Source organism: Nelusetta ayraudi, unplaced genomic scaffold (genome assembly GCF_046127955.1).
Source record: "Nelusetta ayraudi isolate G7.1 ecotype Tasmania unplaced genomic scaffold, CSIRO-AGI_Nayr_v1 ptg000016l, whole genome shotgun sequence".
NCBI classification, from domain to species: Eukaryota; Metazoa; Chordata; class Actinopteri; order Tetraodontiformes; family Monacanthidae; genus Nelusetta; species Nelusetta ayraudi.
Window position 1 is genome coordinate 2184687 of NW_027466066.1, and position 60948 is coordinate 2245634.

The 60948-nt window shown below is 44.8% G+C and overlaps 7 protein-coding genes across 9 annotated transcripts in view; 5 read left to right on the forward strand and 2 right to left on the reverse strand.

Moving 5' to 3' along the window:
• The window catches only part of LOC142886709 (rho GDP-dissociation inhibitor 1-like), an 18448-nt gene extending 4314 nt beyond the window's left edge, over positions 1-14134 (forward strand). The window contains exons 2-7 of the mRNA XM_076023816.1: positions 4023-4196; positions 4940-5023; positions 10912-10988; positions 12120-12183; positions 12410-12619; positions 13122-14134. Coding sequence (XP_075879931.1) covers positions 4023-4196; positions 4940-5023; positions 10912-10988; positions 12120-12183; positions 12410-12606 — 596 coding nt within the window. The 3' untranslated portion in view covers positions 12607-12619; positions 13122-14134. The remainder of the gene's footprint in view (positions 1-4022; positions 4197-4939; positions 5024-10911; positions 10989-12119; positions 12184-12409; positions 12620-13121) is intronic.
• A 3601-nt stretch (positions 14135-17735) lies between these two features.
• On the forward strand, positions 17736-20518 carry rpusd1 (RNA pseudouridine synthase domain containing 1). The gene is made up of 6 exons (XM_076023817.1): positions 17736-17847; positions 18392-18612; positions 18694-18817; positions 19213-19315; positions 19554-19655; positions 19836-20518. The coding sequence occupies exons 2-6, from the start codon at positions 18425-18427 to the stop codon at positions 20246-20248; spliced, it is 930 nt and encodes a 309-aa protein (XP_075879932.1). The 5' UTR covers positions 17736-17847; positions 18392-18424; the 3' UTR covers positions 20249-20518.
• Positions 20519-21621: 1103 nt separating this feature from the next.
• slc25a17 (solute carrier family 25 member 17) lies at positions 21622-25145 on the forward strand. The gene is made up of 9 exons (XM_076023821.1): positions 21622-21847; positions 22236-22296; positions 22390-22456; positions 22618-22769; positions 22860-22976; positions 23059-23207; positions 24226-24321; positions 24430-24515; positions 24801-25145. Exons 1-9 carry the CDS (start codon positions 21791-21793, stop codon positions 24952-24954), a joined length of 939 nt encoding a protein of 312 aa, XP_075879936.1. The 5' UTR covers positions 21622-21790; the 3' UTR covers positions 24955-25145.
• Positions 25146-25941: 796 nt separating this feature from the next.
• On the forward strand, positions 25942-34281 carry znf598 (zinc finger protein 598). 2 transcript variants are annotated; one of them, XM_076023820.1, is made up of 13 exons: positions 25943-26310; positions 27191-27303; positions 27506-27635; positions 28027-28238; positions 28341-28558; positions 28781-28853; positions 29067-29160; positions 29221-29320; positions 29909-30044; positions 30140-31044; positions 31990-32143; positions 32234-32381; positions 33321-34281. In XM_076023820.1, the coding sequence occupies exons 1-13, from the start codon at positions 26137-26139 to the stop codon at positions 33696-33698; spliced, it is 2835 nt and encodes a 944-aa protein (XP_075879935.1). In that variant the 5' UTR covers positions 25943-26136; the 3' UTR covers positions 33699-34281. The 2 variants fall into 2 exon arrangements, with proteins under 2 accessions (XP_075879933.1, XP_075879935.1); XM_076023818.1 differs by having other exon boundaries at positions 25942-26310; positions 29067-29320.
• A 5242-nt stretch (positions 34282-39523) lies between these two features.
• On the reverse strand, positions 39524-45378 carry syngr3a (synaptogyrin 3a). The gene is made up of 4 exons (XM_076023825.1): positions 45160-45378; positions 41956-42190; positions 40299-40444; positions 39524-39752 (listed from the first exon to the last, which is right to left on the reverse strand). The coding sequence occupies exons 1-4, from the start codon at positions 45259-45261 to the stop codon at positions 39540-39542; spliced, it is 696 nt and encodes a 231-aa protein (XP_075879940.1). The 5' UTR covers positions 45262-45378; the 3' UTR covers positions 39524-39539.
• Positions 45379-46622: 1244 nt separating this feature from the next.
• gfer (growth factor, augmenter of liver regeneration (ERV1 homolog, S. cerevisiae)) lies at positions 46623-48403 on the reverse strand. The gene is made up of 3 exons (XM_076023826.1): positions 48010-48403; positions 47458-47672; positions 46623-47305 (listed from the first exon to the last, which is right to left on the reverse strand). The coding sequence occupies exons 1-3, from the start codon at positions 48220-48222 to the stop codon at positions 47143-47145; spliced, it is 591 nt and encodes a 196-aa protein (XP_075879941.1). The 5' UTR covers positions 48223-48403; the 3' UTR covers positions 46623-47142.
• A 13-nt stretch (positions 48404-48416) lies between these two features.
• On the forward strand, positions 48417-52431 carry drg2 (developmentally regulated GTP binding protein 2). Of its 2 annotated transcripts, none has more exons than XM_076023822.1 (14): positions 48417-48540; positions 48725-48812; positions 49069-49229; positions 49355-49444; positions 49527-49587; positions 49682-49772; positions 49867-49939; positions 50159-50249; positions 50381-50478; positions 50618-50694; positions 50800-50888; positions 51505-51563; positions 51655-51708; positions 52063-52431. In XM_076023822.1, the coding sequence occupies exons 2-14, from the start codon at positions 48749-48751 to the stop codon at positions 52147-52149; spliced, it is 1095 nt and encodes a 364-aa protein (XP_075879937.1). In that variant the 5' UTR covers positions 48417-48540; positions 48725-48748; the 3' UTR covers positions 52150-52431. The 2 variants fall into 2 exon arrangements, with proteins under 2 accessions (XP_075879937.1, XP_075879938.1); XM_076023823.1 differs by having other exon boundaries at positions 48475-48514.
• The last annotated feature ends 8517 nt before the right edge of the window (positions 52432-60948 follow it).

A 60948-nucleotide genomic window follows, 5' to 3' on the forward strand; every position in this document is an offset into this window, starting at 1 on the left:
ATGAATGGGCCGCCATCTTGGACTCTTGTGGGGGGGGGGGGGAGCTGGTTTCAACGTGGCGGCATGCACGTGTCACTCCCTGCCTTGGTCACAACTGAATGGAAGTCGATTGGTTGGGGTATCTGAAGGACTGAAAACACTCCAGTCTGGAGTTTGATTCCTATTCATCATTTCCTTGTTATTTATTTGCTCGCAACATCATCATCAAACGCATTGTATCAGCAGGCAAGGATACAACACTGCCTCCGCCAGCGGAACGTTGACGCACCGGGGCCGTTGGGGAATGTCTACGCCGTTGACGGGGTGCGTGCAGCCACACGTTGAACCTTCCTGACACATTTCGCTGGTGTTTTGCGGCGAAGGAAGTCGTGCACTGACAGAAGCGGAAGCGCACGCAGCCGACGCTTGTAACACTGTAACGCCGGTCATTATTCCCTCACTGCTTCCCCCTGCATTGTGAAAGCTATTACCCGATTTGCAGAGACCCCAAAGATACCTTTTAATCTTCTGTCGGGCGCCTTCGTCCTCGCGTCCTCGCGTGTGTGTGTGTGTGTGTGTGTGTGTGTGTGTGTGTGTGTGTGTGTGTGTGTGGGTTATGTGGTCCCAGAGGACTCGTTATAGTATTAGAACAGAGCGGTGTCAGCGCGTCTCGGAGGACCATAAAAAACAGACATAAACAGGAGGCGCAGGGCGAGATAGAAGTGGTTTCCTGACACAGTGAACAGTTATCTGGGTTAAAGGAAGAGCAGGCCGACAGAAAGCAATTATTAAAACGAAGCCGGGCCGCCGGGGCCCGAGAGAGAGAGAGAGAGAGAGGGGAAGAGAGAGAGAGACAGAGAGAGAGCAGATTGGCTCTGTTTGTTTGTGTTGCATGTCGCGATGCAGCGTCTCCTTTCCGTTTACCATCCTACATCCTCCATCTTGTACAGGAGGGCATCTTCTAAAATTGCCTACATTCAACCAGAGGTGGGAAGTATTGAAGGACAAACACTCCGTTAATGTACTTGAGTAGATTTTTCAGGGGTCTCTACTTTACGAGAGTGTTTTCTTTTCCTGAAGACTTTTTACGGTCACTCCGGACATTTTACAGATAGAAAACTCTGCTTTGCCGTTTTCAGGGGGTCTCATGACCCCCGTGGACCCCCTTGTATTTCGCACACTGGTCTTTGGCCACATTCACCAAAACAATAACAAAAGACATTTCCGCAAGCATAAGTCTTGACATTGATTCCCCAAATCCTCTCTCAACCTCTCTGCCTTTCCCTTCTTCAGGTAGCCTCGTAGCGCTGCCGCTACACTTTTCGTAGCCTCGTTTAATTTGCGTCAAATCACGTTTGCCGTCGCTTTGCCTTATATCAGCGACATCATCCAACGGTGGCGACAATCAAACAGACAAACAACATGTTTGCCATTTGTGTGCGTTTCCTTTGAATCCGTCTGCACCCCCGCTTCCATACACCCCGCCCACCCCCACCCGAGGGCGCTCGGCTCTCCTGCCGCCAAAACAGATTGCTGTGTTGGTTTTAACAAAGCGTGGCGGCTGAGCTGTTTCACTCGGCGTTTACACGCACCAGAGGAGGCGTCGCAATGTGGGATGGATGACGGAGGGAGGTAAAGCGCTTTGAAGTTATCCCTGCTTAAACACGTTTCCTGTTTGGTGAAACAACCCCCAACTTGTGGAATAACATGGGAGTCTGTTTCACATCCAAATACGAAAGCGTTTGCTGTGAGCGCTACCTCACAGCAAGAAGGTTGTGGGTTCGATTCCGGGCCTGGGCCCTTTCTGTGTGGAATTTGCATGTATGCATGTGAGGTGAATTGGAAACTTTAAATTGCCCGTAGGTGTGTGTGTGTGTGTGTGTGCAAATGCGTGTTTGCCTCTATGAGGCCCAGGGTGTCACCCTGCCTTCTCCCTATGACAGCTGGGAGAGGCTCCAGCAGAATCCTGTGACCCTGAGCTCAGCAAGAAGCGGATATTGCAAATGGATGGATGGGTAAAATATGGAATTTTCGGTGTCCAAAACACGATTTCATTTCGTAATGTGCATGAAACAATCAGCTCTCCTACGACGACTGTCCTATTTCTGTTCACGCTGCTGTATCTCTTGCACCACAATCAATTTGACCACAATCAAATCTGACAATGACGACGCAAATCAAGGAACACGATTGTGCGATACTGACAGCGAAGGAAGAAAAATGATCTAAATCTCCTTATGATGGGCCTTATTTTATGGTTTATAGAGCATCATGATGACTTTGTGACTTTGGCGAATTTGTTTTGCGGCCATTCTAATGGCCACTTCATCAAAACCACCTGCCAAGTCCTCGAATTTTGTCCGCTGCTGTGCGTAAATCACTGATATTTACCTCCGTCTTGGGTGACTACTTCAGGTGCCGAAGAGTCTCCGCGTTTTCCTAAAATTGAGGCCATTTATCCAAGTGGGAAACGCACATTGTGTGAACCCAGCCTTGAACTTTTTTTTTTTCGTATGAAGAATCTTTATATTGCTGGGAAACATCCAGGCAAACGACTCGGTGACAATACAGACTTGCACAGTGCGGCGAGTCCATTGTGACGCTCCGCCCCGCTGCAGGTGAAGTAAATGCCGGGCTGAGCAGATTCACTCACACAGAGCGGAGCCACAGCAAAGGTGATGTCACCGCGAGGGGAGTTGAAAGGGTTGCCATGGCGACGGGTGGCCCTGACTGGGTGGGGTGCCGCTGCAAACACAGCGGAGTGCACCGGCGAGCCTTTGGAGCCTGCGCTCCGAGCGAGAGACTCTGTGTAACACATTTGATTTCTGCCAACGTGAACAGAATCCGCTCTTGTCACTGTGTTAATGGGCCGTGACTGTGCATTCTTGTGCATTTAGTGTGTCTAATCCGCGCGAGAGCTCATGTAAGTCACACCTCCGGGCTGGTGTACGCCGAGTTCTCTGCTTACAAGCTGGGAGAACACAGCCAGAGGCTGGGTTTTTTTTTTTTTCCCCTGACGTCCCTGTTTCCTGTTTTCATGATAACTGGAGGGTGGCAGTATGCAGTATGCATTATGTATTACGTGTTGTGTATGTATTATTATGCATTATTTGCTCTGTTAAATCATCTTTGTGTGCGTGCTTGTTTGTACAAGAGTGCCTGTGTGTGCCGCCCTGAAATGAAATGAGATGATTTACACGCTACATGACAACGCAAGTCGCCCAGTTCTCCTGAAATTACCAGTAATGTCTTTTACTGCTGTAACCACAAGTTAGATTTTCCTTCTGATTTACAGTGCAGTTCTCTACTTTATAGTTATATAATGAAATCACTCTGTCTTCTCTGGGTTTGCTTGCTCCAAATTCAGGTTTTACAAGAATCGTGATAATAATAAGCCTGCTATCTATCTCTCTATTGTCTATCTTTCCTATGGTGGCCTGTTTAACACAGTTTAAACATAAATTACACCCTAAGAGTTTGTCAGAAAACAAACAAACTTGTTGTCCTGCAGTTTCCCTGCGGCCGCTGCGAGCCTGAGACTGAATCTCCGCTCTGCTCTTGTCAGGCGAAATCTTCTCAGTCACTTGTTTTGAAGCCTCCGCACAGCAAAGCAGCGGATGGGAACAAGATGCGAAATGGAATTTCCGCTCGCCGGGCACATTATTAATGTCTTTGCAGTCGGTATTGAATCAAAAGTCCCTGATGAAATTAAAGACGTCGATGGAAGATTCGGCCCAAACACAGCAACGGTGCATCTAATCTCCTTTTCTTCGCTGGCACGGAAATGCAAAGCTAAAAGTAGCAGGTTGGCTAGCCGCTAGCTTGCTTGTTTCATGGGTTTGAGTGCAGGCATTTTGTCAACATAAAAAGATTTGTCATTAAGTAAGAAGATAAACCTTTAAACATTTGTTAAAATGTTCTCAGATCTCCAAAAAAAGGGGAGATTTAGCCCTTTGTTTACAGCTTCCTGCTAAAGCGATTGCTCTGCATTGATAGGAACCTTTATAAAGCGAATTTTGCCTCTTCCATCGCTTTCCCGTCAGGTCTGATGTACGACAAGAGCGATTTGCCCATCGAGGAGGAGGAGTACGAGAGGAACCTGGCCTACACTCCTCCGGCCCAGAAGTCCCTGGAGGAGATCCAGGAAATGGACAAAGACGACGAGAGCCTGGTCAAGTACAAGCAAACCCTGCTGGGGTCACTACGGGTCAACGCAGGTGTGTTTGCATTTGGCTTTTTTTTTTCTTTGTAAAGGTCACAAAACCAGGAGGTGTTTCATCCTTCTGCCCCAGTTTCTACCCAGTCGGCGGCCGCGGGAGCCTGAGCAGTCGTCGGCTCCTGATCTTTTCACTCTCTCCCTCTTCCTCTCTCCTCTCTCACACACACACACACACACACACACACACACACACACACACACACACACACGCACGCAAACCTGCTTGCCTCAGCACCTCCTACCCCTGCAGCCTTGGCCGTGACGACTGATATCAGTAAAATAGCCGTGACGCCGCCCACCGCTGTAACTCAGCGCCGCCTCATCTGCATCTGTTTATGTTGGATGAAAAAAGGCTGAAGAGAAGAGAAACAGGGAGGGTTTGAGCTTCTCTGGAAGCTTCACCTCTTGTTGTGCCACTGAGAAAAATAACACAAACTTCTAAGCATTGCATTTGCAAGGGGGGAAGAAAGCCAAGCAAATTGCAAAATGCTGAGGCTCACCACGACGGGCGCCTTGTTGGCGGCGAACGATTGTCGCGACGCTCACATGTTACTGAGTCACGTTGGCTCGTGTCTCGTCTCAGCCTCGCAGATCTTCCCACAAGCTGCAAATAGGATCAGCTTGAATCTCCAGGCCGTTGATTTGGTGCAAAAATGCATCACAAAAAAAAATATCCCAAAAGAATAAAGTATCTTTAAACGATCAAAGTGTGGGTCTCTAACGGCTGTTTTCCCTCCGCAGACCCCTCGGTGTCCAACATCCAGGTGACCCGGCTGACCCTGCTGTGCGACGAGGCCCCGGCGCCAATGGTCCTGGACCTGACAGGTACGCTCGCGCTCTTTCACTAACCAACTAATTCACTGAGACTGACTGCACCAGGTGTGAGACGTTCACTGGCTCATTGGCCCGGGATTGACGTCCTGAAGTCCTGGTGCGTTGTTCTCAAAGAGATCGCGTCACTCCCTGCAAGGGGGGACAAAAGCTGAGTTGTGCAGAGATTTTTTTTTTTTAAGTCTGAGGAAGTCCCGCGTATGCACAGTCACACCTTTACAGACGTAATTCCAGACCGGTGATAAGGAGGAAAAAAAAGGCCATGCTGTTGCTAGGCGATCCCGGGCGCCGTGTCCTCTAGTTCCAACCCGGACGGACGGACGGAGGGAGTGAGGGACGGTGGGAGGGAGGGAGGGATGGGAGGGACCTAGGGAGTGGGAGCGTCCGGCGGTCTTTAATGCACTCGTATCAGGGGGAATAATGACGCGATCTGCTGAAGTGCATGAAATGGGAAGCGGGACGACGCGGCGGGCGGAGGTAATGCTGCTTTTATGCGCGATCTCCATCTTAGGCGGCGGAGCGATAGGAGGAGGAGGAGGAGGTGGTGGTGGAGGAGGGGTGGCGGGGGTTGAGATGGAAAATCAATGGAGTGTTCTCGTGTTGGAGAAGAAAAGTGGGTCTTAATCCAGGGAGAGAGGGTGGGGGAGGGGGTAGGCGGGAGGGGCATCGTCACAGTTAACCTGCCGCACCTCTTTGGATTTATTTTGCCGGATCCGTCTGGCGAAAGCGCTCGCGGGAGGATTTCATCGGGCTTATCGTGACGGGTGTCGCCGCGGAATGGCGTTTTCCGTCGGCGGAACCCTTCAGCGCCACTCGTCGCTCTTCTTGAAGACGTCGCCCCGCTCTGATGAAGCAGCGGCATCGGCGTCGATCTCCTGCCAGCAGCCTCGTCCCCTTCCATCGTTTTTCAGAGGAAGTCTCCTTCCCCCTTCCTCCCTCCGACCTCTTTTCCTTTCAGCCAATCACCATCCTCCGTCAAACCCCATCCGTTACCACCTCGTCCTCCACACCAACCAACTTCACGTCCACTTTCGCTGCAACCTCCTCTTTTTGCTCCCCAGGTCTGACCTCAGCATCCTTCCGCCGATATGTTCACTGTCCCTCCTTTCAGACACGTCCAAACCATCTCAGTCTGGCCTCTCTGGCTTCATCCCCAAATCTGTCCTTCATCGATCCATTCTGATCACTCCCCAAGTCACACATCACACCTGACTCTTCTTCTCCGCCATTGGCAACCCCCGAGTTTGGAATTTAAGTCGAATTACAGAATTCAAACTTGTGGAATGTTTGTTGGGGGAAGCTACAAAAGCCGATTATGGCCACAAGAAGAGAAAAAAAAGTTTTCATTTTGAGTTTTAAGTTGAAATTTCGGGAATAAAGTCAAAATTTTGTGAAAAAAGTCAACGTAAAAAAGACTACATTTTGTGAATAAAGTCAACGTTAAAAAAAGACGAAATTGAAATCAGTTGAAATCTCCCAATGAGACGTTGATGGAAGAAAAAAAACAAACAAACAAAAGAAAACTGTCGACTGACAGACAGGGACAGACAGACAGTTCTGCAGGGAAACGCGCCGCTTGTCTGTAGGCGGAGGTGAAAGTTCCTTCACATTATTAATGTATGGTGAAGAGCCTCCGGGGAGCGGTTAGTTAAGTCAGAGGCTAATACGAACCTCAAAGCTTCCCAGCTAAAGGATAATTTATTCTTTTCGGCTGTTTGGGGCCAGTGAACATGTGGTCACGTGGGGGAAATGCAGTTATAGAATAGAACATACATTATTACACATTTGAGATCAACACAGGAGATTTGCTACTGCTGGGAAATGCTGTGTCCAAAGGCCTCAAGACGTGTGGGAGAGATTCAGATTAGCTTGTTGTTAATGGGAACATTATTGTTTGGCTCCATTTCACACTGGGCAAAATTAGGTTTTTAACACTGTAACTTCTGTAATATTCAACCTCTAATGCCTCCATTTGACAGTATTCAAATCTGTTTTTAAATTGCGAAACACGACTGGACGTGTTCATACATATATCTATATATATTTATTTATATACAGTATATGTGTGTGTGTGTGTACATATCTATGTATACGCCGTGCAACAGTAAAGAATCTCCATTATGAATTTACCGAGTAAGCAGCAGCAGTGTAATAATGGGTCCTGCTGCTGCTGCTGCTGCTGCTGTTGCTGCTGGGGGGATTGGGTTGCAGTCAGACAGCCACGTCGGCACCAGACCTGATCTCAAATGGACTTTCCATCAGTGGCTGCACGCATTAGGGATCTCATTATACACTGCAGGCTGTTATCAATGCAGTGCCGTGATGGAGTGCATTTATTCTTTTAGACATAGCCTTGGTCAGCAGTGCGCCTCGATGAGAAACATAATCCGGGCTAATCTGTGTAAAAGTGGAGCTGTTTTAGAGTGGCTTGTTTGTTGTTGTTGTTGTTTTTAAAAAACAAACAAACAAAAAAAACCATTTATTTCACTATTGTAGCTTATGTTTCATCTGCAGTCATTTCAAAAACTGACCATGAGAGTAAATAATGATTGAATGAGTAAAATCCATTTTCTTTTCTTAAGTATATATATATATATATATGTACAGATTTTTTTTTCAATACAACTGTCCCCACAGGAACAATTCAGTCCTCAAGGGTTTATTGGACAAACTTGTCCAATAAATCTTGGATCTAGTCAGATTGGGCTAATGATGCACAACACAGTCACAAATTAAGCCAGAGGGACCAAAAACCTGCAGTCGCTGGATATTCTAGACTCTCATTAAAGTCACGGTTAGATTGTGTTTTCACTTGGCACATGCAGTTGAATTGGTGAGCAATCATGAAAACACAGCTTGGTGGCACGTTGGCTCACATTTCAACGCCACTTTATCCGCCTTGTGATTGTGGATCCTGGAGAGCGTCACTTACGGACACGTCAGGACGCAGCCAATCAGAACGAGCTGAGACACAGCAGCACGTACAACGTCGTGACGTCACGATTTTCTGGCCTTTATCATTTTTTTAAACGAAAAATCTACAGTGGAAAGATTTGCTATGAATCCCGTTTGAATCGCAGCCCATGGGATGTTTTTGCTGCAGTACCTCGAGTGGCCACTGGGAAAAATCGGCACGCCGCCGTATTGCCAGTCCGGTAGCCAGTTCTTATAATACATCCATGTACTGTACTTGGTCAAGCTCCACCAAATTCAGTTTAAACCGCTTCTCCCACCTCATGAATAATGAAATACCTCATTTATTTTCTTCTTCTTCATAAAAAAAAGAAATTCTATATTTCCATTAACGACTCACACATGTTCATACTGCGGCTTAACTGAAGCAGTTTAAGGGTCGTGATGGATGTCCTGCCAGCAGACTGCACGTCTGGGCCGTTGCCAAAACACCCGAGTGCAGGAAACGTGCTGCGCCTCACCTCTGGCTTTGCATCCCTCTGCTGCCCTCAATGCAGACGCGCTGATGGTTAAACTTTCATGCTACCGGGGTTCGGCGTCGCTTTGCTGAGTGCGCAAACTGCCTCACATTCAATCAGCCTCACGCTGGGCCACTTGCCCTTACCCCACATTTATTTTACATTCCCGTTGTAGCGGGGAAGCCAGACGTTTGCAAGATCGCTTCAGTTTTCTCTCTAATGCGAAGCGTCGACAATGAGGGGACGAGTCATTACAACGCGCAACACACACAGGAGGCGGGGAGGATGGTGAAATAATTTTCCATTCCTCTTTTGTAATTAAATTTCCTGAGGTTTGTCTTCTGCAATAATGCCTAATTTCTCTCTTAATTGCTTTGCTGGAAGCGCAGGGATGACGTCTCAGACTGATCAGCCCCCTGCTGTGCCTGACACAGCCATGAATACCGAGTGCTGCGTTTTGATCGTTTATGTAATTGAGGAACTTTGATCTGTGAGTGCAAAGATTTGAAAGTTGTTGCGCAGCATTGTTTTTTTTTTTTGTTTTTTTTTAATGAAAATATAATTTTGGGGTGTCGGGATTTGTGATCTAGCATTTCAGGCTTTCTGAACAAAACCTCAGGGTTTTTTTTAGCGGAAGAACAAACATCCACGATCAACCGATCACATTTTCACAGCTGCATTTATGACATATTTCCATATATATCCACTGTAGGCGAGTAATCTATTACTAGGTAATCCACTACTGTATTTAGACTACTTTTTAAACAAAGTAATGTAGTGGGATTACTGTGGCAAAACTGGTAATTATCTCATAACTACTTTATCAAGTGATGATTTCATTACTTTTCCGAAACATTTTGCAAGCCAAAAATGTCTTATTATCCACAAAATACACAACAGACAATGTTTGGAATTGGAAAATTTTCACATTCCAAAAGCACTGAGCAACTGTTACTTTATCTTTTTTCTTAACTAAAGTAATTTGTAGTTGATTACTTATGAAACAAAGTAGTTAAAGAAGTAATTGCATTACTTTCAAGGAGTAATCAGTTATCAGTAGTTGGATTACTTTTATGGAGTAATCCCAACAGCGCTGCATATATCACAATGTTGAGATGTCGTGTATCACTTCGCGAAAAAACAAATACAACCCCTATAAAACCTTGTCAGTCTGACATTCGTTTTTATGACACCGCCGCTTACACGTTTGAGCTAAAGGAGCAGTTCATTCACTTCTCAGCTCATTAAGTCTGACATTTTCCGTCCGAAAAGGACCAGCGTGTGGCGCGGCTGTGCGAGGTTCGCTCGTGCGTGAGCGCGATACGATAACAGGTAGGCCGCTCTCCACGCTGACCTATTTTCTCCCCGAGACGCTCCCAGGGGCGGCTGGCAAGCGGCAGCGGCGGCAGCAGCAGCGGCAGCAGCATCTTTTCCTCCTCCCTCTCTCCCTCTCTCCCTCTCTCCGTCTCGTCTCCCGGGAACGAGCGAGAGGCGAAGGTGTCGCATCAGTGGGAGGGGACTTCGATGGCGCCCGAGTTCATAGAGGAAGGCGGATCAACTCGCAGCAGAGTGAAATGGAGTTGAAGACAGATGAGAAAAACCGCCGCCGCCGCAGAGAGGCCTCGCGATGTTTAGTTTAAGGATTTTTTTCTAGAATAAAAATGTTGAGAAAAAAAATTAAATCAGAGCAGTTTTGGTGGAAGCTTTTACACGACCTTCTCTTCTCTTCTCTTCTCTTCTCTTCTCTTCTCTTCTCTTCTCTTCTCTTCCGTTCACGAACTGTTCCATCCCCTTTTCCTCCCTTCCGTCGTCCGATCCCGGCATTCTTCGTGCTGGTCGGGCTTCATTGACCCCGTTCCTCTATATTTGCCCTCCATCTCCACCTCCGCTTCCGCTTCTCTTTCCCTCCGTCCATTAGGGAGCACTCAGGCCCTGATGGCCGAGCTTCAACTCAAATATAAAGTGATTAGACAGTGGGCGCATTTCTGATTGCAGTGTGCTTTTTGCACCAGCCCACCCATCCTGCCCTCACAGACACACACACACACACACACACACACACACACACTGTCAATTAACCCCAGGGAGCGCACAAAGGCAGTTTCAATCTGCAAAGTAGCTATTGTGGGTTTTTTTGCCGAGCGCATTAAACAACCGATATGTCTTCGCTTCCGCCGGAGAATTACGGCTCCAACTCCTCCCATCCAGCTGGAAATGATTGACGAGACCTTCTCTGTTGCGTTGACAGCTGCATTGCGGTTGTAAAGAAACTCGTTGAAAGTTTTTCTGCTGTGGGGGGGTTTGTTTTGGTCAGTCCGCATTCCGCCTCTGCACCGGCCAACCGACCTCGGCGGTGTGAATCAGCAGCTGGCTGATCTTCCTCTGAGTCATTTTCGTGATGTCATGCACGTTGATGTCACCCAAGACGGTGTTGTTTTACTGCCCGCGCAGGAGACCTCGCGGCTCTGAGGGAGAAGACCTTGGTGCTGAAGGAGGGGGCCAAGTACAAACTCAAGATCGACTTCAAGGTGAGGCGGACGGGTGATTTACTGGATGTGACAAGGATGGATTGTTGTCGCGGAACGTATAAAGTCATTCGATCGCGCATAAATAAAAGTAGAGAGGCGTGAGGGCGAGAGTTGGTCTCCCATTTTATGAAAGGAGCAGCATTAAAAAAAACAAAACAAGGCCCCTTTGTATCTTTCAGTGTTTACAGTGTTGTTTCGTTTTGTAGTGACGGTAAAATCCTGGGGAAGCACTTTCAACAGCTAATATTTCATCCGTCCGCATAGCTTGCTTGTTTTTAAGGTTTTAACCCATTGGACAAGGTGACGATGTAAGCTTCTTGGCCTGCATTGTGAAATATCCAATCGGCTACTGAATATATTCTTTATTCTTTAGATTTGCCACATGCTCTGCTTTAAAATATGCTGCAGCTGCGACACCATCTTTGAGAGGAAATAAAACAGAAATCCAGGAAAATGACAAAAGGCTGAAGGTGGTATTTTTTAATGGGACAATTGTGTTTTTATTTGGTCTTTTTGGGTTGTGTAGTTGAGGAAAGATTCCATCAGCTCGCCAGGTTGCAATAAACAACATTTAGAGCCAGACAGACTGACTTTTGGCCTAAATGAAACCTAAAAAAAGGGAATGGCTGGTGTGGATCCAATGAGGCTGTAACAGCTATAAAAGGAAATAATTGTCAGCATGTGTGTGTGTGTGTGTGTGTGTGTGTGTGTGTGTGTGTGTGTGTGTGGTCAGGATATTTTTCTGGAGGATGACGAAGGCAGCTTTCTGCAGGGTTTTGTCCCCGGTGGCTGGATGATTTCATTTATTTATTTATTTATTTATTTCAGAGAATGACCGACAGATCTGTTCAGCTTCAGGGCCATCTGCTGGCGAAACGGCCGAACTGAACTGTTGTTAAAAAGCAGCCTCACCCAAAAGCCGTAAATGGAGCCGTTTATCCATTTGAGACGGGCAGATTAATCTTTAGCGTTTGAATGGCTGTAACCTGCAGATCGTTGTGTGCAACCTGGCTGAAGGTATTTTGTGTTGCACTGCGGGTAATACAGTATAATGCTGCAGCACTTACTCATCGTTGAGACGCTGTTTTGCCTTGACCCCTGACAAGAGTTTTAAACTGTGTGTCTCTGCAGGTGAACAGAGAAATTGTCTCAGGCTTAAGGTACCATGAAGTGACTCAAAGAAAAGGGATAACTGGTAAGAATCACTTTATTAGTGTGTGTGTGTATGTATATATACATATATACATCTATTTACAGTTGCAACGCCACACTAAAATACGCTATTGCTCCTAATTTTCCCCTCTGCCTGAACCCATTCAAAGCCTTTTGTCCCTTCTTCGCATGGCAAGAATCACTGCACAAAACCTCTACCAGGTCTTTTCCCCTCGTCCTCACCCGCTCATTTACTCTCCTGCCTGCAGTGGACAACGCGTCCCTCATGGTGGGGAGCTACGGGCCCAGACCAGAGTCGCAGGAGTTTGTGAGCGCGGCCAGGGCGGCGCCCCAGGGCATGATGTCGTACGGCCAGTACGTGGTCAAGTCCAGGTTCATCGACGACGACAAGGTCGTCCACTTGGAGTGGGAGTGGAACGTGGCCATCAAGAAGGACTGGGATTAATGGGAAAGGCAGGGTGAGGACGGTGACGCTGCTTTTCTTTGTGTTGCCTACATTTAGTAGGTGAAACTACTCCACTTTTTTGTCCTAATTAGGGATGCAAATTATCGATTAATTCATTAATTGTTAGTTGATTGATCTTTTCGATTGATTAACGATTAATTGATAAGTGGCGATTTTTCCTGAGAACTTAAATTGAACCTTAAATGATGTTGAGGGTCCAATGTGACCCACTTTTACATTGGAGAACAGTAAAAACACCTTAAACATTTATCCTCAGACTTTAAGTTGACTTCTAATCGGTCACATTTAAAAAAATATATATATATTTTTTAAAGTTGTTTAAAAGTAACTGGTTGTAGGTATGCCACTCAATGTACCAAAAAAAAAGTGTAAAAAAATGTCAATTAATTCCGACTGATTAAATTTAATCGATTCAATTCTTAATCGACAGTTAATCGATTAATTGTTAACATCCCTCGTCTTAATCATCGCCCGCTGTACCTCCTGTGATGCAGGTCTCTCAGCCCATTGACAGGAACCTGTGGAGAAGAGAAAACACGCCTCCTCTCAAGCCTTCCGCGTCTGCAGTTACAGGTTTACGCAACGTTCAGATTCTTCAACAATCCATCCATCCATTCATTCAGGGTCAGGGTCTCCTCGATGAGTCTCCTTTTTGGGGTGTTTCGCTTTCGCTTTATTTGGTCCTGGCTAGTACCTCTCCGTCTTTTCATGTAGCCACGCCTTCATAAAGCAGCCGGTGGGCGTGCAAACAGATTAAAAGAGGGTCCTTTTGATGCTGTATTTAGGAGTTACCATTTCGTTTGTTTTTGCAAAAAAAAAAATGGAATATGCTGCTACAGGGAGGATTGAGGTGGTTGGGGGTCAACATGAGGTGATCTGGACGGCAGAGTTTTACCATTTTAACGTCACTGGGGCTCCAAAGTGACACCCGTCACTGTCTGAAAGGTTCCGTTACACCTTTTTGCGTTTACATCAACTGGGAAATCATCGCGTACACAACAAACGTCCACTCAGGAGACCGAGACATCGATACTGTGTCGGGCGATGGCGATGCTGAAACTCTGCGATCCCAACATCTACGCCCTCTTTAACGCGTCGTCCTTCCATCCAGCTCGCAAGGGGTAATTCTCCAGCTTTTGCAGCCTGCCTATCGTCCGCTAACTCACGAGGAGACGTTGCATCAAGGGCATTATGGGAGCAGTAGTTCCAGCAACCTCGGTGGTCTTGCTGTGTCTCTTATTCAACGTGAGGAAAATTAAAAGGCCTTGTCTGTCTTTTGTTTTCTCATTTCGCCGAGTCAGCTCATGTTTTTTTTTCTACTGTGTGTCACAGGGTTTTATTTTTTTAAACTTAGCAGCAACGCCTCATCTTAGTTCGTTCTCTGTTCTCTGTGTTTTTTGCTCTCCCTTTTAACTGCGGCGAGTCCTTTCGAAAACAATTTGCTTGCGAGCACATTCTGTCAAATCTTAGCAAAAAAAGAGAAGAGAACAAAAGAAAAGAAAAGAAAAACCACTTTGAAGCTCCACGGCTACTGAGTACTTTGACGAATTAAAAAAAAAAAAAAAAAGTACCCTGCGTTCATCCCAGTCTTGTGTTTTTTGACCCGATACAATCTCGCGTCTTTTCAGACCTAAAACATAAGCATCTCCCTTCTCAAAGTCTTTGTGGGGCTTTTTTCCAAGAGCAGACCGATGAAAGACTGTCAGTGAACTGTGCATATTGTAGAAAGAGATGCATGTCTATCCATTAGGATTTGATACAGTTTGATACTAAACTAAAAAAAAAAAAGTACACTACCTGTTTCTAAACCTCTATGGTATACCAAGGGCCGCATACGCTGATTAAAAAAAAAATAATACCAGGCTGTTCTAAATGTTAGTGAAACATTTTGCAGAGGTAGTTGAAAGGTGGAGTGTAGTCTAAAGAATATGAATTAATTATCTGCAAAAAATACAAAACAAAAAAAACTGAAATATTATTGTGTTAAGTCTTTGGATATGATATTGTCATTGTTGCTGAAAATACTGATCCTTGAAATACAATTTGAAAATGTCGTGATCTCAGACTAATGTATAAATGTTGGCTTGTTGGGTGTTGCATGGTTTAGCAGGATTCTTTCTTCCTCGCTCTCTCTCTTTTTTTTTAAAAACGACTTCATTGTAAAATCTAACGTGATTGGTGGTTGGTTGGTTGGTTGCCATTTACTGCCGACACAGTATTTGCAGGGATCCTTTTTTTAGGCACAGCTTTGCCAGAAACATTTGTCTGTGTCTGATGATGCCCCCAGCCTGTGACGACGGAGCGCTGCATTCTCCAGTATAGGTGTCAACAGTGAACTGTATCTTTTAATAAAGGCAAGTCAAACAACCAGCAGGACGACTATTATTTCCTATCTGTTTACCATTGGCTGCCACGTGATAAAATTCATTACACTCGCCCAGTTTGTGACAACACACTTGTTCATATTCCTTTCCAAATACAAAGCATCGTGTTTGCAGGAAGTTAAATCTCCGTATTTTAGTTTCTATCAGAGGCCTAAATAGGCTTTTTATTGCATAGTTCGCTTCATATCACTTCACTAATGAGTAATATGGTTAAAAATGTGTCACAAATGTTTCAGCTGAAAACCTCTGTCAATGTTTCCCTCGTTCATCATTTTCTCATTTGTGGTGTTTTTTTTTTTTTGCTTTTGTCGCTGCTCAAGGATCAGTGGATCCAATTCAGCTGAGCATGGAATTTTCTTTTTAAAAAAAGCAAGGAGAGATTCAGCACTGTACTGTTTGAAAAGGTACAATTGAAACCACGATGAACCTCGGTTCACTCTTTTGTCCTCCGCTGAGAACTCTTTTCATTAGAAGGAAGAAAGAAGCAACAAAAGACACCTTGTCAAAAGCAGCAGAACTGCTTTCTTTTATGCTGACCAAAGATTTAGAAACGGCCACCTCTGTCATCTCAACATTAAATCATGTTTTTTTTTTTCTTGTACTTTATCCACAAGTAAAATATGTTGTCTCTTTCCATGAGGTGCATCAAAATCCAGAGAACCAGAGCGTTTGTTGGAGTCTAGTCATTTCTTTTTCAATTTATTTGTCAACATGAATCGTAGCATAAAAGAAGGAATTTTTTCGTTATTTTTACATCAATTATTTACATTATTTCCTTTAATTTATTGACTTTAAGCCAGGCATGGGAAAACTACGGCCTGGGGGCCATATGCGGCCCGTTACGTTTTTTAATCCGGCCTAACTTGAAGAAATTATATTGATAGAAAGTAAAAATGATAAAATATCTGTATTTCATCCATTTTTACTGTGTTTTAGGAGTCATTACAATAAAAAGCTCAACACCATGGGGCTGCAAAGACATGTTTTGTTCATTTTCAATTGACATTAAAAAGATTTTCGACATAACCCATGATATATTTTTTCTCCTATGAGGTGGGTCACCAAAACCCGTTGTGGCCCCAACAGTCAAAAAGTTTACCCACCCCTGATTTAAGCTCACAAAAAAAAATATGAGAATGTGACATGGGGAAAGTGAACAACATGTTTGTAACAAGATTCATTACCATAAATCATTTAGTCTCTTAATCATTCATCTTCATGTCTTCAGATAAGTTATTACACAGAGGCGAGGTCATCCAAGCATCCTCTTTCACATCCTCTCGCACGTCTCTTTCTGTCCGCCTGTCCTTGTTCTTCATCCGTCCTACTCCTCGTCGGTGGACCACTCGCCCAGGCCGGATGTGACCTCCGCCGCGGTGGTGTTGTTACTGCCGAGCGCCTGCTCCAGCAGGGCTCGCTGGGCTGCTGCCGGCATGTACAGGAAGGCGTAGAGCAGCGCCAGCAGCAGCAGAGCCAGTAACAAAGGGATGCCCCAGTCCGATGTCATTATAGGCTCCTCACAGCGAGCCTGCAGAAAGGACTTTGGCATGATGGGGGCCAAAGGACTCGGATACGTTTGTCCCCTAAATGGCAGAGAAACACATCAGATGTGTCGCCACATTGGTAAAAATCCGAAAGGGAGAGTTTAAGTTTTGGGGAAAAAGATTCCTGCAACTTGATTCAGTCTTTAAAAAAAACATCCAAACGCTAAAAAAAAACAAAACCTGGAAGAATAATATCCAAGACAGAGAAAGCAATCTTGACCCACTTGGAGTCGTTTAATTCCACAGACAGACATGGACATCCAGGTGTGTTGCAAAGAAAACCATCAACTTTTCTTGTAATCAAAAAAGTGGTTGGGATTCAGTCATGAAGCAGTTTAAGTAAAGAAGAAGAAAATTATAATTACTTTGGAATGAGGGAATTTGATGAAGATCCTTGTTATCAAAAGAGATCTGGGATGTTGGCTGTGTCCTCTCAGTTCATCCACTCTGTTATCTGACTGGGGCGTTTGTGCAACATCCCCCCTCCAGTGAGTGTGGGCATGACTGTATTCACAGGTGAACATGCCAATTTGCCTCCCAGTTCTCGCTACTCAGAAATATTATGTAACAACGGTGAAATCCAACAAGAAACAAGAAACATTTGAATCGGTCTCGACATCAGCGCACTCGCGCGCACGCACACACGCACATGCACCAACACAAAACATCAACCCGATTGGGTCATGAGGTGGAGTTTATATAATCTTCCCTGATCTCCTTTGCTGAAAATACATCATACCTGCTGGTGTTCAGGGATTATCAGGTGAGAAACTGACCTTCATTGAAACAGGGTGTCTCTGCACAATGTGTTTCATATTGCTTGTTATGAAAGTTTTCACGTCATGGTATGTGGAGAAATTATTTATATTTCAGGTTTGATTATTTACCAAATGTATAGTTGATTTATATTTGAGTTTTTACAATAAAAAAGTTTTAATTGTATCCAACACATGTACAGTCAGTCCTGGACTGTTGCTAGGAGAGATGTTAAATATTGCTAAACTAATAAAAGATGATCAAATGACTAAAAAAAAACAACAATAAATCAGAGGACACGGTACTTGATTTAAAACAAAACAAAACAACAACAACAACAACAACAACATAGTTTTATATTGCCTTGCAACCACACTTAGCCAATACATTGTGGCGTATCTCTTTAATGGGCCGAGCCCAGTTTTAAACCACGTGACATCAACACAGGAAGTCTTCCGCTCCCAATCAGCAGTGTGCTGATGGCTGAAATATGCTGTTCAGGATTGGTTTCTTCTCTTAAACACTGCGTATTCCTGGTACGTCTCTAACATTAAATGTTCCTCTTTACGACAATTTGTGTTCATAAGTCTTAGTGAGTTATCGAATCACTAAAAGTGGCATCAATTTAGCAACATGCTAGTCAATGCTAGGGTTCGTTGCAGCTTCACGAAATCAAATATGGAAGAAAAAAATAGAGTTAAAGAAGATGCAGTGAAATAATCTGAAAGAAAGAAGCATATGAAATTTTAAAGAATCGACAGGATTTGCATTTTCTGCATGTGATATTACACGCTATTACAATTTCACCTGAAAGTTAATACGAATAGTATGATCACAGGCAAAATCAGAAGGCTTTTAATGCAAAAATTGTTGTCCTTCTAACATAAAATAAAAATATTATGAAAATAATCAGATGCATTGTCAGCCAATAAAGTACGTGCAAAATAATTGGATCGTGCAGCTAATTGCTCAGTTTAACAGGAAATTTGTAGTAGTGTTTTTTTTTTCTGTAGCAATAATAGTAGCAGCTTGCTTGTTTGAGTCTTAATACAAATACAAACAAGTGTGTTGTCTTATTAGGCGTATATGTGTTGGTGAACAACGGCGTACACGATGGCCACAGAGCCGGCCACCCTGGAGAACCTGAGTGTGCTGCACCAGAGCGATGACTTCATCGTCGTGAACAAGCACTGGGACATCCGCATTGACAGCAAGATGTGGTACGAGAAGCTGACAGTGCAGGCGCAGCTCAAGCATCGCTTCCCCCAGCTGGCCGACCCCAGCACCTACTACGGGTTCAGGTCAGGGTCGCACCAAAGATGAACGGAATATGCCTCAAAAATGATCTTGAGTCATAGTCTCATTGTCCCTGTCGTCTTCAGGTTTTGTCATCAGTTGGACTTCTCCACCAGCGGGGCTCTTTGTATCGCCCTCAACAAGGCAGCAGCTGGTCGGGCCTACCGCTGCTTTAAGGACCGCACCGTCACCAAAGCCTACCTCGCTCTTGTGTGTATATAATCACAGTAATGGAGACACGTACGCACAACTCAAGAAGGACAACATGTTTTTGTTTGTTACGCTGTCATCACTAATTGCGAGTATCAACACAGCGAAACTGACTCCCAGGCTGCGCACAGGTGGCCTTCGGAAATTCTAGTTTTCTTTGAGAACAAATTTAATTCACAACTTTTAATTTAATTTTGAAGTACACTCGACGACCAAAATATTATGACAAGCTGCCACCCGATGGCAAACAAAAAAAAAATTGCTTTGCTTTTTGTTGATACACTTCAGCATACAAGGCCTTAAATTGCCAACAACAAAATTAACACCTTTTATTCCTGTCTATGGTCTGATTTTCAAAGAGAGATTTTAAATCACCACCATTAATATTCTACCAGGTGCGTGGTTGGGTGGAGGAAGAGACGCGTACTTTGGACTTCTCAATAGGCAAGAACACTACAGAGGGAAAAACACACATGATGTGTATTGAAGGAACTGAAGGTTTGTACATAATGCTTGCTTTTCCTTTTTATTTTTATTTTTATTATTTTTATTTTGGACCTTCCTCATACTTGTTAAGATTCTAAAACTAAGTGGCCACCAGGTGGTCACAGAGGCCAGAATGAATCAGCGATTAATTGGTGTGTCCAAATTGATGAGATGGTCATTTCCAATATTGATGAAAGTTTGATCCAAAAAATTGACGATTCATCTTTATTCTGCATTCTTCGATTCCCAGGTTGTGAGAACCCAAAACCTTGCCGGACCGAGCTTGCAGTCTTGGAGTATGGCTTGTACGACGGAGAACCAGTCACCAAAGTCTTGCTGCAACCTCTCACAGGTAAGAACTCAATCATTTGCTTCTCTATGAAGTAAGTTTGTCATTTCTCTTTCTCGCTTTGCCTCAACAACAAATACTGGACAGAAAGAAAGATTAAGCTTATAGAGCAGCAATCAACTTAATTATTAGCTTAATGATTGTTTGTTTTAATTAATTATCATCTGTTTGTTTCTGGCGAAGGGCGAACCCATCAGTTGAGGGTCCACTGCTGCGCAATAGGCCACCCAATCGTCGGGGACTTCACATACAGCTCCGGAGCGGATGACGCCCCCTATCGCATGATGTTGCACGCCCACCTCCTTCACCTTCCCCTGGACCCCAAGCCCCTCCTCACCTGCGCCAGAGACCCCTTCCTCCCTTCAGCCGACCCCAAGTGGACCCCTGAGCGCTCCGCACGGACGCTGTCGGCCACCGTGGACGCCCTGCTGGAGCAGAGGGCCGAGGAGCAGAGGAGGGCCAAGGAGGAGGAGGTGGAGAGAGCGAGACAGAAGGAAGAGAAGAAGAGAAGGAGGAAAGAAGGGAGGACGGAGAAGGAGACGGAGGAGCAAAGGAGACAGTGTCAGGAGTGGCTGAGCGAATGGGCAGCAGACTGAATAGATAATGTGAGACTGGGACACGAAATGCGTTCTTCAAGATTTTAATGCACCAGGCGAATCAGAATTTTTTTTCTTTGCCAAATCGTGTTTGTGTTAAAGAATAAAGATTTCTCTGAGGGTTTTGATGCTGGGCAAACTAGTATTTGCTTGTCTGTTCTGAGTCCGAAGGGAGAAATGTGCAGTAAAGTTATCTGAAAGGCCCTGAAAGGAAAAGGTGAAATGAATGTTATTTATTCATTAGAAATCAGGTAAGCAAAATAAAAGTTGAGGCATAACTGAAGCAGAAGAGCCGAAAGGACAACAACTAAAAGAAAGAAAAAAAACACCTGATGTGAAATGAACAATGTCTAACTAGCTTAAGGAAAAAGTCAACAGTGGCGTAACATGGTCTGATCAGGAAACTGTCTTCAACAATACTTCAAGTTAAGTCGTGCTTGTGTTTATTCTCAAGTTCACTATAAAAACACCAAGACATCAAATTCTTCATCCAGTCGACATTGGCCAAGTGATGTTTAAACAATCTTTAGTGCGATTGTGCTTTCGTTAAGTTGATAACAGCTGGCGCCAAGACAGCTGCTTCTGGCTGTTATAAAGACAAACTAGAGATATTATTGACCTTCGGTACAGTTTTGGCTCCTGTGTTTTCATCAGTGGCGGATCTAGGGGGTGGCTACTTGGGCTCAAGCCGCGGATGTTTTCTCAAGAGCCCCGGATCTTGCTTCTGAACTGGTCTGAGTATAATGTGCAGTACTGGAATTCACCAGAGTGGCAGGCAGCATGCGCAGGAAAGCAGCCTAGACCACAGACCGGAAATCAAATGAGGTTTTGTAATTTTCCCTAAAAAAACGGGACAAATTGTGTCCCGGGAGAGATTTTATTTTTTCTGGGACAGGTGGTGAAAAAAAGAGAACAATTCTGGGGAAAAAGACCCGGCCGCACGGGTAAAGGGAAGATGCATATATATATTTTTTGTCTTTGTGCGCCACGCATTAGGTGTCAGGCTGCCCGCCTGCCCGTGGAGATGATCGGCGATCACGCCCCCCTCCCACATGGACACATGGACATATTATTAATTAAAATTGTCAATTTGGCCAGCGAAAAATAGAAATTAATGATCCAAACATTATCATATAAGATAACATTATAAAACCTCTCCTGGGACAATGTGCTACCGACGATACTTGCAAAGGGTAGAACAAATTGCATATTTAGACATTTGAGATCAAAACTAAAGACCCTTTTCGTCATGAACTGAGTCCCACTGTGTTTGAGTATCGACTTTTGAATATTCTCAATATTTGCCAGTCCAGCGTTCAAGCGGTCCAGCGCTCTCGAGCAGAACTACAATACCCACAATTCATTGTTGTCGCGGAGCCCGACGTCTACAAGCAGCCGAAAAGGAAGCTGGCGCAGAAGCGTTCGAGTGTGGATAGAGGCAGCGTAGGAGTACAATTACCAACTTTGTTTCTTTAAATATTGAATTCCTTGCGGCTTAAATCGTTTTAGTGCATTAAACAGAAGGCGGGACTGACAGCCAAAATGAGCTCCACGGTTTTCTCGTATGAGAGTTTGGTGCATGCTGTTTCAGGAGCAGTGGTAAGTTAGCCTCTGTTTTGCCATAATATTCTGTCATAAATGATATCAGCTGCAGGAACCTCGAGTACTTTTACAAAACTATGACACGGTTTAACACGTCCTGATTCATCAGGAGTGATGTTTTGACAATGCGACGAGCAAACACGGTGTTTTGAATTAGGGCTTAATGTTTGGGTAGTTGTTTTGGTTGTCAAACCTACTGGATTTGATAGTGTGTGTGTGTGTGTGTGTGTGTGTGTGTGTGTGTGTGTGTGTGTGTGTGTGTGTGTGTGTGTGTGTGTGTGTGTGTGTGTGTGTGTGTGTGTGGTACTCACAGTGGCACTTACAATCAGTCCAGTTATTTGTAATCAGTTTCATTTCAAGCCTTTGTCTGTGTTTATTTTTTTAGGGAAGTGTGACTGCCATGACCGTGTTCTTCCCTCTGGACACTGCCAGACTGAGGCTTCAAGGCAAGACGCTGTGGTTTCAACAAACCTGTTTACATCAGTCGTACACAAAAAAAAGTGCCTGCAACTAAAACTGCCTTCTAACTGTGTTTGCAGTGGATGAAAACAGGAAGGCACAATCCACACCTTCCATTCTGGCAGAAATTGTAAAAGAGGAGGGACTGTAAGTAAAAAGCAAATGTTTGTCCGTCAGTTCTTTGGGATTATTGTTGGGTTTGGGATGCACAGCTCTTGGATCTTGGAAAATACAAAACTCTTCAAACTCAGAATCCGTCTCAGCTGAAATAAACCATGCCTGGGTTTGCTCTCCTCCTTGCTCCGCAGACTTGCTCCGTACCGGGGTTGGTTCCCAGTCATCTGCAGCTTGTGCTGCTCCAACTTTGTTTACTTCTACTGCTTTCACAGCCTCAAGGCCAATTGGCTGAGGGGGAAGCAGTCGTCGTCCAGCGTCGACCTAAGGCTCGGCATCGCCGCAGGTAAACCTGGTGACAAAGGGTCACAAACTCGAGACAGGAAAGTCAGAGCTGAATTTTGCCGCCTTGCCTTTTCTCTGTCTGCTTGTCTAGGTATTGTGAATGTGCTGGTGACCACCCCTCTGTGGGTCGTCAACACCAGGCTGAAGCTCCAGGGTTCCAAGTTTCGCAGTGCAGGCATTCACCCAACCAACTACGCTGGCATCTTTGGTAATCCTTCTTTCATACTCTTGTAACCAGTATAATTTTATTTTATTTGCCTCAATTTTTTTTTTTTTTTTTTTTTTTGCAGATGCATTTTTCCAGATCGTTCGCGATGAGGGTGTGGGCGCGCTGTGGAACGGCACCTTCCCATCCCTGCTGCTGGTGCTAAACCCTGCCATCCAGTTCATGATTTATGAGGGACTGAAGAGGCAGCTGAGGAGAGGCATTCCCAGGGAGGTGAGTGAGAGGAGAGATTAAGTGAGGATTAGGTATCCTCAGGTATGTTAAGACCAGGACAGATCAGAACTACAACTCAGTTCAGTGTGTCACCGGAAGGGATCCACAGTGAAGATGATAATTGTTTTAGTGAAAACTTCAACTAGTATGATGTCTCATGTTTTTTGTTTTTTTTTCTTAAGGCAGGTACACTCTTGATTCAACAACTTCAATAAGATGTAGGAAAATATGGATTTTTTTGAAAAGAAATATATTTGCATTTATATTTCTACACAACAGTTTGGAAGTTGCCAGCAAGCAACTCTGTCAATGCATGTTTGGTGTGGCAAAATGGCAACCAAATGACCTGAATAGGGATGCTAAAGTGACTGTGATGGCCATTAACCTTGATGGTATTAACGCTAAAGAAAATAACTTTTGTGATTGTCATGTTTGTTTTTTGTTTGGTGTGTTTATTCTGAATTTGCAACTTCCCAATTGCTACTGAATGAAATTGAAAGAAATGAAAATTGAGGAAGTAAAAAATTATGAAACATTATCATTCTTCTCAAAAACAATATGGTTTAACTGCAACGACTTGAATTGGACTGTGCAATCGGTATTGAGGCAACACGAAACAAGTGATGTTTGTGATGTGGTTGCATCACTATGGAACAACCACAAACATGCAGGCACAGACATGCACCAGCAAGCATCAGAAGGAAAGTTCTTCTGGGGTTTCTCTATTTTCTGGATGAGTAGACAGTTCACATGCAGACTCTTTGTAATTCTGCTCACATGATCTCTGTGGGTTGTGAGCTCAGATTCAAGAGTCTGCCTCTCAGACTGCTGAACACGTGCAAGGAGTTTCATAAAAACGGCATTTTGAAGAATTCGACTGACGGCAAAGTGGAGAGCATTAATTCTCTAAATATTAGTGTAACATTTAGTTCTTAGCTGCAAAAGACACACTAAAACTGTTCTACTACTACTGGAAAATATATATATATTTAAATTATTTCTTTCCCGACCCTTCAAGCTGTCTTCTGTTGAAGTGTTCCTCATCGGTGCGGTCGCCAAGGCTGTTGCCACCACTGTCACTTACCCCCTGCAGACCACGCAGTCCATTCTTAGGGTGGGTTCTTGTCTTTACTTGTCCGCAATGAGACAAATGTGATCCGGTAATTTTTACCATTTTGAAATAATGTTTTTATTTTGCCTTTCTTTAATTTTTCACCCTCAGTTTGGTCAGTTCAGTGAGTCAAAGGACAAGTCAAAACTGCTGTCCAGTCTGAGGACACTTAAGTGTCTGCTGGTCAACAGAGTGAGGTGAATGAACACAGTCACACGATGACACGAAGAAACATCTTTACTTTATTATACTTGTGGAGTTGTAAAGAATAAGCTTAAGAATTGTGTTATATCGTGTCATGTCATCTTATATTTTCCAATTTCCCATGAAAAAATGTTCCATCAGCTGGTGGCCTACTCCTTAGCCTCTATATAGAGGCAATATTTTTTCCGAAAATACACCATTTGTTTGATGCTATCCAACTTTCACATTCCAATTTAAAACTTTCTTTTTTTTTTTTTTTTAAATCACTTTCTTTGTAGGAAGTATGGCATTCTGGGTCTGTTCAAAGGCCTGGAGGCCAAGCTGCTGCAGACGGTGTTGACCGCTGCCCTCATGTTCCTTCTCTATGAGAAGATCGCCAGCTGCACCTTTCAGGTCATGGGATTGGGGAACAACCTTCAAAAGAAACACTAGTCAGCATTATGTCGCGGTTGGATGGATGCTGGACCACATCACAGCCACTGACTGATTGCAGCCCCAATGGTGGAGTCTGAACTTCCTCGAAGTTCCTTCCTACTAATGCGATGATTTAAAAAAAAAAAAAAAAAAAAAAACTTTGTTTTTCTGTGTGTCATGTTTATCATTTTAAAAAACGTTGAAAATTCTTACAATGTCACTCGTTGTACATTTTTCAAGCATCATTTATTAGGTGTGGATCCATCATGAAGTCTCCCTTGCAAATTTTAATTGTCACGTTCAAGTGCAACACTAGTGCATTTTTTTTTTCAAGATGTGGTGCCGTTGCCACACATGTTGCCCCCTTGTGGAGATAATAAAAAAAAAAAAAATCTAAAACCAGCGCAGAATCCACATTTGCACTCTGCTGGTTATCTTCATTGAAAGGTCAAACTCCTTTTCGTGACTTAATCACGTTCCACTCTCACGAGACTAAAGGTTGTAAAGTAAATGCAGACAAGGCACAGAACAAATCGTAGCCTCTTGCCAGCAGGACCTCTTTTCCTTGTGTGGCAAGGCGCAGAGGGAGGCATAGTGAGGGACCGCCACTGTCACACTTGCATTACCTTTAAGAATATCAAATTTGGCGGTACATATGGTGTTTGAGGATGTTCGAACCACAGGTTTATGGAGGAGGCTGCAAACAGAGGGCTAAACATTCAGTTGTCTAGAAGTCCAATGGAAGAGTACGACGTCGACAGCTACTACTACTAATACTACCACTAATAATAATAATAATAATAATAATAATAATGATAATAATAATAATAATTAAGACAATAATGTATTGGCAAACAGGAGATCAAAGTGATGGTGCAAGAAAATAAAAATACAATTTCGCAACCAAGGTAGACGAATCCAACGCACCAGTTTCCTCCTGTGCCTTAGTACTTAATTCTCTTTTTGGGGCCGGAGTTCAAAACTGACGGCCTGCGGACACGTGGGACAGACACGACCGACTGCGCATACACACGGGCGCACGTGTACGACGGGCAGGAAGTTATGAACAGCTATACGCCGACAGTTACGTGACGCGGCTGTAGCTGTAGCCCCGGACTGTCATTACGTAAGCCCCGTCGTCGGCTCGGGCTCTTCCTAATAACAAACAGCCCAAGTTGAGCTGTCTCTTTTTTCGCCGCCATGGCTTCCACCCCGACAAAAGAGTCAGAGAAACACTGCGTCCTTTGCTGCCAGGAGGTCGACATCTTCGCCTTGGGGAAATGCGACCACCCGGTGTGTTACCGGTGCTCCACCAAAATGAGGGTTCTCTGCGACCAGAAGTACTGCGCCGTCTGCCGGGAGGAGCTTGACAAGGTGCGGATGTCTCCGTCACTGTGGGTCGGGGAGGCGCCCCGAGTGGTTGTTCAGCTAGGCCGCGCCAGCCTGGTGGTTTCACTGTGAAAATGAAACATCAACGAAACTACGTGCTCCGCAGAGACTTTAAAAGTGAACGTACTTAGACGCTGGTAGTTATTATAAACGCACCGGTTGCCGCTACTGCTAGCTAGCTGTCGTTAGCCTAGCGGTGTTAGCTCAGCCCCGTGTGTGGAGTGTCAGTTTGGCTCCTTTATCAAGCACAGTCGACCAACGGGTTATCTTTTCTGAGGCCGTGTCGCCGTCAGTGTACGTGTGAATCTGTGGCTCACCTCTCTTTCAACCCACTGACGTTAATGTCGATCGAAATGGTCGGCTGTCAAGTCTTAAACCAGCACGTTTTAATTCAACAGTTTTTTTTATTTTATTTTTTATTGCCCCCTTGCTGTTCTTCTCATAAAAAAAACCTTGAAAGTTAACATTGTCAGAATATATATTAAAAATGATATTGTCAACTGTTTATCATTTTCTTCCTACTCTTTTCCAATTTTCAAATAGCCACATAAAGATAAAGAGAAAAACCAGCCTGCTGTCGGACAGACGTGACGTATGATTCAATTGCTGTCATTTAAAAAGCCTAATCGAAGTTGGCTGTCGGTTATCAAGTGTTGTAAATTTAATTCCTTGGCAACCACCGTTGCGGACGTAGTTGTGGAGGTAGTGCGGTGTCCAGTTTACATTGCTGCAAATCAGTGATACCCTGCAAATATTACCTAGTAGCTGTTAAAAAAAAATTTCTGCTGCATGTTATTGCTTTCCTCAAACTGTTTGTGCTGTGACATGACCTGGATGTGTAAAATTCTGGCGATGTCCTCTTCAGGTGGTGTTTGTGAAAAAAATCGAGGCATTCGCTGGTCTGCCCTATCGGCGATTCCACTGTGAGAAGAAGCATGACATCTATTTCAGCGATGAGAGGATTTACGCCCAGTACAGGTACTGTACTAACTACTCCACTTCCAGCTACTCTCTTTCTGAGTGTCCCGTGCTCTTCACTTTTGTAAAACTTGAACTGAGTCAGCAGACTTGCCTGCTGACCCAGTTGCCTGAGTAAGAAACACATGTACTTGAAATAAATGCACCTTTGTCCGAAACCAAAATCAAAGATAAATGTTTTTTTTTTCTGTTTTGGGATCAGACATCTGCTGTCGCCAGAGTGCCCTCGCTGTCCAGAGCCAAAAGTCTTCTCCAGGTTTGAGGAGCTGGAGCAGCACATGAGGAAGCAGCACGAGCTCTTCTGTTGCAAACTCTGCTCAAAGCATCTCAAGGTACACTCCCTCCTCCCTTGGTGACCTGTCCAAGAGGAGCGCCAGGGGTTGTTTAGAGAGGGATACTGCGCACTAAACAAACAGATAATTAGCTGATTGAACAAATCCTGTTCTTTGTTGTATTTACAGTAGAAGATAATGGTAATTGAATGATGTGCTCACTAGTGTTCCCTAAATTCTGGTTGGAGGCACTTCCCCAAAATAGGCAACTTCCTGCAACTACTTTTATCTTCCATGTATTTTTATTTTGCTAACAAGAGTCTCTTCTTCCTCTGAAGTATAAATTGTTTATTTAACTTCAGCAGCAGTGAATATTGCTCGTCCCATCAGCGCGATCAGTTGCCTTCTGTTTGGAGCTTCTCCCTGAAACTTGACTTCTGCACCCCATCAGATCTTCTCCCATGAGCGCAAGTGGTACAACCGCAAGGAACTGGCTCGGCATCGGGCCCACGGAGACCCGGACGACACCAGCCACAGGGGTCACCCGCTCTGCAAGTTCTGCGACGACCGTTACCTTGACAACGACGAGCTGCTCAAACACCTGCGCAGGGACCACTACTTCTGCCACTTCTGTGATGCTGATGGATCGCAGGAATACTACAGGTGCTTAAAAAGTTGCTTTTTTTTTTTTTTTTTAATTTTTTTTGTAAACGGTCATGCAGACAGACGCTGACCTTTTGTGCTCTGACTTCTGCCGGCCAACAGCGACTATCAGTACCTGAGCGAGCACTTCCGGCAGAGTCACTACCTGTGTGAGGAAGGCCGCTGCGCCACAGAACAGTTCACCCACGCATTCCGCACCGAGATCGACTACAAGGCCCACAAGGCTGCGGAGCACAGCAAGAACCGGGCCGAGGCTCGACAGAACCGCCAGATCGACCTCCAGTTCAACTACGCACCAAGGCAGCCGAGGAGGAACGAAGGTTGTCACACGCAGCTGTTCAGTATTGGAGGCGTTGATTAAAAACCTGATTAGGAAAGTTGTGTTAGCTTTGGCTTTAGACTGTTTGGAAATTTCCTGCAAATGTAAATATTTTGCACGCAGCTAAGTCTAAGAGACAAGCTGGGCCATCTTTCATCTTTTAAAATAGTGATTGCTGGTGAACTCGGGTGTAATAAAGATGCTCTGTGCTCTCTGACTTCAGGTCTGGTGTCGAGTGACGATTATGAGGAGCTGCGACACCGACGGGGAGGTCAGAAAAGCTGGAGGTACAGTCGGTGAGTCGGAATTAGCTGCACTGTCTTCACTGGAGGAATTGTTTTCTAATTGTTCTCCCTGATTTAAACATTAACTTTGAAAAACATTACAAACAGTTCTCAAAGTCCCCCATGACATATTTGCTGCCCCACCATTTCTATTTAAAGTATTTCTTCTCCTCATTTCTCCCCCTCTGCCTGTTTATTTCTAATTTAAAAACATTGTTGTCGCAGGGAGGAGGAGGACAGGGCCGTGGCAGCCGCAATGAGAGCCTCCATGGTGACGCGCAGGCAGGAAGAGAGAGCGGCGGTGGTGCAGGAGAGGAGCGCTCCCAAGCACAGCAGAGAGGAGAGGATTGCTCCCAAGCACAGCAGAGAGGAGAGGATTGCTCCCAAGCACAGCAGAGAGGAGAGGATCGCAGAGAGAGCAGAGGCCGAAGACGCCCGGCACCGCGCCGCGAACAACAAGCCAGCAATCAAACCTCCTGGTAAAAAAATGTTTTTTAAAAAAAAAACAAGTGAAAGGCTGGTTCTTGTTAAAGAGCCTGATGTCAGAAGCCGTGTTTCCAAGACAGTTTTTCGCAAAATAATAATTATGTTTCTAAAATTTCGACAAAGTACAATTGTGATTTGCAGCTGTTTCCATTGAATAATGTGAAACGCATAAGCCATAATTCTCGTAAAATCTCACAGGACGAGATCATGTTTGCTTTTGTTTGTGTACGTTTGCTTGATGTCAAGAATGGTTGTTGTATTTTTCTCTTTGATTACTTGTCAAAAATATTCCGTCTCCTTCTCCCTCCAAACATAACGCGCCATTTTCACTTGAAGTGAACCGTCCGGTGACGTGTAAATGCGATAAGAGTGTTTCTGTGACGCTTTTGCGATGCACCTCCATATCGATACGTCTGAAAAACCACCTCATGAGAGCGTCAAAACCTTTTAGCCATATTTGAGAGGTTTTTCGAAGTTCAGGTGTTTCCATGACCAGTTTTTTCATGCGACATTTAGGTTTTGCGCAATTCTAGGGGTAATGGTAACGCAGCTATTATAATGGTCACCTTTGACTTCAACAGTCAGAACAATGAAGAGCAAAGATCCAGAGGAGGACGACTTCCCAGTTCTGGGTGCTGCCGCACCAGCACCTGCACCTGCACCTGCAGCAGCAGCAGCAGCAGCAGCAGCAGTTGCAGCAGCAGCAGCAGCCGCCATGTAAGTTGCACCACCGCTGGACAAAGTTTAAAAAAAAATAGCAAGTCTTGCCGTGCCGCTGCTTCATACGCTTGCGTTTTCTGTCTACCCGCCAGGGTGAAAGCGGCTCCTGCGCCGGTGGCGGTGGCAGCGGCGGTCAGCGCGGCCCTGAAGGAAGACGACTTCCCCAGCCTGACGTCCCGAGCCGTCTGCTCCCCCATGACCCCGGCCTACTCGGCCCAGCCCCGCAAGACGTCCTCCTTCCAGGAGGAGGACTTCCCCGCCCTCGTCTCCAAGGTCCGCCCTCTCAAAGCCGCGGTCCGCAGCAACTCGGCCTGGTCCAGCCACGCCCCCACGGCCAAGTCCGCCACCGCTGCCGGCCCTCCTACTCCCAAGCTCTCGTCTGCGCCCCCCTCCGGCCCCCAGCCTCTCTCCTCCTCCTCTTCCTCTTCCTCCTCCTCCTCCCGTAGGAAAAAGAAAGTGGGCGACGGCGGGAGGGCGGCGTGCACCCGATCTCCGCCCCTCTCCGACGACGAGGGCGGGGGGCTGACGCAGCAGGAGTTCCGCGCGGTGCCCACCATGCTTGACATCTCCTCGCTGCTCACCATCAAAGGAAGCAGCAGCAGCAGCAGCAGCAACAAACCCCCCACCGCCGCCACGACTCCGAGCCCTCCTGTTCAGACCGCCGCCCCAGAACCTCCTGCCCCGAAGCCCGGGAAGAGGAAGAAGCAGAAGAACGCGGAGAAGAGTGCCGCCTCGGCGGCGGCGTTAGCCGCCGCGCAGGGCGTCAGCAGCGCCTCGATGGAAACGGCAGTACAGAAGGAGAACGTCCCGGACAAAAGCTGGAACAAAGTCGCCCCCGCCGGCCCACCGGGCGGACTGGTCAACGGCCACGCGGAGAAGCCCCCGGCCAATAAGAAGGAGGCAGACGCTGTCGTTTCCCATCAGAACAAAGAGCCTCCTCTGCCTGAGCAGGAGGAAGAGGAGTTCCCCGCCCTCATGACCAAGAAACCACCACCAGGTAGAGACGATTGTGATGTAGATCAGTGTGTTGGCTGCCTCTAAATTTCAGCCTGAAAGCTTGAACTGATTCACATCTTGCACATTTGAATTGACTCCAACTTGATTAAAGACAAAATGTTTTTTCCTGGATGACTGGTACTTGTGGTAGGGGTCGATCTTTACTTTTATTAGTGAAACTCATTTGCCTTGTAGAAGTGTCATTGGTTGGAATGAGTCTAATTTAGAACATGTAAATTAGGAGTATTAAAAATTAATCGATTATCGATTAATTGTCAATTAAGAATTTAATCGATTAAATTAACTTAGTCGCAATTAATTGAACATTTTTTTTACACAGGTAGTTAATATCGTAACAGTGTAGTGGCAGGAAAGAGAAATTTACCTGTAGATACCTGCAGACAGTCATAATATACCTAGAACAAAAAAAAAAAGGTTGGAATGTGACCCATTAGAAGTCAACTTAAAGTCAGAGGATAAATGTTTAGGGTGTTTTTACTGTTCTCTAATGTAAAAATGGGTCACATTGGACCCTCAACATTATTTAAGGGTTAAATAATGTCTTCTTTACACATTTTTCATTGTGAAATTTGGGTTGGCTGATCAATTAATCGTTAATCGACCGATGGGGTCAATCAACTAACGATTAAGGAATGAATTGATAATTTGCATTCCTAATGTAAATGTGCAGATCTGAAAGTTAGCTGCAACCTTCACTAGAAAGAGTTGAAAATAATAGCATTGTCATTAATAAAAAAAAAAACTGAAATTGATAATAAATTGAAAATTGTTGATCAAGGCAGCAAGTGTTGAGACAGACCAGGAGCTGAAGTTTCTGTGGGGTCGTGAACTCATCATTGCTGTTGGTGTTACTGTTCGGCAAGTTAGAAGAGCAGTGACGGAAGCTGAAGTTGCCTCAAGAGTTTTCATCGTGTTTGTCCGTCAGGCTTCAAGAGCTCCTTCCCGACCAAGGCCTCGGCTCTGCCCTCACCCCCGCCCGGCCTCAGCCCCGGCACCACGGCGGCCAAACCGCCGCCGGGTTTCACCAGAATTCCTCTCAACAGCAACGTCGTGGATCCTGCTCCCACTGCAGTCGACCCGTGAGCGAGCCTCTACTCTTCTCACCTCACCTCAGCTCTCTTCTCCGCAGGTTTTATTTATTCACCCTTTCCTCCCTCATTACCTCCCAGGCCGCCCAAGTTGCCCGGCAGCGTTTACCTGGTGCCGGATGACTTCCACCAGAGGAACCTGCAGCTGATCCTCTCCATCAGGAAGTACCTCAACAACGACGAGTCGAAATTCAACGAATTCAAGAACTACTCGGCGCAGTTCAGACAGGTACGACGATCCCCGAGTCCATCGTGAATCGCACGTTGTGGGTGGAACGCCGAAAGAAGAAACATTTCTACTATCATTTCATCAATTAGAAAATGTGTTTTTCCGTTTCAGTTTGTGTTTTCTTTTTCCCTTTCTTGCAATTTTCAGTTTCAACTTTCTTTTCTGCTTTGGGCAGCTTGAGGCATGTAAGGTCTGCGACAGCGAGCATATTAGTGCACGTAAAGAAGACGACTGCCTCCTCCTGAGAGCGCCGTATTCTTATTTTATTCGGAACTGCATTCAGCCAGCAGTCGACATCGACATCGTGACAATATTGTCATCAGATTATTTTGTCAATAATTCTTTGGTGTCGAAAAACTTTGCTAGATTTCTAATGACATTACAACAAGCAACGCACCAATACACATTTTTTTTCACTTCTGATCCAATCCCAATACTGGAATTTGGATATGTGCCGATGCCAGTACTTCTCACATATCTGTGTGCTTTTATATTATCATCATTATCACTGTTGATTTCATGTGAGGTCGCGATAAACTTCTCGAAGTTTCTCTATGGCATTTCGGCCTTCTGCCCCCTCGGCTAAATGCGTCCATGGGCTCTTTTACTTGGCGCTAATTCAAATGTTTGATAACGAAACTTGGTCTGCGGCGTTTCGAGGGTAAAGTATCTCCACGTATGGAAAGTTGGCTAGTAGGTGGATAGATAGATAGATAGATAGATAGAAAGATGGATAAATAGATGGATGGATACTTTATTGATCTCCAGGAGAAATTTGCCACAGTAATGCTAAAATGCCAAATGCCTGCTAGCCGACTGCAAACTGTGGAATGGATTCCCTGGATCGGATCGGCCCCGATTGCGACTTTTTCTTTCTTTCTTTTTTTTTCTTTTATCACCTTGGAATGCCAATATTTTCTGCTCCCGCTGCGCCTCCAGGGTGCGATATTGGCTTCCGACTACCACCGCTGCTGCAAGGAGCTGCTCGGCGACGACTTCAACCGCATCTTCAACGAGCTGCTGGTGCTGCTGCCCGACACAGCCAAGCAGCAGGAGCTGCTCACGGCCCACGGAGACTGCAAGGCGACGGAGAGGCAGGCGGGCGGCGGCGGAGGAGGAAAGAAAAACCGCAACAAGAAGAACGCCTGGCAGGCGCCGCCCACGGCGGCCTCGGCGGCGGCCGAGCTGGACTGCCAGGTGTGCCCCACCTGCAGGCAAGTTCTGGCCCCCAAGGACTTCATCACCCACAAGACCCTGCACATCAGAGACAGCGAGGAGTTCCCGTCGCTGCAGTCCATCAGCCGCATCATCAGCTAGTCCCGGGTCGCCTCCGGCTCCGCGTAGGAAGAAGAAAGAAAAACGGCCGCCCGTCGCCTGAAAACGTCGTCTTGGCAAGAGTTTCAAACGTTACGTCCGGCAACAGCTTTTCTCGTTAAATAAGGTTCGGTGCGATTGGTTCCACTGCTCCATTTCAACCACACTCGCTCCGGCCGGCGCTGATCAATTTAAGAAGCCTGTCTGAGAGGTTTTCGCTTGAATTTACGTTTTCTTTTTTTCTTTTTCTTTTTTTTTATTAAACCTTCGCAAAAGGAGGTTTAAGCTCCGGTTCCTCAGCAGGCCGCCTTTGTTATAAGAAATTACACGAAACCGTTCGTTCAGTTTCATTCTGAAGCGCGATATTTATTGAGGTGCCAGCTGTCCAGTCAGTTCAGTCGCTGCTTCTCTTGGAGGAGGAGTTTTTGGGAGGAGGCTGTGAGTGAAGCTGCGTGTGGAATCCCGAACAAAAGTGTTTTAGTTTTCTATTCGAATGTTCACTGACCATCATGTGTGGTTGATTGGGTGGCGAGTCGATTGGATACTGGTGACATTGGTGTGAAACTAAAGACGGTTGACAATAAAAGAGCGTCCTTGTGTTTTTTTCCCCCTCTCTGGTGGGTGAAATGAGGAAACTTACGAGTTTTATGGCAACATAGATTGTAGTTTTTTTTTTCACGTTCGGAGGAAGTTTCTAGGCCACTCTATCTTTCTTCAGGATTACACCTCCCACCTCCACTTTTGAAGTACGCAGGGTGGCGGTTGGATTGGAGTAAACAATCAGTTTGTTTTATTTCTCCAAGCAAAGTGATAGAACCTGTAGAGGACGCATTCTAAGATCTATAACGTGGTGATCTACTGTGTTCCTTTATTACTGATGTGCTGTGCAGTGGTCCTCACCGTCTCCTCACAGGAGAGGGAGAAGGTCCCGTGTCTCTGCTCGGGGATCCACCCCAGCCTCCACCAGCAACCAAGATGTCCAGTTAAGTTTAGTGACTAATCAACTTCACTAACTTAGCTTTTCATCCAGCACTTTTGCAATTGATTAGCAGTCACTCTGTCTGACTGCTTCACTTTAGCTTCATGTCCATGTCTATCTCTCCATTTCTTTTTATTGCCTTGGGACTGTCACTTAGCTCTTTGTAAGTGAAAGCTTACGGATTGATTCATTTGATTTGGCCTCAAAAATCTTTTTAGAGCCACCACATTTAGCCCTCTGTTTACAGCCTTCTATGAAATGTGTGATGGGAGCCAGCAAGATGTCAGTGCCCAGTTTGTGACATCATCAAGGGCACATACCCAAAACTCTATTTAATTGGACCTTGAAATTAGTTTTTAAAAAAACGAAATAAGTTAGAGGCCTGTAGCTTTTTTTTGTGTGTGTGTGTGTGTGTGTGGGGGAGCTGTAGTTCAACAAAACTCTGTATTCTTCACACAGCTTTCTGGTGGGTGTGGTCTCAACAGATTTTTTTTTTTGTTTCAATATAACGTTAGTCAGGGATTTTTTTTTTCCCCAAAAAAATGTTGACACATTGAAGTCAGAGACAGAAACAGGCAGTCCAAAACATGTTTTCTTTATTATAGGAGTGACGGTCAGACTGCAGTCCAGAGACATTCAGGTAATAGACAGTGACACACATCTCTGTACACAGCTTTTTACAGCTTTTTAGAGGTCAAACACCTTCAGAACAGGAAGAAACAGCCCAGAAAGAAAAAAAAAACCAAAAAATAATAGAAGGGCAGCACACGGTAAAATCAATGTTTGATCGATGGGGTTCAGTTTATGTCCTTTATTTTTTTCTTTTTAAAATGATCAATATTATGGGGATTGATGGCGTCACATCCATGCATGTTTTATACTGGAAACCACAAAACTGATGGCACCTGCTACACTAAATATCATCAGCCTAACGGAACGACAGCATGAGCACGTCACTTTGATTTTGGTGCAAACGGCGCCTTAAGGGTGGTCAAACAAAAATATTTTCATCAGAGCGCGCATTCTGATCCATAAATAATCATCGATATTACTATCATATATATTTGTATATATATAGATTTTTGTACATTATTCTCAGCAGTAAAAACCAGACCCTAGACAGCATCACACACAAGTTCCATTGACTTCAATGATTACATACTGAGTTTTACAATCAACCAATACCACGGCAGTGTACAGGGGCCAGAGCACAAAACATAGAAGTTTCTTGTCATATTATTATTATCATCATCATCATCATCGTCGTCATCTACCACATTGATTGAAGAAGAGTCTGAAGCACTGTGAACGATAGGACAACCTGATCTGACAGCAACCGTAACTACCTGTTCTAGCGAACTACCTTGTACTGGCTCCTCCACTGTTCACCTCAGCCCAGTAATGCGTTTAAAAGACTATGCGGTGGCGTTTCATGTTGGCTTAACCCAGAACTGCAATAAGTTGCTTAGGTCAAATTTACACGGATTACGCAATTATTGCGATCCCCTCATTCATCGGAACTATGCCAATTAAATCTGTTAGTGTTGCGTATTTGGCAGGGTCGAATTCCAAATATTTGAATGTTTGTCATGCCCCTGCTTCTTATCCTCGCCGGGGCACATTTTTGGCAGTAGCTTATCTATAAAGCCTAACGAGCTGAGTAGTTTTGCTGACATGAGAGTCACTAGCCTGGCCAGACCACTTAGAAATGAAGGTTATGCACAGCCAATGGCCAAAAAGGTGTCAATGATCAAATCCATTGTTCGCTCAGAGTCCATCCCATATTAGGCTTGGACCTACCAGCACGTGGCCTTTGTGCAAAAGCCTGAAACATTACCACAAATAGTCCTTTACGCAATTCTGTGCCTTTAGCTCCCAGAAGGCCGAGCAGCACAGCGGCACCCGGCAGTTAGACCCTCACCCAAAGTAAAACTCCATCCCTCACTTGATAACCTCCGGTACGATTGCGGCTATGCACTTGGTGACATCAAGTCCGGGGAATAAATATCGAAAACAAACAAAAAGTCATGCTCACATGCTTTCCATTTGCCTCAAGACTGGCTTTATTGTAAGTATTTACTTTGAAAATTTCTTCCTTTTTCTTCTTCCTTTTGGCACTGCAGCGGGATCGTATAGGGCCAAAGCCTGAAATTTGTCAGCTGACATTTCTGCTAGCGGAGCTCAAAGCCCTGAATACCTGGGTCACATTTGGACTTCTTTACAACATCTCAAGTAATGGACGTTTAAGTTACATAGTCAGCGTTGTGGGACACTTTTCTGCCTGGGGCCTTGAGATGAGTGCACACTGAGAGATGTGTGCCCATGGCCGGGCCAGAACACGAGGTTTTATAGTGTGCATTGTTGCAATTCTGAAATTAAAAAGTCCAATCATTAGCTAAAAAAAAAGAATAGCGTTAGCTTCACTGATAACTGAATCTCACTATCCAAAAAACAAAGATCTTAGTGTCAACTCGAGAATTACACACCCTTCGATATTGAGTGACTTCTGTACAATAACCTCATGCATTACTATCATGATTACTAAGCTCTGGAGAGGCCATTGCCACACTCCTGCAGTGCATTCTCTGGTCTGCAGAGGGCACTGTTTCAAATCAGTCAGGGTAGCAGGCAAGGCGTTCTACCGTTAAATTGTGTATCACTATCATTAAACGTTATATTTGGCTCAGGATACCTATCAATTTTAGCCTTAGTCATTTAGATATCGTAACAGGGACACTGATAGCATTTTCTTAACTTTAAGGGGAAGGGCTAAGTGGCGGAACAGATTCCCTCCTTGGCAATAAAGATTTTCTTTTTTTTTTGACAACACACTTTCAGGAAAACCAACAAACCACAAAAATTCAACTAAAAACACACGCACGCACACATTTTACACAAACATAAACGTACACATACGCGCACCTCTGGTGCATGCCACCCGCTGCACTTGTCGACTCAGTCACACCAAAAAAAACTACAGATTCTCTGATGATGAGCGAACATGAGGCGTGACGCTGACAGCTGCTACACACTGACACGACTGGGCGAGGGCGCTATTTACACACAGGGACCTAAGTGACCGTCGTCCACCAAATCCTTCCGCCGGGATGGACAGGCGAATACGCGCCGGCTAGCCATCGCTAGCTAATCATCGCTAACCATCATGAGTCCCGCACATTTTTTTTTTTTTTTTTTGTATTTCCCCGCCTGAGGCAGCGCTTCCCTCCACCTCGGGAATAAAAGTTTGCCCCCTTTGCTTCGTGACCGACACAGAACCCGAGAGACGCCAACAACATAGTCAAAAACGTGGTCATAAGTAGACAGCAATAAGAACACAGGGCAGTTTGGCAGCTTCTAAAAACGTAAATGTAAACAGACCTGACTTAGCCAGAACCCCCCCCCCTACTCCCTCCACAAGTCGCGAACAAAGTTAGAACACACACGACGCTCGTCACGGGACACTGTCTCAAAGAACTCACTGCACACATTCCCTGGTACAGCAGATGGATTATGAGGCGGGAGGGGAGGAAGGGTTCCGGGCACACGGATGTCTCCTGGGTTAGAGACCCAGCGGCTGAGTGAGATTTGTTTGGGTTTGTTTTTTTTTTGGCGTTTTTTCTTTCAAAAGAAACATTAAGGTCACAATGGGAACCCCTGGCCCACCCCTGGCTCCTTTAAGACTTTGTGTTCCAGACAAATCAATAACCCATCCAAGCTTGACAGAGAAATAACGAGAGGTGATTGACTGTGCATCAGGCTCTCCCCAATGAACTTTGAGAGTAATTAGCGAGGGAAAATTTTACACTCGTACCAATAAATTGGCAATTTATTATTATTTTTTTATATATAGGTTTTTGGACGATTAAACAGTGATGCCCGATTTTTAGGAAGGTCATAAAACTCGATATACTTGATATTAAGGCTTTTTAAACACTAATGTCATTTGTCAACGAGCGATTAACAAGTTTAATATAAAAACTTGCCTGAGATTTGTTAGTACAATTCAGATACTAGTGTGTAATTTGAGACAGTGTCCCCAGCTCTTGGCTGGAACTATCCTACATACAGTACAGCATATACCTACAGACCTACATGAGAACGTGAGATATTGCACTTGGTCACTAAACATTGTCGTTTTTTTTTTGTTTCTTTTTCCTTAATGTGAAAATCTAACTAAATCAAGTCACTGTCTGAGACACACAGTACAGTATGGCACTTAGTTGAGGTCTAAGTTTGGAAACATGCAGATTCGATACACATGATCACTTGGGGGAAACGCAGCAGGGAACCATGGAATGGAGGAAAGACCAGACCGGACTGTTGCTGAAAAATAATTTTTTTAAAAAATGGTGAAAGCAAATCCTCACACTGTTTGGCATGAAAGGGGGACACGAGAGCGAGGGAGAAGAATGAGATGAAGGTGCCGTGCGAGAGCGCCCCGTGCGCCTTTCCCAGTTATCTAAGACTGCCTGGCGGTGGACTCCCCTCCATCTCTCTTCACCTTTCTCCAAAAAGTGTGTGATCTGGGCAAAGACGCCTCTTCTTTTTGCATTTCCTTCTCTCGTCGCCTTTTCCCTCACCCCCCTCCTCCCCCATCTAATTTTTGGGCACGTGAGTGGGGGAAAAAAACGAGCTTGAGCTACACGTTTAGCAAAGAGCAGGTCGAAGCTGGAATGTCAAGAAAAATGAAATGAAAAGCAGAGCAGGAAACGAAGGAGGAGAGGCCGTCTTTGAAGATTGGGGCACTCGGCCCCGACCGATGAACAAATGCAGGTGAAACATCGCGAGAACCGACTTCCTCTCTCTTTTCCTCTCCCCACCTCACCCCCCTCCCCAGTTACCACCGTCGCCGCCTCCACCCGCCTCTAGTATATGGGGACCTGGTACGTGGGCGCCGCGTTGTTCTCAGTGAAGGGTGGGCTCTGGTAGCTCTCGGTGGTCTCAGTGGTGGTGCCACCTACTGGGGAGTTGGAGGGGTAGGGTTGGCTGGGCGCGGCGCCGTCCATGTGCTCCGTGGTGAACAGGGCCATGTCCGTGCCCATCAGGTACTTCTGGACAGCGCGCACTGTGAGCCCGGCCTGCAGGGGGCAACGTGGAGGAGAGAGGTGTCAGTTTGGGACAGCGAGACAAATGAGAAGATGTTTATTAAGGGATAAAAAGTGACGCAGTAGAGCAGATCATAGGTGTCAAACTCTGGCCTGTGGGCTTTGCTTGTTCAGGCTGAAGCAAAGCTTGTTTGGGCCCATATAAAAAGGTTCACTGTTCCATTCAGAGGAAGATTTATTTTTTATTTTTTAAATAAATATCAATGTTGTCCAAGTCTTAAATTTTGACTGTGTATCTGAGTTCGACACCCTTTGCAGTAGTTTGTTGCAACGTGCAGAAAGAAAACCGTTACCACCATCCCATAATTTGTATTTTACTCTATGCCGCGGTAGAAAGCTATTTAATATATTTATATCCTCACTAAAAGAGGGTTCACTTCTGTTCTCCTGAAGCCTTAAGAAATCTGCTGCTTCCACTGCACTGGTTCTCTTCTGCCATTGACAATAAACCCACGTGCCCTCTGAGCCACACCAGGCTCAAAGAGCCACAGTCCAGAACACGGCTGCGTCCGCTCTTACCCAAGTGATTATGGAGAAGAAGGAGAAGGCGATGGCAGCGCGGGCTGCGTCTGCGCCCTGGTTGAGTGGCAACTCGTCGGCCGTGGTCCGAGACCACTGATTGGCCAGGAAGCAGAAACTAACAAAGTACAGGAAGGTCCAGAAACCTGCGAATAACAGCAGCAAAGAGAAAGAGAGTGTGACGTGGACGAAAAAAAAGGAAATGTGAATCGAGCGTTCCAGGTGCTCTCTGTTCCCTTTGGAAACTGCACCCACTCTGATATCTGCACTGACTTGATTTAACGTGACAGCTTTCATTTCTCCTGAGTTCGAGCAAAGACTCTTAAAATAGAGAAGTGACTCAAGTATGCTGCCTTTAATTTGTATTTTTTTTAAATTCATTTTTAATTTGGGGGAAACCCTAAACCGTTCATTCTTGCCTTTCCAACATGATCACAAAAACTTGAACATTTCTGGGATGCCTTGTAACCTAAATGTGCCAGTTGAAATATTTCCAAAATTTGTTTCTGCATAATCCACCCTCCATATCCGCACCCCTGAAATTTGAAAAAAAAAGGACCTTTTAAATCCTAATTGGAAAATGATGGGACCAGCCTTCCGCGTACCACGTTGAAAGCACACCAGTTAAATCATTTTTACCCTCAGCTGACTTTTTTTATTTTAATGTTGAGCCAAAAAAGTTAATCAGGAGTACAGCATAAACGCTGTTCATGATCTGAGCTAGAAAATTAAGTTAGCAGACAGCCAGGCAGGCAGTCAGCCGCTTCCAGTATTTCTCCTACATCATCCTCTGCTTTTTAACAGCAGCTTTACAGCAAATCCCTTTTTGGTTTTCTTGGAACAAGAGAGAAGCTGATTGGCTTCAGCTCAAAAGAGCTTTGGATTGGAGCTTGTAAAGGTGGATGTGTGAAATGCAGCAACTATTTTTTTTCTCTCTATCTCTTCCGCCTACCAGTCTTCAGTAGAAGACAACAGGTGGCCTGGTCAGCCAATCAGCCACCTGCGTTGGAAATCCAGGAAGTGGGGGAGGGGATATAAGACGTGGGAGGGGCCTGTTTCTTTGCGTTAGACCATGTGGCCACCCAGGTGAGGTTGTCTCTTCATTCTCACAGTGTGTTTTAATGAACTTAATGTCAGAGCTCACATTAGGAAAAAAAAATCAGGAATATGGAATGGCGTGTCATGCTATTTGTTCATTTCAGAGGGACCTATCCAGCAGGAGCAGGAGTATACCTGCTGGGGATGATATCGTGTGCTAGTGAAGGTCGTGTTACTTCCTGGAGCTTGGGCCTTCTGTTGCTGTTTGATAGGCGGACAGGAAGTTAGAAGTTATCCCAAAAACCTGATAGGGAAAGAAATGTTGCGTGAGGGGCGGTGATGACTTGCATTAGGGGCGGAGTTATGGGATGCTAGAGATCACTGTTGAGCCTCCCAGAGGTGCTGTTGGGGCGACTCAACGAAACTCTGATAACACAAGAGTCCCAGCTAAGGACCGCAAGGCCATGATCACTGCTCAGTGGTTTAACTAGTTAATTTATCTGCTTTGGAGGCTAATCCTTTTATTTATTTTTTTTCAGGCTTATGTGACCTGAACAAAGAATGTCACTCCGCTATTCCCCCCCCCCCCCCCCCCCCCCCCGCATGGCTCTGTCCTTACCCGAGAAGCCAATCTCGAGCATCACCGCCTTCTTCCTGTCCTTGATGGAGCTGATAGAGGCGAACTTGTAGTCCAGCAGGCCGAAGAAGGTGCACGCCAGCAGGCCCACCAGGCCCACGAACACGCCGTAGTTGCAGGCGTCGGCGTTCTTGTTGAAGACGCAGTAGAGGCGCTCGCTGCCGATGTTGATGTAGCCCTCGTTCACGATGGAGGCGAACACCACCAGGGAGAATATCTACGGGAGTGAACGTAAACGAGTGAGAAATTGAGGGGGAGCGGAAAGAAAAAAAAACAAAAAAACGATCGATACGCGACGTTCGCTCAACTCGCTCCGTGGGCCGAGAATGTTTGCTGCCGCCTCGCTGGAGGCAGGATCTGGAGGACGCATCCTCCAGTGCGTCTCTTTGAGCATTAACCTCGTTTCATCTCCCTCCCTTCCTCCCTCCCGCCCTTCCCCACTCTGACTGACTCAAAAGGTGAATGCTTGACTTCCCCTCAAGAATGCATCATCGACGGCGCCATCCCGAGGCAACGTCAGAGCAAACTCGTTTCAATTGGCTGCTCGCTCCCTCTTAAAAGGCCGCCCCCCCCCCCCCCCCATTGCATGTGATCTGATTTGTAGTTTATTCCCTGCATTTCTTCCTACTACCTCTGTTGTGAGCTCACATGCTGAGGCTGATCAGCTGACTAACCCTCGGTGGCAGAATAGGGCCATGTGACAGGCACACGCACACACACACACACACACGCACACACTCTTTAAGGGTTTGAGTCATATGATGGTGGTGGTGGGAGACAACAAAGGGATAATACCAGTCCCACATTGTGAACTAATCACGAGTGCCGACAACACAATGTGAGATGCACATATGCAGGTGACTGTCGGAAAGACCGTATGCTTAGTTCAAATTCAAATTCAAATCCAGTCCATAAGAGTCGAAAAACAAACAAGCAAACAAACAAACAAAAAAATTCTTGTATGTTCTGACGAACCTCATATCGACGGGGACACAAAAACCCCTCGCTTTCGTGGTGGCATCCTCACAACCTGTTTTGTTTGCTTTACACTGTGGTTTCCTGGTAACTCAGCAAGATTATTCATTTCGGTTTTCTTTCACAGAGCGAGAGAGAGAGAGAGAGAGAGAGAGAGAGAGAGAGAGAGAGAGAGAGAGAGAGAGAGAGAGAGAGAGAGAGAGAGAGAGAAGAGAGATCCCAGAGCAGCACGCCATGTCGTGAAGGAGCTGACCCCAGGTACGACTTCCATGACTAAGAATTTATGAATGTTTCTCAATAGTCCAATAGGATTCTATGATCTTCTGCGTCACCTTATCATGAAAGTAGACTATGTAGCGGCTTCATAAGCACGTGAAAGTCTACATATGCATTACTTATTAAAAAGAAGCTAATTTGAATAAAATGAAATTAAGATGAAATTGTTTTTATTAGACAGGAGAAAAGGTAACTTCTAAATTTGCCATTTGCGGCCCATTAAGCTTTCAAGAAACTTGAAGAAATTATATTAATAGTAAGCAAGTAATAAAATGGCTGTATTTCATCCATTTTCTCAGTGTTTTAAGAGTCACGTCAAAAAACGATCTAAATACCATGGGGTGTCAGACATACTTTGTTGCAGCGATTTTGTTCATTTCCCCCCCCCCCCGCCATGCTATCATGTACCCACTGTCGCCTAGACCTTGGATCTGCTGAGGTTGCATGATTGGTCACATGATCCCACAGCAGGGATAAGAAGGATTTGACATGGAACATTAAAAAAAAAAAAAAAAATCCACATCAATAAAGAAATTAGCGTCATTTGCAATATGCTTTCTTACCATTAGATGTCGCTAAACCTCACACACTAGGCCTTTAAAGTGCTCCCTTGTCGTAAAACATCAGTGATGTTTACCGCATGTCGCTAATTAAACGGAATGCCGCAATACGTGACCAAAGTGAGATGTTGCGTGAACCCCACGTACAAAATAACATTATTGTGCAGCGCCGTGATGTCACTTCCATTTGATAGGTTGGAGCAGCTGCACACATGAGCGTCGAGATGATGCTGCGTGATTTACTGGGGTTATAAAACGTGGTGCCGACTGAGCTGCACGTCCGTAACCAAGTGTCCTTCGGTCGGAAGGCGCGTGAGACACCCGGATTCTCTCCCCCTCCATTCCGAAATAATTCTCAGGTGGCTATTTTTAAGGGCGCCGCGCGTAAATATAACCTTCGGCGTCGCGCGCCGGTGTTCGCTGCGGGCGCTTCACGGATCCCTCCGACGGCAAAGACCTTCTCCGTGTCACCCAGAGGTGACGCGCTACATCAAACGTCAGGGCACGACGCGCGCGTGGCTCTGCGTGCGTAATGACGGCGGCGGGCCAATCACGGGCGGAGATGACTGACGACGGCCGTTTAGGGGGTAAAATAGCGAGATTTTTTTTTTTTTTTTTTTGGTGCTGGGGGGGGGGCAGAAAAAATGGGATCAGCGTGTTTTAAAATGACTTCGACGCACGGGTGTGTTAGTGAATTAGAAGTGGAGGGGGAGCAAACGACGGTGGTCGGGGAAACGCCGATGAGACGAGCAGCGGGGAGTAATTAGTCATTTTCAAGCCATTCCAGCTGCGGTCTGCTGCACGGATTGGCTTGCGCGTAAAAATCAATTATGACCAGATTTCTATTTATATGTTTTTTTTCTAATGACATGGTGCGCCAAATAAAACAACAATCTGCCTTAAGATCAGCTATGTGGTCGGTGGGGGTGGGGGGTGGGGGGTGAAAACCAGAGCCGGGCCTCGGTGGTTCCACACCCTCCACGGTGCGATTTGTGTATAAACACACACACACACACACACACACACACACACACACACACCCAGGAAAAAGGCACAGTGCGTCCCATGGTTTCCATTTACACACCCCAGCTCGATCAATTATCGCCGCATTTCTGGCCTTTTCTGTTACCCCCCCACCACCACCACCCTCACCCCCTCTCCATGCGATGAGAATAGGCTACGTCACGGGACTCAACAACAGAGAGGACCCCCCCCCAACACACACACACACACACACACACACACACACACACACACACACACACACACACACACACACAAGCAAAGCATCATCATCATCATCATCATTATCATCACTCGCATACAGCAGCAGCAGCGCAGCAAATAAAATGGGGGTTAAAAAAAATGCTCTCACCCATGTCAGCACTCTCAGGATGGTCTGCGGCTGCTTGGCAAAGGCAATCGGGTCGACGCTGGACCCGGTTCGGCCCGCTCCGAACGATCCCCCTCCCTCCATCTTCTGTCTCTCGCCGCCGTGCGTCTCTCTCCCTGTGTGTGTCTGTCTGCCTGTGTGTCTGTCTGTGTGCCTGTGCGCTCCTCGCAGCTCCACCACGCTCCCTCCCGGCTCCTCCACGGCGGTGTGTGTGTGTGTGTGAGTGTGTGTGCGGATGCGCTGCCGCTCTGCCGTCCGCTCTACAGGAGGACGGCTCCTGCGCGTGCGCGCGCACCCAGCGATGCGCGCGGCCTGCGTAGCGGCAGCAAGCAGCGCACCGCGTTGAAGGGGAGAGAGGAGGGCGTTGTGGGGTGCGTGCGTGCGTGGGCCCACGTGACCGCGCCTCGACCAGACCGAGAAGGCTGTCGGCTCGATTGAATTGAGTCTGAGTCGTTGATCCGAGTGGTCTGGGTTAATTTATTTAGATTTTGCTAGTGCATGGTTCTGTTCAGTTGAAAAATAAATGTCATCTGATTCAATGGTAAATATCTTGACGTTTAAAGAGATCCATTAGTAAGAAATACTAAAAACAAACAAACAAACAAACAAACAAAAAACCTCACACACAGACCTGTTGTGCTTTCACTCATTCAGTCCCATCTACATGCCCATGCTCCCATCTATTTTTATTGACATCACACACACGCGATTCTGCATGTTTAAACAGTAAAATTATTTTTCAAAAAAAAAATAAATAAATAAATAAATCCTCTCTGCAAGTTTCAGACCAGGAAACGTCTTGTGACAAATGCCCTGTGCTAAATGCCACATACTGTAGAGGAAAGTGATCACGAGTCTCTTATCATGGGATATCAATCTATCAACTCACTGACAGCCAGCTACACTCAGAGCCAACTGGACTCTACGGTACCATTTATGATTAGAGGGCGCTTTAATTTACAAGTCTGCCTGTAGTCTAACAACATGCATGCGTTTGATCAGGTGACAAGGAAAAAAAAAATACAATTGTTTGATGATGATTTAACGTTTAATCTGCGTATTTGCTCGACCAAAAAGCTGCTAATATTGGAAAAGGAAGAAATTCAACCCTTAATGAGAGATTAGGCCTGTTGCTGATGATTTAAAGACAAAAAAACAGCAACCTTTTATCATCCCAATGTGATCTTCAGTACAGAAAATTAGTTGGTAGATAATTGATTAAAAACAACTTGCATCAGTGTCGAGGCTTCGAGGGAATTAAAGGAAAACATCGAATGACATTGCAGTCAAATTTTTAGACACTCACCAATGCCCGCTAGTGTATTTTAAAAGGTTCATGTCGAGACATAATGCATTTGAGTCAACACAGTGTAGTCAACCAAAACTAACTGCTTCGGTCCAACAGGAACAGGAAGAAGAGTCAGATAAAATGAACACTATTGAGGTGTTGTTAAAAATAGAGCTTTCCACTTTAATTACATTCAGATCATTACACATTATACATAAAGTTTGACTGATAGATATACAGAAAATAGCACACATCGTGGCCCAAGAGAGAAAACGTACAACAGAAAACGAACCAGACTCCTTTTTTTTTTTGTTCTGCACAAACACAGCATGATCCCTTGATATAGTTAATATAATTTCTGAAGCTGACACTCTTGTTTCATAATTAGGTTTTTAAATTAGATTAAATTAAATTAAATTACACACTGTTTGGTGTTTGCATGGTTCATGGACAAATCAGCATATGGTGCCAAAAACACATCTGTAAAGAGGCATCAGCTATGATGTATAAAAGAAGAAGAAGAAGAAAAAAGACCAGGTTCAAACACTTTGTTTCAATTCAGAAAAACAAAAATCAGTAGATGCCTCTGTAGATTATATATACAACTATAGGTTGTATTATTAGGTTTAACCTGAGACAAAACTGGATAGAAAGATGTGCTCCACTTAGCTTTGAGCTTAGTCACAGGAGCCATCTTTCCAGCCATCCCTCCACCTCTCATCCACGCGAGAGCAGTCGAACTCGGGCTTCCCCAGCCGGACGTTGATGTCATTATGGATACCACAGAGCCACTGAGAAAGGGCATGGCGGCTCCTGGTGTCTGGCTGATTGGTTTTTAATCTGTGGGGAGGAAATGGCGCTGTTAGAAACTGACTGCAATCCATCCAAAATTGACGGCTGGAGTCGCCAGCTTCTCGTGGAAAAAGTAGAAATGCAGATAGGCCATAACTCCACATATTAAACCCTAAAAAAGGGCAGCTTTGTGGTCTGACCTGCCCCTGAGATCCTCGGCACACTCTTCACAGGGGAAGACCTTTGAGAAAAGGTTCATAAACTGCCCCATTTCCTGCTGCTGTGCGAGGGACGGGTGGTCGGGGTAGTACGCCGCCATGGTGTGCAGGAAGGACCAGGTGTTCCGGCCCAACTCCCCCCTGTCCAATGGGCACTGAGGATCTTGCTCCAGCTCAGACTCTGCAGTCTTAGTTTCCTGGAAAAATCGTACAGTCAAATGTAATCAGTCTAATTCAAGCGACGGACAGAACTGCAACTAATGTGGTCAGTAATGGTTTGGGGGGAACATCGATTCTCTCCTCATGCCAGGAAAGTGTGTCCCTTTGGAACTTCCCAATAGAAACAGCTGGAGTAGATTGCTGACCTTTTTCATGGCGACATCCAATGGCTACTATAATCTTTTACACTACATTAAAAACCAAACTGATTGTCCTGATCAAGCTTGAAAATAAAGTTGCTTCCCCCTCCAGACTAGTACAGCTATTTAGCAGTAGTGTAAAACATCAGGGCCAACCTATTGCCCTTACACTCACCTGTGCGAGACCTGTCGACTGCTTCTTTTGGACCTTCATCCACGATCTAAAGTCCGTGCAGGCCCTGCATGGCTTCTTTCTGACCTCTCCGGTTTGCTCCTGTTCTTTGCCGGGACGTTCCTCAGGTGGTTTACCGGCTACTGAAAACGGAAAACCTTCAAAGCCAGTCGGCTCGGCGGTGTGTGATCCCCTCTGTCCTGTGGGCGCAGCCATGTTTCCCTATTACCCAATAACGATGATGCGGGTACACGTCAGAGATATCCGAATCTTAAAAACGCTGCTACGTCGGAACGAATGCATTCCAGTTGTTTTTAACACAAACACGCGTCAAGAATCATGTTTAGAAAGCACTTCCTCTTGTTGATGGAAAGCCCTGAAGGTTCTACACTTATAACGTCCGTTCCACAAAGTTGTACCTACCCGGACCTTTCACGGGAACGCACCGGTTTCCGGTTTGTGATGTCACTCGCCTGTGTATGTAGCTCAGTGTAGGACCTGCCAAAGTGTAAATATCCGTATTCCCACACTCTTGTAAGCAGTTAACATTTTCTTTGTTTTTATGCGAATGCATGTTTGGAAATATGTGCTGGAAAAAAACTTTGTTTAAGCCACTTCGCCTGACGTTTTGTCCCATTTGTTAGCATAGTGACTAGCAAAGCTAACCACTGTGTGATAACACGTTTTTGCGTTTTCTTCTTCTGTCCTCTCGCTCTAGCTGTTGCCCGGCTGAACTGCCGCAATGGGTATTTTGGAGAAGATCGCGGAAATAGAGAGAGAAATCTCTCGGACTCAGAAAAACAAAGGTAAAAGATTTCCTGCAGTGGAGCTAATTGTTAGCGTTGACATGCAGTCAGCTTTGTGTGTGTGTATGGCAGGAGAGCAGTCATCTGAGTTCAAGAACATTTTCGTAGTTGTAAAGCTAACTTGAACCAAACTCTTATCTTTTAGACGATTTATTATTATTATTTTTTTTACTTTGACAGTTTCATTATAATAAGTTGTAACTGCTTTTGTGAAATATCCGTTCCTCGACTTTACATTTTGAATCCAATCTGACAGCCACTGAGTACCATTTGGGATTGCTGAAGGCCAAGCTAGCCAAATACAGAGCTCAGCTCCTGGAGCCCTCCAAGTCAGCTGGGGCCAAAGGCGAGGGCTTCGATGTTATGAAATCGGGAGATGCCCGTGTGGCCCTCATTGGTTTTCCTTCTGTGGGAAAGGTAAGTTACGCTGACAAGTGTTGCCTGGCATGGGTTTAAAGTGAGATTGACAGTGGCAAAATGAATACACTTTGTAACAATTCATCAAGAGCTCGTCTAAATCATCCGTTTTCTGTGTCCCGCAGTCCACCTTCCTCAGTTTGATGACATCAACGGCCAGCGAAGCAGCATCCTATGAGTTCACCACCCTCACCTGTATACCTGGAGTCATAGAGGTACGTCATTGTAGATTAACATCATTGTACACTGAACACTGGAAGAGACCAATATTTTATTGACACATCTTTTGCTCCTCAGTACAAAGGGGCCAATATCCAGTTACTCGATCTTCCTGGAATCATCGAGGGTGCTGCCCAGGGTAAGACACAGACATCTTTTTTGAAATTGTACTGTTATATGAGAAATAAAAGCGAAAAGTCACACAAGTTTATGACGTGCCCAACCACTTTTAGGCAAGGGAAGAGGTCGGCAGGTCATCGCTGTTGCCAGGACAGCGGACGTCGTCATCATGATGTTGGATGCCACGAAAGGAGATGTTCAGAGGTGTGTGACCCCTCCCTCACCCTCACTGTTGGCTTGACTGCCATGTATGTCATCGTGGTGAGGATTTTTTTTTTTTTCTTGTCTTCTCATCTAGAGAACTTTTAGAAAAGGAGTTGGAGTCAGTGGGCATCAGACTCAACAGGGAAAAGCCAAATATTTATTTCAAGGTACGGTTCATGTTTTATTATTAATTTGCCTTTTTATGCAATGCGAATAGTTCACTTCTGTTTCTCTTTTCCTGGCGGAATGCGTCTGAGCAGAACCACGATACTAGCCAGTTGCAAAAATACTTATTGGTTAATACTTATTTGCTTTGGCAAGCTTGGGATCTTTTCCACTCTTGAGAATCAGTTTGACTTAACATGTTTTGCTTTTTTTTATCGCAGCCCAAGAAAGGTGGCGGCCTCTCCTACAACTCCACGGTTCCTCTCACCCACTGCTCAGAGAAACTCGTTCAACTCATTCTTCACGAGTACAGTATCCTTTTGCTCCGCAAGAGACGGACAGTGAAAGCAAACAAATGTGTGACCCCTCTGTTCTTTTGCCATCCGCATGGACTTGATGTCCAGCCACGGCATAGTTTGCATTTCTCTTAACTCCGCCCCCAGAAATCTTCAACGCTGAGGTGCTGTTCAGGGAGGACAGCACGCCAGACGAGTTCATCGACGTCATTGTTGGAAACAGAGTTCACATGCCTTGTCTATATGTATGTCAGCGTTCATGTTTATTGTGAATTAGGCACGGCTGTTGAATTTAAACTCAGATGTTTCTGAAGTTTAAGCTTCTTTTTTTTTAATCATTAAAGTAAAAGTAATGCAGTTGTTTATCATCCGTGCCCTCAATAGGTGTACAATAAAGTGGATCAAATCTCCATTGAGGAGGTGGACCGCCTGGCCCGTAAACCCAACAGTGTCGTCGTCAGGTCAGATACTTGTGTGTTGTCTTATTTTGGAGATGCTGTTCAGTGTAGACGCTCATCAATGCGGCTGTGGTTTTCATTTTTGCTTTGTCCATGTGTGAATTTTAGTTGCGGCATGAAGTTGAACCTGGATTACCTCCTGGAGCAGCTGTGGGAATACCTGGCCTTGATTTGCATTTATACCAAGAAAAGAGGAGGTTTGTTTTCTACTGTCACGTGCAATCGTCAGAATACTACGAAAGAGGGCCGCAAGGAGAGAAAAAAAAATATTACAGGAAGGATATTTTTTATTTAAGTTTTGATTTGGAGTTTTAAGTCAAAATTTCGTGATAAAGGTTGATGTAAAAAAGACAACATTTCGTGAATAAAGTCAAAGTGATACAAAGAAAAAAATTTTGTGAATAAAGTGTTAGTGTAAATTTTGAGATTAAGGATATAGATGGTGGATTAACCCAGATACCCACAGTTAAAAGTAAATTGCCGAAGACGGGTGTATCCCACAAGGTTCACACACAGTAATCAGGAAACTGGCGACACAGAGCCTTTCCACTTTGGTCTTGACATTTTGACTGACTTCATGTTGACATTAATTGCAAAATTTAGATTTTATCCATGAAATGTCATCTTTTTTACGTCAACTTTATTCCCGAAATTTCGACTTTACTCTCGAAATTTCAACTTTATTCTCAATTTTTGAAAACTTAAAAACAACCTCTTATCTTCATTCTTTCTCTTCTTTTGGTCCTAATCCTCTTCCGTAGAATTGCTATAAGTGCAGTTCTTCTAAAAAAAAAAAAATGTATTTCCCTTTAGAGCGGCCAGACTTTAACGACGCCATCATTATGAGAAGAGGAGCGAGTGTAGAACACGTGGTGAGTAAAACAAACATGCTCCGGGTTTTCACGTGTGTACCTGTCCATCAATGATAACTGCGTTCTCTTCGTCTGTCTGAAATGCTTGCAGTGCCATCGAATTCACAGGACCTTAGCCAGCCAGTTCAAGTATGCCCTGGTTTGGGTGAGTAAACTCCAGTTTGACAAACTTGAACTTGCTTCAACTTCAATTTTTAAAGCGGAATGACCCTTTGCTCATATTGAACCAGCAGCATCAACAGCTGCATGTTGATACGAATATGGATCTTGAAATTATGACCTTTGTTGGATGCTCTTCAAAATTATCACGGAGATATAATTTTTTTTTTTAGCGACCAGTTGAATGTTTAAATGAAACAACACACTCTTGATGTTTTTTGATGATGAGACTAAATACGGTTTTCTAGTTAAGTCTAGTTTGGGAATCTACTTTCGTTGTCCTCCTTAAGTACATACAAGATGGAAGCTTCTGATACCTGCTGACCTTTTTGTCCTCCAGGGAACCAGTACCAAGTACAGCCCCCAGAGGGTCGGCCTGACGCATATTATGGAGCACGAAGACGTCATCCAGATTGTCAAGAAGTAAAAGACGGTGTTGATTGGCCAGAGGGGACAGGGACGGGATAAGGGACAGTTCTGGAGGACTTCAAATGAAAATGGAAAACAACCTCACTGTACAGTAGATATCCAATAAAATGAAAATAGCCATCATGCTAATTTTGTATCCAAAAAAAAAGAAATAATCACCAGATAACGAGGAGGAAGGAATATTAGCCGACTGTGGACGTTCAAGCTGCAGAAGAAACGCTCATTGTGAAAGGAAGTGATGGAATGGAGGTGGAGAGAATAAAGTCCATAAAATTTTAAAGTCTGTTGAGTCCACTCCTTTTTTTTGTTTGTTTTGTCTTAGCAGTTTTACACTCATTTGCATTGATCAGCTCAGCAATAACGGTTTAATTGTATTTAAATATTAGATTATTTTTTTCGTTGCAAATTGTTTTTGTAACCTTGGTTTAGACTGAATATGTCAACAACCTAGATTTTAATAGCGTGATTACATGGGAAGCTGAAATGAGTTATTAACTAAAAAAAAAAAAAAAAAAATCTTTGATTATAACTCATATTAAAGAAAAATAATCTGTAGATGAGTCAATCACCAAATAATTGATAGCTGCAGCTCTTACTACTTATTCTATCGCTCTTTGAGTTCAGTCGGATTTAGAATTTTTGTTAATGATGATTACCCGACTACAGCCTGTTGTGAGATGGAGTAAGTTGTCCTTGCTTGTCTGGCTATTTGGTTTAATTCTTTCATGTAATATGTTCACATGTACACTCGACCGAGCCTGCATCACCTGGCGTCATGTTGTGCTGACCGCTTCTGTCACAGGACTCCCTTCACTTGAGCATCAGCACCGTGGTGCCTGGTGCCGAGCAGGTCGGGGGGGGTCAGTGACCTCCGCGTCTTGCTCCCTGTCACCTGCCGCCCAGCTGTCTGTCTCTGCTGTCTTTAACGCTCCTATCCGCCTCTGCCCTTAGAGTACGGACTCCGAGCCAGTGCTCCCCATTCAGTCGCGCACAGGACGGCACAATGGCCCCCATTAAATATTGACGAGCGCCTCTTCAGCGGAGGAGAGGGCGACAAGGGAGCGAGAGAGAGAAAGAGAGGAGGGCTTCTGGCAGAGGAAGAGAGGGTACCGTGGGATGACGAGGCCGGCCTGGGAGTGGGAGATGCCGCCGGGATGCCTCGCCGCACTGGCCTGTGGATGGACAGACTCTGCTTGGGAATAACCCTGAAGAGGAGAAGGGCCGTGATGAAGGGATAACTTGGTGGTGGAAAAGAGAACAAAGGTACGATATCACCTGCGTGTCCATTGTTCAGGGCAGGCATGACACTTGATGCTGTTTGGCTCCATATGGTGCGGCTGTTAGTGTGTGTGTGTGTGTGTGTGTGTGTGTGTGTGTGTGTGTGTGTAAGGACATTGTACATAAGAACGACTGCTGTTTAATTGGTGTTTTTCTTCTGAATCAATCTTTTTTTTATTTGCTCCTTTTGCTTGTTTGTAACTCGTGATGTTTTTGTGACTGTAGAAAATACTTTGAAGACTCCCTTCTTCAGCCATTTGACTGACACACTACTCGTCTACTACTATTCATATTCTACGGAAGAGGATTAGGGCCACATCAACAGAACAAAAATAAGATAAGAATTATTTTTCAAGTTTCCCAATTCGAGATTAAAGATGAAATATTGAGATTAAAGTCCAAATTTCGAGAGTTTTTCGAAAGTTGACGTTAAAAAAGGTACAAAATTTCGTGGATAAGAATCAAAATGTTGCAATTAATGTCAACGTGAAGTCAGTCCAAATGTCGAGAACAAAGTCGAAAGGCTCACGTGCAAGTCCTTTTTGTGGCAGTTTACTTTTAACTCTGGGTAACTGGGCTTATCCACCATCCATCCAGTCTACTTGCCAATTTCCACTTTATTTGCGTTGACTCTATTCATGAAATGTCTACTTTATTTACGACTTTTCCCCCCGCAAATTTTTGTCTTTATTAACGAAATTTCAACTCAAAACTCGAAATGAAAATTTTAATAAAAATCTACTTTCTGTAATATATTTTCTCTTCTTATGGTCCTAATCCTCTTCCGTAGTATCTAGATAGCGCTACAGCGTAAGAAGTGAACACTGGTAACGAGCCACTGAGTAATGCTTTGTTAATGGTCACTTTCTGTAGTGTAAAGAACAAACAAACAAACAAACAAAAAAAATCCCCCACAGTGTCTACTTCTAGTGTAGAGTGACATTTCCTCCGGTTGGGTTAAAACATGAGACTGGCAGTTACCACAGGGGTTAAACTGCGGAGAACATGCGGCAAATCCTTATTGTTGACTCCTGCAAAGTGATTTTATTTGTACTTTGGGATCAGTACACTTTCTGAATATTGGCTTTTGGGTAGATGAATAGCTTGCAAACCCTCACTGAGAAAAGTTTCTCATCACTTGTGTGTTTCAGCTAACATGCATTTATTTTACACTCCATTTATACTGATGCAACACATATTTAACACCTATTTAAGTTTATTTTTTTAAACAGATGAATGAAAATCAACGTGTCTATAGAGTTCTGTTCAATACTTTGTCTCTCCTGCCCTCTTGTGCATTGCTTCACCAACTACACGAAGCAGCTCGCCCGACACTAGAGCGGTTGCGCAGACAAACACTGCAGACTGACCTGCAGTGCCATTGAGAGTTTAAATAAAAGTTTCCGTTTTTTTTTTTTTCCAAGTATGCCTTCATCTCTAATCTCAATGACTGAGTGCTGTGCTGTGTTGGTGTCATCCCCCCATCATGCATCAGCCGTAGCGTGAATGTAAACAGGCCGCGCTGCGGTGCATTTTCCCCTCAGTCCCACTTAATCCCTCTGTCTGCACTCGTGTTTGCACAGGCAATAAATTAGCCGCACATGATGAGCAACAAGCAGCGGGGGCTGCGAAAGCTGAACAGGAATCCGGTAATCACTTGTTCACCGTCTCCCCTGCAAACACGCCGTTTAGATTTGGAAAAGGGTTTTGTGAATGCGCACTCTGTCATCAAGGCCTTTAATGCAAAAGACAGATCTTAACTTTGATCTAATTTGAGTGGAGAGCGCATTCAGTCCTCTGGATGCGGCGATACAGTACATGGCAATATATTGGAACAATGAAACTTATTTTGAGTGAAAGTATTTTTTCACTTTCCGCTTTCTACACACCCCTCTATGTTTGCATATAACTCTAAAATGGTCTAGTAAATAAATATATCCTAGTGCAAACGACAACAACAACAAGAGGGATTTTAGATTAAATAAATGAGATGAATGGATATGCCAAAGCCTGCGTGAAGGACAAGGTTTTCTTTTGCGTGTGTGTGTGCGCGTGTGTGTGTGAACAAGCTCTGATAAGGCTGACACACAAAATCACACACGCTGTCTGTGTTTGATGACAAAGCACTCCCAGGGCTTGACATTAGAAAATGAAGATGGCAGTGTTTGGAAATGATAGTATTGCTTTGTGTGTGTGTGTGTGCCAACCTGCAATTAGAGCACACTGGACTGGGACTGGATTGTTTACACAGGCAGGAGGAGACAAGGCATGTCTACTCACATGTTAAGTGCACGTTCACTGAGCAACCTGATCGCTGCACTAACAGCGAACGGGGTTGACGTAAAGAGTGGCGGTGTACCTGAACACGCTCCGTCCTGGTCGCCTTTCGTACATTTGTCCTCTAGATGTCGAGGTAATTACTGAAAATGCGCTCAGGCCGCTGGTCATTGTGGCACCATTGTCCATCCAGATGGGCTTCGTCATTGTGGGCAAGGCCTTTGTTGTTTTTGTGTGTGTTGTTGTGTCGTGTGTGTGACTATAAAACATCAGCAGAGAGAGTCCAAAAAAAAAAAAAAGCCCAGAGTCACACCCAGACTGAGCTGGTGTCCCATCTCTCTCTCAGTGCTGTGGATGATATTTGTGGATGACTGTAAAACTGAAAAGTGGCGTCAGTCAGTTGGAGAATCGTGGAGGTAAGCTTCAGCATACCAAAGGTTTGGCGCACAATTTCAGGAAAAGTCGCGTATTTTGGAGCTTGCACAGTGCAGGTCAGTGCGGTGAAGTGTTTGCTGTTTTAATCCGTCGGCTGTAGTTTAGGGTCGTCCATCTGCTTTTTCGTGATCAGGCAGCGCAGAAGCACACAAAGACCCGAACCCTCGCCGTTCATATCCAGTCAGTATGACGTCACTTGACGTCAGGAATATAAATTATTCATGTGTGTGCGTACGTGCAGTTATGCGTGTGGGTGTTATTCCATGTAAACTGTTCACACTATTGTGCCTTAACACCTTTGACACTGTTCACCATTGGCCATTGATCAAAATCTATAATTTAACAATCGCTGCACAAATAGAATAGAAGACAAGGAAGCCTGAGAAGCTGAAATATCTTGACTGAAATTCCCAAAACGCTATTTTTGTATTCAATTAAAGGTATTTTTTTCTTACCAAGACACTTCGATAATTTAGATTATAGTGTGTTAATTAACGACAGTGCACCACTGATAATGTGCTTCTATAATTGAAGGACAAGTGTGTAAGATTTAGGGCCATCTAATGGTAAGAAAACATATTGCAACATGCCCAACTTCATCTCATGTCTTACTTGTACCAGCTATGATGGCAGGTTGAAAATCATAAAACATCTACCAGATCCAAGTTCTGGACTACAGTGGATTCATGGTTGGCCTTTATGTTTTTTATGCAAATATGTATATCCGTTAACAGCAATTGAATTTTTTTTTTTACTTGCAGTCATCAGTGTCAACACCATCTTTTGTCAACAGGTTCCGCTCAATGCGCACTTACTCGATCTTGTTCACGCATGTTTTGAGCTGCTTTCATTCTCGCACCAAGCGCCACATCTGGAGTTAGTGTCGGCAAATTGAAAGGTCAGAGTAAACATCTTCCCCTCCGGTCTTTTTATAGCAGCACATCCGGCACTATCTTGGTGTTTGATCCTGAGTGGCAGCCGCCGCCGTCTCCCTATTGTCAGGTCACATGATCATCCGCCAGCGAAGGTTAGGAGATGAATGGGCTTTAAAGGCTTACAGGAAACCTGAGTCCGGCCTCCTTGTCTTCTTGTCTCACCTGCTCCCCTGTCTGAATTACGCCCTCTGTCTCCCCCTGTCAGTCATCTGCCGGGTGTCGCAGTCACACGTTCCAGCCTGACTTCTTTACGTCAAAGGCTAAGCCTTTGGGTCTCGGATGAGATATTCCGACATTTGGTCCAGTCTTACTTCTGCAATCAGTCATCCAAAACCGAGGCGTTAAAGATCATGTATAGTCCCAATAGAGAGCATTAGAATGGCAGAAACAGCCTGCTTTGTGTTTCACTCATACTTTTTTTTTTTGTTGCGGAAATCATGGGTGTACTTTGACACTTTTCTTTTAAAATCTAATGTAATGATTTAGGATACTTGATGGCAAAATGTTTAAAGAGATCTACTGTTAAATAATGTCCCTTAAAATGAATTAAACTTAACTACAAATCAAAACTACGGAGCCACTGAGTGGCCATTCGAGAAAAAAATAAAATAAAACAATTGCTAATTCGTGGCCAAGAAATAGCACAAATTAGTATTTTGTGGCCACAAATTAACAATTGTTTTATTTGTTTTTCCTCGAATTGCCACTCAGGGGCTCCGTACAAAACAGCAGGTACAAAGAAATTCTGAAATCAACGGGCATCAGAAGACAAAAAAGGACAATTGAGGTTAGTTGATGCAAACTTTGACCTCAATTCCACATTTAAGCAACAATTTTGTGTGATAACTACAACTAGGGTGGTTATGCGTACCATAAAAACAACTTTACCAACAATTTGCGCATGTTGCAAAATAGTGACGGCCCTCAACGCCAGTAGGTGCTTGCTGACCACTGGTGATGATAGGCAGCATAAACCACACTGTTACGCCACAGTCAGTCCACTTTTTCTGTTTCTGTTTGTCAGAACATTCATTCGACCTCCAAAAAACAAAAGGAAATCCCTCGACAGGGTTTCTGAATGAATGACATAATTAAATTTTGGTTTTGGTCGCTCCGAGTCATGTGTGGCCGTGTATGTGCGCTAATGTGTGTCACCGTGCCGTGTGTGCATGTCTCCAGCTGTTAATTCTGTGGCGTGGCTCCGCTCAGGTGATCTCCTTTATTGGTGTCGTGTGGCTGAGTGCGCCCGCTGAAAGCCTCCTGTCAAAGATTGGCACGTAGGCACGCCGCTGAGGAGAGTCTCACCTTCATCGGTCACTTTCCTTTGAATTTCCCTCTCAATCATGCCGCGCACCTTTACCTTTCCTCTGTCCGCCTGCCCCATTTTCACGCGTTTCATTTGCCGGACGCTTCAATTTTTCTTCGGCACCGTCTCGGCCCTTCTCACCTCCGCTGGCTCAAACACCTTCTTTCCGTTCGTCTTTTCAGCGTTTCTGTAATCCGCAGGTCAATCCGCACTTCACCGATACGCCTCTGCCTCCTTTTCACCTCCTCCTCCTACTGCCTCCTTGCCAAGCTGCCTCTCCTCTTTCTCCACCTGTTCCTGCCCTGTCCTCTGTGCCCTCTTCATTACCAGCTCACTCAGTCAGCGGACCACGTCGCCCAGAAGGCAGATACATATCACACATATCAGATTGAGCTTTGTGAGCAGCAACCCTGGCCGTGTTCTTTTCATCCTCAAAAGGGGAACATGCATTCTTTCCTTATCATCACATCAAAACTGAGGTGAAGACTGTTGTAGCTTGTTGTTGGAACTGGACAACCCAAATGAAACATTTCACAAATTTGTTGGGACTTTCCCACATATACAAACGCTGAACAAATGTATTAGAGCACCACCCAATGTCACAGCTGATCCTACATTCATTTTGCTACCCGTTGCTACCATTTGAGCCAAATAGCGACAGCTTGTGGCTTGCTAGGTATATCAAGAGTCTTGTGGCATCGTTTGGAGGAGAGCCAAGATACAGCGCAGTGTTTACCTAAACCTCAAATCTGGCTAAAACCCCATGGGGGTAAAAACAACAACAAAACAAAACAAAACAAAAACAAAATCTCTTCTCCTTATAAAAGCCCTCTGTGTTCTTATTTGTTCTTCTTTAAATGTGAAAATTTCATCAAAATGTACTGAAACAATCAGTGCTGCAGCATCCAGGCATCTAGCATCCAAGCCGGTACCTCTTCTTTTTACTTCCTTCTTTTTTTCTTTTTCTTTTTTCAAAAATGCTTTTCTGCTTTCATTCCAACTGACGGGTTGTCAGTTGGAATAATAGGACTGCACAAAAACATTTTTGATCAATGCTTTGCAAAACGAACGTGTTAGATTTCTCACCTAAAATCTCAGTGATCCAGCTGCCTTGCGAAGGTCAACAGGGAGGTGGGACTGTAACACTGATGTAAGTGATTAACAGCTTTCTACTGTTTTTCATCACTAAAACAAAAATGATTTCCAATTTCTAGGAGACTGAGTGAATATCTGAAGTGTTCCTCTGAATACATTGTAGTATTCAGAGAACAACTGTGTTTCTCCATTTGCTGGTCGGTGCCTCCTCTTCACTTGGTCCCTACTACAGAGCCGTTAACCCCTGTTGCTGGCCCGTATCTATAATAAATTGGTGGGGAGAAGGCCAGGGCGGGGTTCACCCTTTGTGATATATTTAGAGCGGTGTGCGATTAATGTTTCATCCACGCAGTGTAGGCAGAACACAGGGCAGTCATTAAACTTTCATATGTGCCACTGAGATGACCTCCTGGAATATCAGACGGTCATCGGCACGTTAACATCAGAGCATCATCGATGACCTGACGTCAAGGCATTCTGAAGCAACTCACAACAACCCCAGTTATGTAATGTCAGTCACTACAACTTCATATTTTAGCTACTTGTGGACATAAATTACAATATATTGTATTTTACGAAGATACGTATTTAGGAGGGAGATGATTATTCCAAGTAGTCTGAATATTCCGAGTTGGATTTCAGCAGACCTCATGGTTATCAGGTTGGCAAGCAGTAACGTTTGTCCTGAAGCATACTCAATAGTTCCTTGGGTCTTGAAACAGAAGGAACATAATTTGCTGTGGTGCTGATGATAGAATCAAAGGATGGTGTTTGAATTGTGGATTTTGAGATGCAGATCTGATTCTGTCAAGAATTTGCTGGCTCATTCTGATTTGACTGATCATATCAGTGAAAATGTTGACTTCAGTCACGCTGACTGGACGTGTGCACGAGTGTATGTTTAGTTGATTTATTTGCCGATGTAACACAGATGAAGTCCACGGTGCTTATGAGGCTTGTGTGTGTGTTTGTATGCAGGTGTGTGTGTGTGTGTGTGTTCCTCTCCCAGACACAGTTTAGCAACAGCTCAGCCAGCCTGCATAATTCATACAGGACTGAGCCTGCAGGTAGGGTTACCCTAAAGCATGATCGCTGGTACGTTTAGGTGGCTTTTGCAAATATAACCAGTGACATGCTCACCATGATGGATATACTCACTCAGACATGCAATACATTTGCGTGCCTGTGCAACGCAATGCACTTAGGATACAGCGTGACTTCGGGGTGATGCGATACAGCGGCTCGATGAAGTCCAAGTAACCAGAGAGAGAGAGAGAGAGAGAGGCAGAGGGTTGCAGGAGGTCACAAAGGCAGACTGACGTCGATGTGGGAGGATACAACCAGGGCTGCAACACACATGCCTGCTTCACTCTCAAACAAAAAGCAGGACACCCCCGTAAGGCTGAGACTCACACAGATGCACGCACACCAGCTCTCCACGTTGCGGGGGATTTCCTGCCAAAGTTGGTGC

Excerpts from the sequence above, each read along its gene's own strand:
- rpusd1 (XM_076023817.1), top strand. The coding sequence starts at position 18,425 with ATGGCCACAGAGCCGGCCACCCTGGAGAACCTGAGTGTGCTGCACCAG. Across the intron at positions 19,316-19,553 it reads GTGTATTGAAGGAACTGAAG|GTTGTGAGAACCCAAAACCT; the intron begins GTTTGTACATAA and ends TTCGATTCCCAG. Across the intron at positions 19,656-19,835 it reads CTTGCTGCAACCTCTCACAG|GGCGAACCCATCAGTTGAGG; the intron begins GTAAGAACTCAA and ends TTTCTGGCGAAG.
- slc25a17 (XM_076023821.1), top strand. The coding sequence starts at position 21,791 with ATGAGCTCCACGGTTTTCTCGTATGAGAGTTTGGTGCATGCTGTTTCA. Across the intron at positions 22,457-22,617 it reads ATTGTAAAAGAGGAGGGACT|ACTTGCTCCGTACCGGGGTT; the intron begins GTAAGTAAAAAG and ends CTTGCTCCGCAG. Across the intron at positions 23,208-24,225 it reads GGAGAGGCATTCCCAGGGAG|CTGTCTTCTGTTGAAGTGTT; the intron begins GTGAGTGAGAGG and ends CGACCCTTCAAG.
- znf598 (XM_076023818.1), top strand. The coding sequence starts at position 26,137 with ATGGCTTCCACCCCGACAAAAGAGTCAGAGAAACACTGCGTCCTTTGC. Across the intron at positions 27,304-27,505 it reads AGGATTTACGCCCAGTACAG|ACATCTGCTGTCGCCAGAGT; the intron begins GTACTGTACTAA and ends TTTTGGGATCAG. Across the intron at positions 30,045-30,139 it reads GCAGCAGCAGCAGCCGCCAT|GGTGAAAGCGGCTCCTGCGC; the intron begins GTAAGTTGCACC and ends TCTACCCGCCAG.
- syngr3a (XM_076023825.1), bottom strand. The coding sequence starts at position 45,261 with ATGGAGGGAGGGGGATCGTTCGGAGCGGGCCGAACCGGGTCCAGCGTC. Across the intron at positions 42,191-45,159 it reads TCCTGAGAGTGCTGACATGG|ATATTCTCCCTGGTGGTGTT; the intron begins GTGAGAGCATTT and ends TCACTCCCGTAG. Across the intron at positions 39,753-40,298 it reads TCTTCTCCATAATCACTTGG|GCCGGGCTCACAGTGCGCGC; the intron begins GTAAGAGCGGAC and ends TGCCCCCTGCAG.
- gfer (XM_076023826.1), bottom strand. The coding sequence starts at position 48,222 with ATGGCTGCGCCCACAGGACAGAGGGGATCACACACCGCCGAGCCGACT. Across the intron at positions 47,673-48,009 it reads AGTCGACAGGTCTCGCACAG|GAAACTAAGACTGCAGAGTC; the intron begins GTGAGTGTAAGG and ends CGATTTTTCCAG. Across the intron at positions 47,306-47,457 it reads GCCGAGGATCTCAGGGGCAG|ATTAAAAACCAATCAGCCAG; the intron begins GTCAGACCACAA and ends TCCTCCCCACAG.
- drg2 (XM_076023822.1), top strand. The coding sequence starts at position 48,749 with ATGGGTATTTTGGAGAAGATCGCGGAAATAGAGAGAGAAATCTCTCGG. Across the intron at positions 49,773-49,866 it reads ACGAAAGGAGATGTTCAGAG|AGAACTTTTAGAAAAGGAGT; the intron begins GTGTGTGACCCC and ends CTTCTCATCTAG. Across the intron at positions 50,250-50,380 it reads ACTCATTCTTCACGAGTACA|AAATCTTCAACGCTGAGGTG; the intron begins GTATCCTTTTGC and ends CTCCGCCCCCAG.